Source organism: Podarcis liolepis (assembly GCF_965112155.1).
Source record: "Podarcis liolepis genome assembly, chromosome: 2".
NCBI classification, from domain to species: Eukaryota; Metazoa; Chordata; class Lepidosauria; order Squamata; family Lacertidae; genus Podarcis; species Podarcis liolepis.
Genome location: NC_139555.1, coordinates 123,096,263 through 123,163,592, shown reverse-complemented (window position 1 = coordinate 123,163,592; position 67,330 = coordinate 123,096,263). Strand labels below are relative to the sequence as shown.

Below are 67,330 nucleotides of genomic sequence, written 5' to 3'. Positions count from 1 at the left end.
GATAAAGTGACTAATAAATTTAATAAATCATAAAAATCGCAACACTGGCTGTGGTTGATGATGGTTGCAATCCAAATCTACCATCAGCATCATAGCCCCTCCTGGTCTTCTCTTCCTAATGGTTCAGCTTGCTCAGAGCCAACCACCAATTCTGGTTACAGATAAGTCCACCAATTCTGGTACACTATGAACCACTGATGCAGTTGCTGTGGATACTGGCATATCTTGTATCAAATCCTGGCCGCACTCTGAACACAAGCCTTTCATAACAACAGGATGGCTGCATCCTCCTAGCCACACCAGAACACTTCTGATTCTCCCCTTTCCTGAATTCAGTGCCAGATCCATTGGATTTCCTAATGTGCTTCAGTGGAGACCCAAGGAGGGCAGGTGGGCTGAAGGGCCGGTGGAGACCATATTGCATTGGGGCCTTTTTAAAAATGGGCCTGCAATTGGGGTAGAGGAGGGATCTGGGCTGTCACAGGAACCACAGTGGAAGAGAGTGAGGAAGGGACCGACTCCTCTTCATATCATTTCCTGCCTCTCTTCATCTTGTCCTGCAATCCAGACCTTTGGAGGACAAGGGCAGGGTGGGCGCTGGTGCGCTTCAAGCTGTCATCCCAGATACAGGAGGCACCTCCCAAGTCCAGGTGGAGAAGTTAGAGGCAGAGGTCATCATCACTTTGAGGAACCAAAGGTGGAGCTTTCCCCTGCCCAACCCAAGAGCCAGCTGTCCCCTCTGCCACCACCGCCTTCTCACTTTGTAATCCAAATGTTATATGTAGGGTCACCACTAAAGATGAGGTGGAAACTGGGAGATTTTTCAGTCAGACCTAACAGTGCATGTCTATGCTAGTTAGTACATGAAAGGGTTAAGGACCACAGAGCTGTAAATTTATAGAGGAGGCATGGCCTGGACACCCCCACCTCCTTTGGGGAGGGAGGGAGGCATTACAGTGGTACCTTGGTTCCTGAACAGCTTTGATCCTGAATAAATCGGCCCCCAAACACCGCAAACCTGGAAGTAAGTGTTCCGGTTTGCGAACGATTTCTGGAAGTTGAATGTCTGTTTCGGCTGTTGGCATTGTTTCCCGGGCCAATTAGCCAATCAGAAGCTGCACCTTGGTTTGCGAACAGATTGAGTTTGAGAACCAAGGTACCACTGGTATTTGTTTCCTGTTCCTCTCTTTTTCTTCTTTTTGACCCATGTAAGCTGAGCAGGCATCTGAGGCAGGGGCTCCAGACTCTAGACTCAGGCTGAGACTAACTTCTGTATTTTGCAGCAAAATTATCTTCTTGTTTCTGCTGTAGCATTGAACAGTGTGTGAGTGAGACTTCTGATTACTGTAAGTAAAGCATTTAAATTTACTTAGGTTTGCAGGAATTACCAACGTCTGAGGAGTGGCAGATGAAGATGATGGACTATGCGGAACTGGCCAAACTGACAGGCAGGATCCAGAACCAAGACAAGCAAAAGTTTCAAAGAGATTGGAGTAAATTTATTTGGTATATTGAATAACTATTGTAAAAATGTGAAGACACAAGTGGGATTGATATAAATTCTGCAACGAAAAAACTGAAATCTCAAAACTTTATAGACCATTGAGACAGAGTTGATCATAAGGATATAAAGATCTGAAACAGAGGATATAAAGTGTGACACAAAGATTCGAAAATTAAAAACTGGTTGAAGGGATGGAGGGAAGTGACGAGCTCAGGGGAGCAAAGAATTTATTTGTTTTGTTATTGGTATGCTGAAATATTGTGTTAAAAAAGAAATTAATAAAAATCATATTAAAAGAAAGAAAGAAAAGAAATGTCAAGTGAAGGGTTGTTGGGGTGACACGGATTGACCATAACAGCCATACAGGTCAAAAGGGGAGGGGGATATGATGGGCCTAATCAGACCTATAGAGCAGAGTTTCCTCCCCACTGTCTGAAAACCAAATGTTCACCCTGACTCTTGTGAATGTGCTTTTCCACAAAGTTTAGATATGTTCAGCTGCCCCTTCCCTTCGCCATCTCAGAGTCTAGAGTGACATCTGAGGGCTGTTGCAAAACATGTTTTTCTCCAGCCCTGCACCTGAGCATGGAGCCATGTAAAGATTGCAGGATGTTGCAGAGCCAATGCTTATCTGGCTTATGATTATCAAAATCGTAGTGACCCTCATTTCTACACACCAAAACTCCTGGGATTTGTCCAAAGATCATATCTGATGCCATTAAAATAAAAACCAAAAACAAGAGCTACGTGAGGTGACATTGTGCATTCAAGGTGGAAAGGACAGGGACATAAATGTCATCAACAGCTTGGACAGAGGTTTAGGGCAGGTGAGTCAGAATATATAGTCATGAGCTTGTCTTCTATACCTTCAGATGTGAAGTCTTGTTTGGACTCCATCAGCTTTACAAGAAGGGTTTGGCTTCATTTAATGAACTGAGGGGAGAATACACAACAGAGAGGGCTGTTCCAGGCAGTCCCAGAATGACAGTGATTCTTCTTCTTGTTCTTCTTCTTCTGCTGCTGCTACTGCCTTATGCAGACTGTGAAATGCAGAAAGAAAAATGCTCATTAACTTTGGAGAGGAGTCAGATAGACCCATTCAACTATTACCGGCCAGGAGACCACCTCATTAGTGGGATCATCTCTCCCACAAAAGCCGTATTTCATGAACAAACCTTCAACAGGACTCCCTCTACCAGCTTTAAACAGTAAGATATTTTATGGGGAAGGAGTTATTTTCCCCACAATCATACATTCGAGATACATTTGATTTTAGACTGTAGGTCCATAAACATACTAAAAATCAAAGAAGAGTCAGATGACTGCCAACCAAGATTTGTCCTAGAAAACAAATCAACCCCAAATGTCCCCCCCCAAAATAAATACAATACGTTTATTCCTTTGTAGCAGTGCAGTTCCTTCACAAAGGCTATCCTCTCTCCCTCTTCCAATGAGATATAATTAGGTGAGCTTTTGAGCTGCTGGCTTTGTTTCTGAATCAGTGTAAGCACAAGTAAAGTTCTGGAAATAAAATCCAGGTTTTTATATCACCGGTTAAAGCTTGCCTTAGAAATCCCTCAGATAAATCTGCTACTTCACTAACTGCAGGATGACGACACAATCTGTATATTTTTGCAGGAAAGGAAACACAAAGTACTGGGAGGTGCTCTCCTTCTTGCTTGCCATTCAAGAGTTCAACCAGAATGCCAGGCTCTCCTTCAACATCACCCTGGGCTACAGCATCCATGAGAACTTTTTTGATGGAAGGGTGACCTATGACGCTTTGCTAGACCTGCTGTCTACCGGGAAGGCAAATATTCCAAACTACAAATGTGGAAGACAGAATGATTTACTGACTGTCCTGGAAATGGCTGACTCTCAAAACTCCATCTTGCTTTCAGGCACATTGGGCATCTATAAAATCCCACAGGTAGGAATGGGGTGGGATATGGCATTTTCTGTCTGAGCCTCATTGTAGCGAACTAAAAGAGGGGGTAAAAGAGATGCGCAAAGTGAGACAGAAGAGTGATTTGGGAGGGATTTCTCTTGGTGGACAGACACATATCTAGATTCTCTTGGATGATCACCTCTTCTCAAAGGAGTTCTTTCAGAATTTGTAGCAGAACCACAATGCTGACTTTATTAAAATAAACAAGATGATATCCCATTGGTGATAGTTGTGCTGCAGACTCCTTTGGAGACAATCCTCTTCAGTGGCTTTGAGCTTCCTGCTACATTCATTTCCTCTCGCCTATTTTCCCTATGTTTTTAGCTGTTTGTATCCATTAAAAATGAAGCTACAAGACAATCAATCTCATTAGTTTGAATTATTATGGGTTCCTTGGGCCCCATTAAAGGCTTAGTTATATTCTTTAAAAATTCTATTAAATCCAACTTCTACTTCAAATCAAAATCATAGGTACAGTGGTACCTCTGGTTAAATACTTAATTCATTCTGGAGGTCCATTCTTAATCTGAAACTGTTCTTAACCTGAAGCACCACTTTAGCTAATGGGGCCTCCTGCTGCCGCTGCATGACTGGAGCACAATTTCTGTTCTCACCCTGAAGCAAAGTTCTTAACCCGAGGTACTATTTCTGGGTTAGCGGAGTCTGTAACCTAAAGCATATGCAACCTGAAGCATATGTAACCTGAGGTACCACTGTATGGTTTTAATGATTTTTTCCTACGTTTTTAGCTGTTCTTATTTTATCTGGAAACCACCTTAAGTTCTCATCAGTGAAAAAGATGGATAATTAAAATAGTAGTAGTCATACTGAGAACACAACTGAGGAGTTCATGTAGAAGAAGCAATTTAGAGTAAGCTCTGCTTCAAGGCATTCTTTGGTTCAAACTAGGGAACACTCCATGAAAAGAATACATGGCTGGTACAGTGGTGCCTCGCAAGACGAAAATAATCCGTTCCGCGAGTCTCTTCGTCTAGTGGTTTTTTTGTCTTGCGAAGCAACCCTATTAGCGGCTTAGCGGCTTAGCGCTATTAGTGGTTTAGCGGATTAGTGGCTATTAAAGGCTTAGCGGCTTAGCGGCTAAAAGGCTATTAGCGGCTTAGCGGCTTAGAAAAAGGGGGGGGAGCGAAAAAAAATCGGAACACTCGCAAGACGTTTTCATCTTGTGAAGCAAGCCCATAGGGAAATTCGTCTGGCGAAGCAGCTTAAAAACGGAAAACCCTTTCGTCTAGCGGGTTTTCCGTTTTGCGAGGCATTCGTCTTGTGGGGCACCACTGTACTTCACACCACAATTGATACCTTTTGCATAAAGGAGTGCTTCCCCCTCATGCTGGAGGGGCTGTCAAAACATTATAACCTAGTGGCATGTGTGGCAGGACTGCTCCAAAGTAAAAGAATTCTGGACAAAAGTATTTTCTGTGATCTCCTTCATAACTAGACACCCCACCGCTTCTCTGGGTCTTCTGAACTTGTTTGCAGATTTAGATGGATACCTAGAAACATTGTGGTACAGGTGTCTGTGTTTCTAAATACTAAGGAAAGTAGACTGGTTTCCTCTGAGTGAAACACTGAATTTTTATTCATTTAAAACTTTTATAACCCACTTCATTTTTTAAAAAAACCATTCACTTCATATTTGAAAAATATCTATGTGTTGCCCAACATCAAAACGGTAACAATGTCATTAAATTAGAAATGCAAGATGAAAGTAGTATAAAAAGCATATAAAAACAGAAATTCAAGAAATCCATACAGATAAAAGCGGGCTTCTATTTTCTGGGTCTGGGAAGATTTATCTCTACATGGGAAATGTTTGTTATCTGGGGTAAGAAATATGTGGGCTTTGAGCCAAAACAAGGCAACCATCTTCCTTTTCTTGCCAGGTCAGCTATGCTTTTGTCTCTCATGGTGTGAATGATAAGAGGCAGTTTCCTTTTTTCTACCGGATGGTCCCCAAAGAAGAAGCTCTGTACCCAGGGATTGTCAAGCTGCTCCAGCACTTCAGATGGACGTTCATTGGTCTCCTTGTGCCAGAAACTGACAATGGAGAGAGGTTCAAGAAGACCTTGATGCCTGTTCTCATTGAGAGGGGGATTTGTGTCGGCATCTTACAAAATATCCCACTGGAGAATAAGAATGGTGCTGTGATCAGTTTTCATTCCTTCTTCAAGTGGAGTCAAGTCCATGTATTTGTTTACTACGTGGACACGAATTATATCTTAATTGGAATACAAATGATACAATTTGTATTTGGCATGTTAATAAAACCTCTTGCAGGGAAAGTCTTGATCACAACAGCTATGGGGGAACTCACTTTGGACTTAATGCACAGTAGCATATCTTTCCAACATATCCATGGTTTTCTTTCCTTCCCTATTATGAGAAAAGAATGGAGAAACTACAATATTTTCCCTCACCTTTTCCCTGTAATTAAAAAGATTGTGGAGACAGATTATAATTGTTTCTATTTAAGGCATGCACCATCAGTGAAAGGCTGGACCAGATGCAGAGAGAGAGAGAAACTGGAGATGCTGACGCAAGATGTTCTGCAAAGAATCCTCTCTCTAGACAGCGGCAAGATTTACAGTACTGTCCAAACTGTGGCACATGCCATAAATGCTGCGTATTCTCAGCAGAGGGCGATGAAGCTGGAAGCTCAAAGGCTACAGCCATGGCAGGTATTCCCTTTTCCAATATAGACACTTGTCACTTTTTTTCAAGATGACAAGGAGCCATTAGTGAGCTCTCTTTTGGTACAGTTACAGATAGGTAGCCGTGTTGGTCTGCCATAGTCAAAATAAAAAAATTTCTTCCAGTAGCACCTTAAAGACCAACTAAGTTAGTTCTTGGTATGAGCTTTCGTGTGCATGCACACTTCTTCAGATACACTGAAACAGAAGTTGCCAGATCCTTCTATATAGTGAGAAGGTGGGGAGGGGTATTACTCAGAAGGGTGGTGGGAATGAGAGATTGGCAGATAGCTGAGATGAGCCTGTTGACAACTCTTAACGACTGTAATAGGTCTTACAGGAAAAGGCAAGGGGTGAGAAGGTGAGAAATGGCGTAGTCATGTATAATGAGATAAGAATCCAATGTCTTTGTTCAGACCAGGTCTCTCCCTTAGTTCCTATAGCGACAGTTCAAATCATGCACAGAGTTAAAAATTTTAGCTCCTCTCAAAGGCTTCAGATCAAAGTCGTTGCTTTAGAATTTTAGCAGAATAGGGAGACGGACTTCCTGGTTGCATCTCCCGCTTTGTCCAAATTTTTTAAGATTAGTTTAGGTTATTTTAGTCCCTTTTACTCACGGGTTGCTGTTTCCGAATCCAATAATCCAGGAAAAAAGGTCAGCGCTCATCGACAGCAGCTATGCGGCTTCGCTCGCACGGAAAGAGCGATCGACTCACAGCACCGCGCTCCCGTCCACGTTCCGAGACCCCTTACGGGGTCCCTTCTTCGTTTCGGGGGGCGCTTCTGGTGCCCGCTGAGTCCCACGGCCACAGGCTCACTCTGCCTGTGGTTTCCCGACGTGGGTCTCTGCTTCGCCGTAGCGGACGACCCGTTTCCGCGGAGCTTCCCCTTCAGCAAGTGAAGGAGACCGCCATTGCCGTTCGCGCCGCCTCCGGAAGTCCTACTGGTGTTGGTTTAAAGCAGAGTCTCGTGCCCAGCGGAAGGATGAGGAGTACGTGCTGCATACTCTATATTGCTTTATTTACAGTTCAAAGCTGGTATATTACAGAAAGACATCTTGCCTCTGCCGGAGCAGAAAATGCATCCTCTCTCCTCGACAGCTCGGAGAGAATCACACAGTGAAAAACAGGAAACCAGTGTACGTCACATCCAGCCTCCCTTTCCCGTGAGAAACTCCAACAGTACAGACTGTGGAATGTAAACACCTGTCTCGTGACAAGCCCTTTCGCTGCACAGTGAAGGAAAGCAGAAACCAACATCCTCCCCCTTTCTGTGAACATCACTGGGCAGCGTGTTCGTACAATATCAGTACAAACCCAACTTCTGCACATAGGTACAGTGTTGATCCCTTGATACAATCTTGGACAATACATCAGCAGGAATTTCATTACCTGGCATATAGGACACCGTTACGAGTCCCTTCTGAATACATTCCCTAGCATGCTGCAACTTTAATTGCAAGTGCTTCGTGCTTTGCTTACAACCTTCAGACTTCAGCAAAGCTAAACATGCTTTGTTGTCCTGGTAAACCTGGATTGGACATTTGACAGGAATTTTCATATCTTTGCACAATTGTACTAACCATTCACAATCCTTAAGTGAATAAGACAGTGCATTCAGTTCAGCTTCACAAGTACTTAAGCTAACTGTTGTTTGCTTCTTGCATGACCAATCAAACAGACCCTGATTGTACATGTAGCAAACTCCAGACGTACTTTTCCTGTCTGTAGTGTCACTTCCAAAACTTGCATCTGCAAATATCTCAAGACCACCAGACTTCTGATTGTTAAGTCTCAGTCTGTAATGCACAGTGCCTTTCAAATACCGCGCTATGCGTTTCAGAGCTTTCCAATCCTTGACACTAGGATTGTTGACTTGTCTGCTTAGCAAATTACAGCTAACAGCAATGTCTGGTCTTGAACATCTGGCAATGAAGTTTAGCTTGCCTAGCACACATCTGTACAGTGTAGTGTCAGAAAATGCTTCTTCAGTGTCATCTACCTGATAACCTGTTGTCATCGGTGTGTCTACAGGGTTAGCATCCATCAGGTTTAGTTTGCTTAACACATCAGCAATTTTCCGTGACTGGTGAATTAGAATGTTACCATCTTGATCTCTCTCTATTTCCAGAGATAGGTAGTTGTTTACCTCACCAAGATCTTTCATGTCAAAGTGCTATTTCAGTTGAGCTAGGGCGTTATTGTACATTGCGACATCTTTCCAAAAGAATAATATATCATCAACATAAAACAAACAGTACAGTTTCTTTTGCCCCTCCTCTTTGACAAATACACATGGATCAGCTTTCCCTTGCTGAAAACCTAGAGAAAACAATACTTCAGTGAGTTTTGTGTGCCAACACCGTGCACTTTGTTTGAGACCATAAAGGGATTTCTTCAGAGCACAAACAAATCCCTGTTTTACCTGTACGCCATCAGGTGGAAGCATATAAAGTGATTCATCCAGAGATCCGTACAGAAAAGCTGTATTAATATCATGGTGACTAATGTGTAGATTTTCCTCTGCAGCTAGCTTGAGCATAAGCCTAATGCTCTCATATCTCACTGTGGGTGAGTAGGTCTCGTGATAGTCTTCACCTGGTACCTGTGCAAAACCTCTGGCTACCAATCTGGCTTTGTGTCTGACTATCTTGCCATTTTGATCTGTCTTCGCTTTGAAGACCCATTTGCTTCCAAGCAGTTTCATTCCTGGAACTACTGGAACTAGTTCCCATGTTTTGTTCCTTTCTAAGGAATCAAGCTCAGCCTTCATGGCATTTAACCATGGCTCAGCTTCCTTTGAATCCAAACCCTGGATTTCTTGGAAACTTGAAGGTTCAAATACCTTCTTGGAGCTTTTAACAGCTGTTACTGCTATCGTAGCAAATTCATCAGCAAATCTCTTTGGAGGTTTGCCTTTTGTGGCTCTCTGTGACCTACGAATTAGCCTTAAGTCTTCAACACTCTCCTCTTCCTTCTTAGTAGAAAAACGACCTATTGTGAACAATGGTTCCTCCAATTCTTGATCAGAGCTTTCAGAGGGTCTCATAGAGGCTTTCGCACTCTTGAAATCCTCTGAATCACCCGATTCAGTTTCAGATTCAGACTCAGAACCTTCATCAGTGGGTTGTTGTGGTTGCTTTTGACTATCCTCAGTCTCATCACCGTCATCAGGATAACATTGGAAAATTCCCACATTCTCCCCCCACTTTGCATTGTACTCAACACTTCTCGTGAGCTTTATTGTCTTAGAGTCAGTCATCATTATTCTGTAAGACCCTTTCTGATAACCTAGAAAGATACCATGCAATCCACGCTTGTCTAACTTGGAGTTTTGTGGTGAGTGAACCCACATGTCAGAACCAAAAATCTTCATGTGTTTGATGTATGGCTTCTTGCCAAACATCTTCTCATAGGGGGTACAACCAATCGCTGAAGATAACCTGCGATTGTAACTGTAAACAAAACACGAGAGAGCTTCGGCCCAATAACTCTCTGGAAGATTGGCATCATGCAGCAAGGTTTTTAACCCTTGAAGCAATGTCTGATTTGCCCGTTCCGCAAGTCCATTCTGCCATGGCGAGCGAGGACTAGACAAATCGTGTTGAATTCCTTTCTCAGTCAGAAAAGCTTCAAACTGCTGAGAAGTGAATTCTCCCCCGCGATCACTGAAAAGAGTCTTTATCTTCTTGCCATGCACATTTTCCAACCAAGCACAGAATTCCTTGAACCTAGGAAAAGCCTCTGATTTCTGCTTGAGATTGTACACAAAAATATATCTAGAAAATGCATCAATGAGAACCATGAAGTACCTATTTCCACCCAAAGAGGGCGCTAGTGGTCCAACCAAATCAGCATGAACAACCTGGTATGGTTCTGTAGCTTGCCTACTAGACACCTTACCTTTCGCAGCCATTTTCACCTTGTTTGCTGCGCATGCCTTGCACTTCATGTGGTACCTGCAGGGTTTAATAGTCATACCTTCAACCAAGGCAGGCATTTTAGATACTGCCTCAAAATGCAAATGACCAAATTTTCGGTGAAAATCATGAATACATTCTGCATGCAAACTTTTGTTAGAACCTGCAATGCAACAAGTGTCATCCTTTTCAACATCATCATAATACAAAACAAACAAACGATCAACATATTCAGCATGCAATACACAATCATTTTTCTTTGTGATGATGCACTTCTTGTTCTTGAAGGACACGTCAATGTTCCGCTCATTCAGCTGTCCAACGCTGAGCAGATTATGTTTGGCGTCTGGCACGTAAAGCACATTCTGTATCGATGTCCAAACTGTGAAGAACAACAGTTCCGTAGCCTTTACTCGGAATAGTGTGGTCATCCGCCTGGTGAATCGCACCTTCCTGCGGTGTAAAAGACACAAACAGTCTTTTATCGTTGCACATGTGGTGAGTTGCCGCTGAATCAACAACGAAGAAAGATCTAGACGTCTTCTGGACCTCTGCAACCTTTGGAGTGAAACGTGAAACCATAGCCTTGTGCTGCGTTGTCCTAGACACCGGACCTTTGCCTTTGCCTCGGCCTTTTCCACGCGACGAGCTTTCACTGCGCTGCTCTGTCTTGGCCCTGGGATATCTGCATTCCCTCTTCATATGGCCTAGACGTCCACACGAGTAGCATTTCACTGCCTTCAAAGCTTTGGCGCCATCTGGTGGTTCCACTGCACTATGGGATGACGTCTGTGAAGACTCCCCCTTGCCCATGCAGCTAGCACCCCGGCGATCTGCTTCATTTAATATCATGGCAGTTACATAGTCCACTGTTAGCTGAGCAGTTGGCTGCACAGCAATCTGGGTTGCAACAGACTCCCAACCTGAACCCAAAGATTGTAGTATCATGAAAGAATACACAGCCTCTGGAAAGTTGAGTCCTCTCTGTTGCAGCTCATGTCTCAGATTTTGCATCTCCATCAGATGTAAACGCACATCTCCACCTTCAGCAAGAGCCATATTATGCAGCTTGTTAAAGTAAAACATAGTGGATCCAGCTTCTGTCCTTAAGTGAGCCTCTCTCAAAGCGTCCCAAAATTCTCTGGCTGAGGTCTTATCACGCAATAGACAGAGCTCTTCTGGGGATACTATCAATGTAAGAGTTCCCCTTGCTTTGGAATCTTTAGCTTCCCATGCATCTGTAACTGGAACTGGGGGGGGTGTCTGTAATCACCTCAAACAAACCCTCTTTCCGCAGAATTGCCTCTGCATACAGAACCCAGTCGGCATAGTTTTTCTTGTTGAGCTTAGGAATCCCACAAGCATCCTGAAGGGCCATCATGACTCTGGCATTAGCCTTCAGCGTCATATATGCTGCTTTAAATCTTGCTGCGTCACTGCTGCAGCTGCTTCATTCCAAAAGCGCACTTAAAAGTTACTTTCGATTTCCCCAGCATAGTGACTTGTGCCTGGGAGCCTTTTGCCTGTTCCCGGCAAAACGGCTTTAAAGGTTCAAAGTCCAGCCATAAAGCCATAAAGCCATTAACTAGAAGCTGGCAGGCTGCCCGGAGCAGTAGCACATACCTCATCAATCACTTTTACGCGCAGAGCAGATTCTGATCTGATCTGTCCCTCTGCATTCCGATCCTTTGCCGGCACTCCGATTTGACTTCTGGAGCCCATAACCACGTGTTGGTTTAAAGCAGAGTCTCGTGCCCAGCGGAAGGATGAGGAGTACGTGCTGCATACTCTATATTGCTTTATTTACAGTTCAAAGCTGGTATATTACAGAAAGACATCTTGCCTCTGCCGGAGCAGAAAATGCATCCTCTCTCCTCGACAGCTCGGAGAGAATCACACAGTGAAAAACAGGAAACCAGTGTACGTCACATCCAGCCTCCCTTTCCCGTGAAAAACTCCAACAGTACAGACTGTGGAATGTAAACACCTGTCTCGTGACAAGCCCTTTCGCTGCACAGTGAAGGAAAGCAGAAACCAACAACTGGAAGGAATTTTTTCCTCTTTTGGTACAGTCAGTGAACCAGCTCCAATCACACCTAACAGTTAGCTCAGCCAGCCCACATTTAATGCTGAAGGAAGGAAGAGAGTTGTGTCTTGCTGTGTAATAAAATTACAGGTTTTCCTTCATATACAGGATGGCAGCCTTAGTCTTTCTTACCTGTATGTTCCCTTGAATTAATGTAGCCAACTTTTTAAGGACACACAACTCTCAGCCACTGTTCAAAGGAGAGCCAAGCAAGAAATGGGCGAAATGGAGAAGCCAAGGTGGGTTCCTGTCTTCCAAATGCTGCTGTTCTCTTTGCCATTGTAGCTCCACCCTTTCATGGGAAACTCCCAGTTCTACAATTCTTCCATGGACAGAGTGTACTTGGATGAGAATGGAGAGTTGGCAGATGACCTGGACATTGTGAACTGGATGAAGTCTACCAATAAGTCCATTTCTAAATTGAAGCTTGGGAGTATCAGCAGACAGGGATCCTCAGATGTACAGTTCACCATTGACCAGAATGCCATTGCATGGCTCAATTGGAACAATAAGGTGGGACAAATTATCTCTTTCATTTCACAGTTTTTCCAGTTCTTCAAGGTCTAATAAGTGTACCAGGTTGTGTGTGTGTGTGTGTGTGTGTGTGTGTGTGTGTGTTCCTTCAAATGCTTTCCAATGCCAACATTCAAGATCTAACAGTGAGGCTTGGGGCGGGGTATGTGTTTATTTAGGATTCGTGTAAAATAGGTAATGAAATATTCTATTGAATGCAAACTTGAAAATAGCAGTTTCCACTGTGTTCACCCTGACCACATCTATTTTGACCTTAGAGGACAGGTATGCACTATAAAATTGGACCCAGGAGAATCAAGAGAAGTAGGGAAGTGGACACAGGAATGAACAGGGAAGCAGTATAATTATTTATTATACTTTTAGCTTGCCCTTCCTTAGAATTCCCACATCCAAGATGCCACAGCAGACAAGGCCCTGTTGTGTGTTAGCATGCAGATTGTTCTGCTAGTCTGTTGGACTGCAAGCAAGGCTTCTCTTATACATCTCATTTAAGTCCTTGGGTCCTGAACATTTAAGGACCTTTCATACAAGTTCCAGCAACATGGATTGGGTTCCATACCAAACAGGCAGCCAATACAGCTCTTGGAGCATTGGGGCCCTGTGACCCCATTTGGCTGCCCTGCACTGAACAGACCTCAAGTGGCAATGGAGTTGTTATACTTTTGCACACTTACCAGCTTATAGGTAAACCATGGTTGTGGAGTCCACATTGAATCCCTCCCAACCCTGTGCCTTATTTCAATGGATAAATTAGCTCTAACACATTTCCCTTGGCACTCCTTGTTTTTACGTCTAGCCTCTGCCACCTTCCAGGTGTGTGGAAAGATGTCACCCTGGGTTCCTCAGGATGGTTCAGGAAGGAAAGCCACTTTGCTGCTATGATTGCATTCCCTGCCCAGAAGGGACCATCTCCACTCAGGAAGGTGGGTGGCTTCAGTGTAAAGGACCACCCTTCAGGAAGAGGGCATAGGTCTGAGGTTACTTATGTCTATTTTCACAATCTCTTCTGAGTTGGATTAACGCTGGATAGCCACCATCTATAGGAAGAGTTTTCTGATGGACTTGGGTTGCAGTCCACTTCTTTACAGATTAGTATTTTATTTGTTTGCTAATATTGCAATCTGCTTGAAAAGCAGGATAGAAACACATAAATCAATAAATGCCTGTCCATCAAGAAGCAGGAATGAATGCCTAAATTCACAAAAGCCTATGTTTCTCGCTGTAAATCACTGATGGAGTTATTGTGAGGTGTGCAGGAAAAAACCTCTCGATTGTGATACCATTATGTATGCCCCGCTCCAAGATTTCCTTCTTTAAAGCAAAAAAGGTCCCGTTAGATATAAGGCTGTTATTAGTCTTGTTTTTTGCAGATGCAGAGCGTTGTGTCAAATGTCCAAACAATCAACATCCAAACAAGGCCCGAGATCAATGTGTCCACAAGATCATCACCTTCTTGACTTATGAAGAAAACGTGGGGATTGTCCTATCTTCCTTTGCCCTCTTCTTGTCCTTAACCATAGGCTTTGTGTTAGGGATCTTCATAAAATACCAGGAAACTCCCATAGTCAAAGCCAACAACCGGGACCTCTCCTACATCCTCCTTCTCTCACTCCTGCTTTCTTTTTTGTCCTCCTTTCTCTTCATTGGCCGGCCAAAGAAAGCCACCTGCCTTCTCCAGCAATCTGCCTTCAGCATCATCTTCTCAGTTGCCGTCTCTTCTGTGTTGGCCAAAACCATCACTGTGGTGCTGGCCTTTCTGGCCACAAAGCCAGGGAACAAGGTGAGGAGATGGCTGGGGAAGAGTCTGGCCAACTCCATTGTCCTTTCCTGTTCCAGTGTCCAAGTGATCATCTGTGCTATCTGGTTGGGAACCTCTCCCCCATTCCCAGACTCTGACATGAGCTCCCAACCTGGGCAGATCATCCTACAATGTAATGAAGGGTCTGCTGCCATGTTTTATGGTTCCCTTGGCTACATGGGCTTCCTTTCTGCCATCTGCTTCACGGTGGCTTTCCTAGCCAGGAAGCTTCCTGGAGCCTTCAATGAAGCTAAGCTGATCACCTTCAGCATGCTGGTCTTCTGCAGTGTTTGGGTGTCCTTTGTTCCCACCTACCTGAGCACCAAGGGGAAGTACATGGTAGCTGTGCAGGTCTTCTCTATCTTAGCCTCCAGTGCTGGGCTTCTGGGCTGCATCTTCATGCCAAAATGTTATATTATTGTATTGAGGCCTGATCTGAATACAAAAGATTACCTGACAAGAACATCTAAAGATGGTACCTGAGTCTTAAAGTATTCAGTTTTAACCCTTTATGTTCAGCATAGTAGTAATAAAGCTCACATACTTGTCCAGAGTCAGACAAAAATAAAATAAATTGGAAATATTCATTTAGATGAAAGCACAGAAATAATGACACCAGAAATCTTCCTGCTGGGATGTATGGATATATAATTATGAAAAGACTATGCAACCTTGTTGTAATATATGCGTCTGTGAGAATTTTATATGCACACAGATAGAAGGACACGTCATTACCAACAATGGAAGAATGACTATTAAAACTAACAGACTTATCTGAGATGGTAAACTGACATGTTTAATCAAAGGAAAATTAACGTTAACAGTGGTTAAAGATTGGTAACTTCTCATAGACATTTTACGAGAAAAAAAGACATCTGGATTTGAGGATTGGACATAATGTTTGTTTATAAAAATGGCTTTGTGGGGTTTATAGTCAATTGGATGAAGTAAATATTGTTTTGTATGACAAAGCGATGAAGAATCAGAAGTTTTCTTTCTGAATCTTATTCATCGATCTTTCTTTTAAAACTTATTTTCTATTCTTTAAAACATTTCTTTCTTTTTCCTTCTTTATTCCTCCTCCCTTTCTGTATCTTTATTGTATCTATATAAAAGTCTTGGCTTGGTAAAGAAATGTGAATATATATCAGGTTTTGTATTTTCTTCTATAAACCTTAATAAAACTTACAGAAAATGAAAAAAAGCACAGAAATAATGTAACCATATGGACTTGGCAATCACTGAAATGTCAGAAAGTGTTCATGAATATAAAGGAGTGATTTATAAATGGAAAACTGTATTTGATTGGCATATAAAAACAATTAACCAACGGTACTGAATGAAACATGATCATTCCTAAGCTCAGATTGCATCTTGCTGAAATTTCCACAAGCTCTAAGTATTTAAAAGCTTAATAAATGCCCTCCATTTTCACAATTTAACCAAAATATTAAGTGGGGTGTCAGGAGGATGAGTCAAGGAAATGGCTTCTGGGGATTAAGGTGGGAAGTTTTGGAAGATGAATGCAGGATCCAGAGTGATCCAAATGAGAAGGAAGTTCAAATAAGAATAACAGGTAATGTGAAAAATTAGAATAGGAAGTCTGAACCTCACAAGGGAATAAACAGCAAGCAAAACATCAGGTAGATGCCTTCACTGCACTCTTTTTGGTGCCTTATGAAAACATTGATCCCAGTGAAGAGACAATTCAGATGGTTCTCTAATGCAATTGCCCACCCAGACATGCAGAATGTTGACATGTTGTTTTTCAGTGTTGTTTTCATCTGCCCTTGAACTTAATTAATTTCACCATTTTATTCTTTTGAAACCTACTTTAATTTTATTACAATCAAGTGGTATATGAATCCAGTGAAATAAATAAATAAATAAATAAATAATATCCCAGAATAAAACATATTTGGTAGATATGTATATATATATTCTGGAGTGTGGGATACTTCAATTATTCTTTCACACCGATTCTTTCACACCTTCCCTGTACCTTCCAAAGTTGATGAACCGCATCTGCCCTGTTTCCCTCTATAGCAATTGCAGTAAACACCTTTTTGACGGTCTTGTCAGCTCAATGCACCAGAGTCCCTAACTCAGAGTGGCTCATATAATATGTCAAATTTGTGCACCCCAGTGCCCAGCATCTTAGTCAACCAAATCATATCTCTTCTTGAGAAAGATCTGTGTCTTTCAGAGAAATATGTAATTCCCTTTACAACCTCATTTTTATATTTCCAGATGCCAACAAGTTCCAAATTGTCCATCATTTAAAGAAAAAACTTTCTTAGTTTATCCTGGGATGTTTTAATATTTTTATGTGAAGTTCTGTCCTGCACTGAAGAGTCCACTCCATTTCTGTCTTCCATGAGGCACCAATTTTCAGATGCAAAATCCGCCAACCTATCCATAAGTCCCTTATACTGATTTGTCTTCATTGGCAGCATATATACCTACAACCAAAATTTAATTTCCTTGGATATTAACTTCCATCTCAACATATCTACTTTGTTCATCAGAGAATATCCATTTGGGGCAGAATTGGGAATGTGTATATAAAGAACAACTCCATTTACCCCCTTCAGTCCTGCAAAGATAAATTCCTCACCTAATCTATTTTAATCAAATATCTGATTCCCTTTTTCCTAATGTGTGTTTCTTATAAACAAATTTGATCCAAATTCAGTGTTTCCCCCCCAATAACAAAATATCTCTTTTCTCTTTTGAGGAGCATTTGCATCATTTATATTCTATGTTAAGTATTGGTAATCCATAGCTGAGCAGATTTCTTTGTCACACCTGTACCTGCATCCCCCATTTGTTATTTGCTAGTGAAATCTGTTCATCCAGAAATGGAGGTGTAATTGGGGTGGTCAGGTATGGGAGAGAAGTTGGGGGAGATCCTTCTCAGCTTGAGATCTCAATTACCTCCTGTTGGTCAGAGCAGACAATATTGATTCTTGATGGTTCCATGTTCTGACTCGAGAAAGCAGGGCTGTGGAACCACTGGCCAAAGGTGGTCCTGCAAGCCTCTCTATCTGGTCCTCTGTAGGCCACATACCCCTCCCTAGCCATGCCCCTTACTGGTCCTGCTTTGTGACATTCTTGTGTGTTTTTGCATGACTGAAGTAGTGCCTTGAACGCCTATATTGCTCCTTGCTTGTCTGGATAGAGGACAGAGTGCATATGTATGCAGGAACTAGGCTGCAGCAAAAAAAGGTCAAAGGGGGGGGTTCATTGTGCTTTCCACTTTTGCCTCTAGCAATACCCGCCATTGGCATATGCCCCCCCCCATAAGGTTGCCCAGAAGGGACTGTGGCCTGGTTTCATGAGCTCAAAGTAGCTACTCCATGTTGTGTGTTTCTGTGTGTTCACTTACATCCTAAAGGAATATCTTGGTCCTGGCGCTTATGAAGGTACATGGTTAGTTCAAGGCCAAGCTGACTTTTTCCCACACTGACCCATGTCAAAACCAGGGAGCTACTTCTGTGAATTCTCATAAACATGTTTTCCTTCACCTCTGAACCTGCGCCTCAAGCCACATAGAATATCTATGGTGTTGCCAAGGTGACGTTTCCTCTCGTATAATTATCCTTACTCTAACCAAAGCTCTAGGGATTGAGCCAAAGACTGCCTGTGAGAAAAACCAGCCCAATATCAGAATCAAAGGCAAGGTCAGATAATTCATGGTGTGTTAAATAGCCCCTATGCTGCTGAGAGTCTGTCTTGTCCATTCCCCAGTGCCATGAATGATCATGTTTGAGCATCTGAGGTCTAGACTTTGAGTTTTGATATTTCTTTTCAGATACATTGGGATGAGAAGTTTTCTTTGTTTCTGAATTTTGTCCCATCATATCCTAAGTAGTTTTGCTAGTAAGAAAAATAAAGTACATGCTCTGTATCACAAACAAAAAGCAAGCAGTGCTCCTCACTGCAAGTCTCACCCCTTGTTAGGATTGTGCTTGTCTTTAGGAATCCTCAAATGGGCTATTTTAGGGTGTCAACACAAACATTTTGGGGGGATCCATGAAGAAGGGGAGCTGGGGCATTCGAATTGTCAGATCACCCACATCCATAGAGGGAAGCAGCACATCTAAGCAATGTCCACAGCGATGACACAGGCCAGATTTATTCAGGGACAGCCCCATGGAGGCCATGCTTTCCACGAAGTCTGAGCAGTCCCTTGTAAGATCGTGTCGGCATGCATGTTAAAATTCCCTTGGACCTCCAGATGAGGTGTTTCCAGGAGAACATCTGGCACAACCTGAAGCATCTCAAGCAGGGAATCCTTGGTGCAGCAGGGAGGCTGGTACACCAACAGGAATCCTGCACTGCCCCTATTGCCAGAGTTTCAGAACATGCACTCAGAAAACTGTGTCCTCCTAATAGGTCGCTTGGTGAAAACTAAAGTCTTCCTAAAAAAATCTCTGCAACCCCACATGACCTGAGTTGCTGTGCGTAAGAGAAACCTGCCGGACAAGCAGTGGCAAGAACAGGGCAAGCTGCTGTGTCCAACCAAACCTGGGTTACTCATGCCAGGTCAATTCCCCCATCCATGATCAAGTCATAGGTGGCACTGCTTTTATTGGTCATTGACATAATAATAATAATAATAATAATAATAATAATAATAATAATAATAATTTATTATTTATACCCCGCCCATCTGGCTGGGTTTCCCCAGCCACTCTGGGCGGCTTCCAAAAGAATATTAAAATACTATGATACATCAAACATTAAAAGCTTCCCTAAACAGGGCTGCCTTCAGATGTCTTCTAAAAGTCTGGTAGTTGTTGTTCTCTTTGACATCTGGTGGGAGGGCGTTCCACAGGGGGGGCGCCACTACCGAGAAGGCCCTCTGCCTGGTTCCCTGTAACTTGGCTTTTTGCAGTGAGGGAACCGCCAGAAGGCCCTTGGTGCTGGACCTCAGTGTCCGGGTAGAACGATGGAGGTGGAGACGCTCCTTCAGGTATACAGGACCGAGGCCGTTTAGGGCTTTAAAGGTCAGCACCAACACTTTGAATTCTGCTTGGAAACGTACTGGGAGCCAATGTAGGTCTTTCAAGACCGGTGTTATATGGTCTCGGCGGCCGTTCCCAGTCACCAGTCTGGCTGCTGCATTCTGGATTAGTTGTAGTTTCCGGGTCACCTTCAAAGGTAGCCCCACGTAGTCCATGGGACTCTCAAGAGTCTCCTCCAGCACCAGAATTCAAAAGCATCCATTCTTTGGCGATCAGCCTTCTTTATGGTCCAGCTCTCACTTCCATACATCACTACTGGGAAAACCATAGCTTTTACTATACGGACCTTTGCTGGCAAGGTGATGTCTCTACTTTACTTTGCTGCAAACCTTAGGAGCGGAGAATTCTGTTCTGCTCAGGGGCTGGTAGTGAGATTTCAAATGAAGCACTGGGTTGGCTGCTGTGAGAGCAGACTGTGGGATGATGATGATGATGGACCATTGACCTGATTTAGCAGGCAGGATCTTATTATATTTGAGCAGACCATGCCTTACATCAATCCATGAGTTCAGTCCATAAGGTTAGAAAGGGAACGAGGAGCAACTAGAAGTTGATTTTATTAATGTCTCTGAAGTTTTTGTCCTGGAATGTAAATGGTTTAAATGAAAAATCCAAAAGGAATAAAATAACGAAAGTCTTGAGGAATAAAAATTACGACGTGATATGCTGCCAAGAGACTCATATAGCTAAAAAACATAAACATGTACTGATTAACAAAAAGTTGGGAGTGGAATTTATCAATTCAGATGTCAGCAAAAAAAGAGGGCTGGTGATGTATGTTAGAGAGAAATGGGAACCGTCGTTAATATGTAAGGATGAGGAGGGAAGAATTCTGGGAGTTCAAATCAACCATCAAGGAGAAAAATTTAATGTAATAACAGTTTATGCCCCCAACATAAAAAAATCAGAATTCTACAAAAAAATTGGAAAAAATGCTGCTAGAATTAGAGAATCATAAATTAATTTTATTAGGGGACTTAAATGGAGTCCCTGACCCAGGAATGGATAGGAGTGAAAAAAGAAGAAAAATGAACCAAGGGAATCTTCCAAAATCTTTTAAGGACTTACAGGAAAACCTAGATTTGATTGACATCTGGAGGTTTAAAAACCCAATAATAAAACAATTTACCTACTTTTCAGAACCACATCAAAGTTGGGGAAGAAACGATCAGATCCGGACCTCAAGAGAGCTTACATTAAGAACAAGGAAGTGCGAGATAGAACCTAGAACACTTTCTGACCATAATCCAATCAGTTTGGAAATAAAATGTAAATCATTGGGACAGTATAGGTGGAGAATGAACGAATACCTATTAGAAATCGAAGAGATCATTGAGAAAGCCAAAAATACCCTGAAAGAGTATTTTGAGTGGAATTTAAACAAAGAAACTAAAATTGATGTAGTCTGGGAAGCAAGTAAGGCAGTTCTTAGGGGATTTTTGATCCAACAGAATAGTTATAGAAGGAAGTTAAGAGAATCAAAAAAGGAAGAAATAGTGAAACAATTGAAAGAGTGTGAGGAAAAACTAATAATAAATCCCGAGGATGAAAAGATGAAACAAATATCTAAAGTGCTGCAAATTCAATACTCAACATTATTAGGGCAAGAGGTAGAATGGAGGATAAAATCAATGAAACAAAAATACTTTGAATCTGCAAATAAGACGGGGAGATTGCTGGCATGGCAGCTAAGGAAAATGAAAAAACAAATGGTGATTAATAAGATCAAAATAGAGGAACATATAATAGAAGATCCAAATGAAATAAAGGGAATGTTTCTTCAGTTTTATGAAACCTTGTACAAAAGAAAGGAGGATGAAGATATAGCAGAAATAGGAAGATACCTGGAGAAAAATGGGGGTGAGCGGCTGACAGAAGACGAAATATTCCATCTAAACAAACCAATAACGACGGATGAGGTTAAGGAGGCTATCAAAAAATGAAACCAGGGAAAGCCCCAGGACCAGACGGTCTGTCGCAAAAATATTATAAAGTCTTGGAGGAATACGTAACACCTGTCTTATGTGAGGTATTTAACAACATTTTGCAGGGAGGGAGGATACCGGACTCGTGGAGAGAGGCCCATATTACTTTAATACCAAAACCAGATGCGGACAAACTTGACATAAAAAACTACAGGCCGATATCACTACTTAATAATGATTATAAAATTTTTGCTGAGATAATGGCAAAAAGATTGAAAAAATATCTGATGAAATCAATCCATAAAGATCAAGCCGGATTTTTGCCAGGCAGACAGTTGAAGGATAATATAAGACATATAATTAACATCATTGAATATCTAGAGTTTAAAAATGAAATTCCTGCGGCTCTGGTATTTGTCGATGCCGAGAAGGCTTTCGACAATGTATCTTGGTGTTTTCTTTTAAAGTGTATGGAAAGGGTAGGGATAAAGGGGCCCTTCTTGGAGGGTATCAAAGCAATTTATTCGAGCCAAAGAGCTAAATTAATCATTAATAATAACTTAACAGATTCTTTTATGATTTCAAAAGGCACAAGACAGGGGTGCCCTCTGTCCCCCCTTCTGTTTATTATGGTATTGGAGATAATCACAAATAAAATAAGGGAAACACTGGAAATAAGAGGAATTAAACTTGGAGTGAAAGAATATAAATTGAAGGCATATGCTGACGATTTAGTAATATCATTAGAAGAACCATTAAAAGGTGTGGGAAAAGTTCTAGAGCTGCTTGAGGAGTTTGGAAAGCTATGTGGGTTTAAGTTAAATAAAAATAAGCCAAAAATACTGACAAAAAATTTGGCTGACGATTTAAGAACTCAATTAGAACAACCAACAGGGATCAAAGTAGTGAAAAAGGTGAAGTACTTGGGCATTTGGATGACGACAAAAAATATAAATTTAGTGGAAAATAACTATAATAGAACCTGGAGTGAGATTAAAAAAGATTTAGACAGTTGGAGTAGATTAACACTCTCCTGGGAGGGACGAATGGCTGCCATAAAAATGAACATCCTTCCAAAAATACTATTCTTATTTCAGAATATTCCAGTAATCAGAGGCACGACAATGTTTAAGAACTGGCAGAGGACCTTGTCCAGGTTTATTTGGTAGGGGAAGAGAGCAGGAATCAAGTTTAAACTGCTTACAGATAGGAGAGAAAGAGGGGGGGTTTGCCGTCCCGAATCTGCAATTATATTATGAGGCTGCATGTTTGTGCTGGATTAAGGATTGGATAGTTCTGGAAAATCTGGATGTGTTAGACCTGGAAGGATTTGATGCTAGATTTGGCTGGCATGCTTATTTATGGCAGGAAAAAGTAAGGGTGCATAAGGGATTCTCCCATCATATTGTGAGGGGAGCATTGTTAGAGGTTTGGAATAGAACTAAAAGACTGTTGGAAAAGGGCATACCTTGGTGGTTATCACCAGTTAATATCTCATCAATCAAAAACTTAAACATGGGAAACCAAAGATGGACCTACGAAGACCTCTTGATTAAATCGGATAAAGGGTGGAGAATTAAATCATATGAAGAATTAAAGGATAAGTCAATAGGGTGGCTACAGGTACACCAAATTAATGCCCTATGGAATGAACATAAAAAAATAGGGATGAGTGAGAAAAAATCAAAATTCCAGGTGGAAATACTAGGAGGAAAGAGTAAACTTTTATCTAAAATGTATAATCAATTACTGGAATGGGATACCAAAGATGAGGAGGTGAAGGAGGTCATGATAAAGTGGGCCATAGATTTGGGATACAATTTAGAATATGAGAGATAGGTGAAACTGTGGACTAAGGATATGAAATTTACAGCATGTGTTAGCCTCCGAGAAAATATGGAAAAAATGATGTATCGCTGGCATATTACACCTGTCAAACTGGGGAAAATGTACAAAACTGGAGACAAAAGATGTTGGAAGTGTAAAAAAAAAGAGGGCGATTTCCATCATATGTGGTGGTCATGTGCAGAAGTGAAGAAGTTTTGGGGTTCTATCTATGACGAACTGAAAAAGATACTGAAATATACATTTCCTAAAAAACCAGAGGCATTCCTTCTAGGAATGGTCGGTGAGGAGATTAGGAAAGAAGATCAAATTATGTTCCAGTACGCAATGGCAGCAGCCAGGATACTGCTGGCACAAAATTGGAAAACATCTAATATCCCAACTATTAGTGAATGGCAAAACAAGCTATTTGAGTACTCTGAGTTAGCAAAGATGACACAGAAGATCAGGCACCAGAGTAACAAAATCTTTATTAACGATTGGAATAAATTTATATTATATATGGAAAAAAACTTAGACAATATTAAAATAACAGTAGGCGAATTATAGAATCTGCGAAGTAAAGATAAAGGATGAAATAAGGATCTGCAAGAAGGTTATAAAGGTGATATAGCTCAAATCGTGGTGGAGGGAAGTTAAAATGACTTTTGGAGAAATATACTTACGTCTTGATGTTTTATTGTTTAGATTTGTTTATTTTTCCTTTTTGGTATGTTTGTGATTTTAAAACTGTGTATATTGGAAATAAAATTTATTAAAATTTTTTAAAAAAAGAGTTATGAGCTGGTAGCCCCTAGTTCAAACTGCATGGCTTACACAACTTACCCTTGTGTTTCTACACAAATAATTTAGAAACCTTTCACCACTTTGGAACCTATGTTTTACTGTCTGGGTTTTCTGACTGCTGAATGGAAAAACATATTCACAGGACCTTAAAGAGTTTGTAAGTAAACCATTTTTTAACTTAGCAAATATGTGGAAAGAGGGGTACTTTGGAAGGAATTTAGAAAGGCATATTTTAAAAGTCTAACAACCTATGTTTCCACACTTTACTTTGCTGCCTTTTTTGTTATTTTAAATCTCAGCTGGGGATTGGGAACTGCCAGAAAGTAGTTGGCCCAAACAAGGATCTTGGCATCCAGGAATTCTTCTATACAATGGTACCTCGGGTTACATACGCTTCAGGTTACACACTCTGCTAACCCAAAATAGTGCTTCAGGTTAAGAACTTTGCTTCAGGATGAGAACAGAAATCAGGCTCTGGCGGTGCAGCGGCAGCAGGAGGCCCGATTAACTAAAGTGGTGCTTCAGGTTAAGAACAGTTTCAGGTTAAGAACGGACCTCCAGAACGAATTAAGTACTTAACCCGAGGTACCACTGTATACCTATTTTTCCTTACTAACCACCAGACAGGAGAAGACAGGGGAGCCAGCTACATTAAAAACTGTGACACCTGATGGCCCTTCCCAATATGAGGTTTACAACGTGTTTTCTTGAAATGTTTTTTTATGTGTCTAGATCCAGCCAGGGACTACTGATCATGCAAGGAGCATGAAGGAGTTATCAGTAGAAGGTTCCCCAGCTATGTAGGTTAGATGGTCAGAGTTTGGGGGCTTGGGGCATTCCAGGTGGTTTTCCCTCCACCCTTAAGAATTCAGTAGGGGATGCTGAGTGCGGTTTTAGCTGTCATTAGAGCAAAAGACTCACCTCCCATGGAAGTACAGGGGGATATTATATAGGAGAATTCATAGGCTAGTTTTGACCCCTTAGCCTTCCCCTCCTTTTTTCCTTTCCAGGTTCCTCCTCTCACTCCACGCATGGTTTGTACAGTGCAGTATGCGAGCCCAGCCAACAACTGCTCCAGTTCACTGCCGTAGTACATGTGGATGCCCAGCTCGTGGTTTATCACCACAGCCAGAAGAGGCCATCTTGGTCTTGTGATTCATGGCTGAAGAATGCTGAGAAAAACCATCCTTGCAACTGGGAATGGAAGATGGAGAGAGGGCTGAGGTTCAGAGGGAACCTGGTGAATTTGCAGAAATTCTACTGCTGGACCAGAGCTGAATTGTGTGCAGGAGGGACCCGGATTCTACTCCCCACATCCTCCATCCTAGGGGTTCACAACATTCCATGGAATGAAAGAAATCAGAATATTTGGAAGGGCAGTGGGACAAAAAAGGGCACCTCCAGGGGTGAAGTCAAACGACTGTGATAGCAGCACCCAAGTGACCTCCCTGGGTCACAGTCTTGAGAAATGGGTATGGAGGTCCTAGGCTGTCCAGATAATAATAATAATAATAATAATAATAATAATAATAATAATAATAATAATAATAATAAAATTATTTATATCCCGCCCTCCCCAGCTGAGCCGGGCTCAGGGCGGCTAACAACAATCAAATAAACAATCAAATAATAACACATTCTAAAAATATTTCATTATAAAAATTAGTTAAAATCAAATTGATGGCAACCGATTAAACAAAATTCTGTGCAGGTTGCCAGAGGAGGGAGTCAGGCTGCGCCCTGACCAAAGGCCTGGCGGAACAACTCTGTCTTGCAGGCCCTGCGGAAAGATGTCAGGTCCCGCAGGGCCCTAGTCTCTTGTGACAGAGCATTCCACCAGGTTGGAGCCGCAGCCGAGAAGGCCCTGGCTCTAGTTGAGGCCAGCCTAACCTCTCTGAGGCCTGGGACCTTGAGGATGTTATTATTTGCAGACCGTAGGTTTCTCTGTGGGGCATACCAGGAGAGGCTGTCCCGTAGGTACGAGGGTCCTAGGCCGTATAGGGCTTTAAAGGTTAAAACCAGCACCTTAAACCTGATCCTGTACTCCACCGGGAGCCAGTGCAGCTGGTATAGTACCGGATGAATGTGATCTCGCAGCGAAGACCCCATAAGGAGTCTCGCCGCGGCATTCTGCACCCGCTGGAGTTTCTGGGTCAGTCTCAAGGGCAGCCCCACATAGAGCAAGTTACAATAATCCAGTCTGGAGGTGACCGTTGCATGGATCACAGTGGCTAGGTCAGGGCGAGAGAGATAAGGGGCCAACTGCTTAGCTTGGCGGAGATGGAAAAATGCCGCCTTTGTTATAGCTGTAATCTGCGCCTCCATAGAGAGGGAGGTATCGAAGATTACACCCAAACTCTTAACGGACGGTGCTGGCACTAATTGCACTCCCGCAAGAGATGGGAGTTGCCCCCTCAATCCCATATCGTCCCGCCCCAACCAGAGGACCTCTGTCTTCGAAGGATTTAACTTCAACCGGCTCCCACGTAACCATCCAGCCACAGCTTCCAGACATCTAGTCAGTGTGTCTGGGGCCGAGTTAGGATGGCCATCCATCAACAGATAGAGTTGGGTGTCATCAGCATACTGATGGCAACCCAGCCCAAAACTCCGGACAAGCTGGGCGAGGGGGCGCATAAAGATGTTAAAAAGCATCGGGGAGAGAATTGCACCCTGAGGCACTCCACACACCAAGGAGTGGCGCGATGACAATTCCCCCACAAGCGCCGCCCTCTGTCCCCGATCAGAGAGAAACGAGCGCAGCCATTGAAGGACTGTGCCCTGGATCCCCACGTCGGCAAGGCGGTGGTCCAGGAGTTCATGATCGACCATGTCAAAGGCTGCTGACAGATCTAGAAGAATCAGCAGCCCCGACCCGCCTCGATCCAGCTGCCTGCGGAGATCATCTGTTAGGGCGACCAGAGCCGTCTCGGTCCCATGACCAGCACGGAAGCCAGACTGGAATGGATCCAAAGAAGATGACAAGACCTCCCTCTTGGCTTCACTTATGTGGTCCAAAGGAAAGCAGAGCAATGTCTTTGGTTCCAGCTTGGCTGCAGGAGTTTCCGGAAGGAGGCATACAAGACACCATCCACCCGTCTTAGGGACTCCGGATTTGTGTAGGGTTTACTCCTGAGCCGTTTCCTAACCTGAAGATGTCCCCACAAGTCAGGACACACAAAGCTATTTATGAGGCCCATGGAGCCCAGCTGGACTTTTACCTTCTCTTTGAAAGAGGAGAACACATATTCCTTTGAAAATGTCCCCCCTTCAGCTGCTTTGAAGCTGCTGTTGCCCATATGTATACCTGAAGGAGCGTCTCCACCCCCATTGTCCAACCCAGACACTGAGCTCCAGCTTCGAGGGCCTTCTAGTGGTTCCCTCACCGCAAGAAGTGAGGTTACAGGGAACCAGGCAGAGGGCGTTCTTGGTAGTGGCGCCCTCCCTGTGGAACGCCCTCCCATCAGATGTCAAGGAAATAAACAACTATCTGACTTTTAGAAGACTACTGAAGGCAGCCCTGTTTAGGGAAGTTTTCCATTGTATAGGTAAAGGTAAAGGGATCCCTGAATGTTAGGTCCAGTTGCAGATGACTCTGGGGTTGCGGTGCTCATCTCATTTTACTGGCTGAGGGAGCCGGCGTACGGCTTCCGGGTCATGTGGCCAGCATGACTAAGCCGCTTCTGGCAAAACCAGAGCAGGGCACAGAAACGCTGCTTACCTTCCTACTGGAGCGCTACCTATTTATCTACTTGCACTTTGACGTGCTTTTGAACTGATAGGCTTGCAGGAGCAGGGACCGAGCAACGGGAGCTCACTCCGTTGTGGGGATTCGAACCGCTGACCTTCTGATTGGCAAGCCCAAGGCTCAGTGGTTTAGACCACAGCACCACCCGCGTCCCATTGTATAGGAACATACAAATAGAAAAAAAGCAATGTACCATGAATGTATTTGTCACAGTGTACCCACTATTACAAGGCTTGCAGTACATGCAAGTGATACTCCAGAATAATCAAAATAAGTACAACATTACAATAAATGATATGTTTTCATTATCTCTGATGCAAGGAATTATTGGAAGTGGCAGAGCAGCTGTAGCAAATATGACTGGAGCCCGGTGATCCAAGTTTCGAAGAGAAACTCCTTCTTCAGCTGATGATGTAAAAGAAAATGGTAGCAACCCAAGCCAAGCAATATATTGTAAACTTTTCCAGACCATAAACAGGCTGACTCACCCTGTGAAGTTAACAAGGTTAACTAGCAGAACACAGAGGAAGCCCATTAGTGGACATTTGTGAGTAGAGCAGTGGTTCCCAACCTTTTTTTTTGGCCATGCCCCACCTAAGCCTCTCTGAAATTCTGGTGCCTCACCCTGTCACATATAATTTTTATTATTCAAAAAGTGAACTATTCATGTGGAGGAAGCCTAAAAGGCCATTAACTTGGTCTAACTCATTCTCGAATTGCCTCCCATATAATTCAAATTGCCCCCCTTTGGTGTAGAGACTGTAAAGGTTCCTTCATTAGTTCTACTTGCTGAAAGTTTTTTTTAAAAAAAATAAATAAATGATGTTTTGCTATGTTTCTAAATGCCACCCAGAGTGGCTTGGGAAACCCATCCCGATGGGTGGGGTATAAATAATAAAATTATTATTATTATTATTATTATTATTATTATTATTATTATTACACCGAGTGTTTCTTAAAGAGGTACTACAATAAACATCCCGTCAAAAGATGTGTTCAGCCCATGTGGTGTGAGTGTGTTGAGAAGATGAATCACTTTTATGGTGATGGCTACCAATTTAGATGGGACGCGGGTGGCGTTGTGGGTTAAACCACAGAGCCTAGGACTTGTCGATCAGAAGGTCGGCGGTTCGAATCCCCACGACGGGGTGAGCTCCCGTTACATTTATTGTAATGTTGCATTTATTTTGATTATTCTAGAGTACCACTTGCATGTACTGCATGCCTTGTAATAGTGGGTACACTGTGACAAATACATTCATGGTACTTTGCTTGCCATATATTGTGTCTGAATCCCTGCTTTCCCCCCCTGATTGTATGTTCCTATACAATGGGACGCTAGTGGCGCTGTGGTCTACACCACTGAGCCTTGGGCTAGCCAATCAGAAGGTCAGCGGTTCGAATCCCCACAACGGGGTGAGCTCCCGTTGCTTGGTCCCTGCTCCTGCCAGCCTAGCAGTTCAAAAGCGCGTCAAAGTGCAAGTAGATAAATAGGTAGCACTCTGGCGGGAAGGTAAATGGCATTTCAGTGCGCTGCTCTGGTTCGCCAGAAACGGCTTAGCTGTATGCCGGAAGTTGTATTCCGGTTCCCTCGGCCAATAAAGCGAGATGAGCGCCGCAACCCCAGAGTCGGTCATGACTGGACCTAATGGTCAGGGGTCCTTTTACCTTTTACCAACCTAGATGGTTTTGAAAAAGAATCCTAGGATCAGAGGCTCCTGAACTCTCAATTGCTGTGGAATAACACTAGAAGGGGGCTGTTGCTCTTTTGCAACCAGGGCTGTCAGTTTTCTCTCAGCAAAGTTCAGGCCAAACTCCCCCCTCACTCCGACTCACATCGTACTTTGACGCCACATCTGCAATTTCTCACAAATACATTTTTTTCTCCAGCTCTACACCTGCCTCCAGGATATTGAAGGGACGAGTTGCCTTGCCTTTATAATTATTACAATTAATAATAATTATAATTATTGCCTTTATAATTACTATTTCTGAAGCTTGGGAGACATTGCTGGAGGTCTCCTACACATTAGGATCTGAGGCAGCCTGAGGTTAATTTTTGCACTGCGCCTTGGGAGGGAAAAAGTTGAAACCCGGAATATCTCTTGCATCAGACTGAGTCAAGATTTAGAGCAGGGAAAAGGGTGAGTGGGTGGGGAAGGCTTGCATAAATTTATTGCCACTGCAGCTTTGGTCTTCCAATAGCTTTTGGCTTCTAATCAGTTAGCTGAGGAGGAGAGAGGAGCACTCACAAGAAAGGTGCAGAAGGCAGAATGATCTCTCTGGGGGTTCTGCTTCTACTTTTGCTGCTAATGCCTCGTGGAATCTGTGGGCACCTGAAGACAAAATGCCCCTTGAATCTGATCAGGGATCAAACTGATGTAAACTTTTACTACCGCCCTGGAGACTTCCTCATCAGTGGAAACACACCTCCAAATAAAATTATTCTATACCTACACAACTTTTCCCAACCCCCATTAATGAAGGTTAGGAGGTAAGTTAGTAGGTGCAGGTGGGTGTCTTTGTTTCTGCACGCTCTGCTCCAGGTGTTCCTATTTACAAGGGAAACAGTCCCTATTTCAGCTTTCTCCATGATCACCAGCATTACTACCTAATACAAAGGTTGCAAATGTGGTTGAATGTGTGCAGACCATCCGAGTGTCTCTGTTTTCCAGGGAAAGTCCTGGATTTACACAAGACGTCTCAGTTTCTGTTTTGACCCAGGAGTGTCCCACTTTTCCTTAGGATGTCCCAATTTTCATCAGAGAAATGCTAGAGAGTATGGAATTATCCGACCCCGAGCCAAGGAGATAAGTAACTATAGAACCTTTAGAAGACATCTGAAGGCAGCCCTGTATAGGGAAGTTTAAAAACTTTTGCCGTGTTTTTATATAGGTTGAAAGCTGCCCGGAGTAGCTGGGGCAACCCAGTCATTTTATAAATATAATGATACTAAAACTAATACTAATAATACTAATAATACTACTAATAATGGTCGTCCCTATTTTCATTGGAGAAATGTTGGAAGGTATGTGTGTGTGGATTATATGTATTCTATAGCAAGAAGATCTGCATGCATTGTACAACTGAACATTTGGAGAGAGGGGAAGGGAGTGTGAGAGTTCAGCCAGTGCTCATTGATGTGTTAGTTACAAAGTATTTTGTGCTGATAATGTGGGAGGGGATGTGATTTTTTATTTTTTTTAAAAAAATGTTCCTCAGTCTGAAATAGTCCTGGATCAGCCAACGGGAGCCCATATATTCAATATATTCCAGTATCCTGCTCTCACCAGTGTGGTGTAGTGGTTAAGAGTGGTGGACTCGTAATCTGGTGAACCGGGTTCGCTTCCCCGCTCCTCCACATGCAGCTGCTGGGTGACCTTGGGCTAGTCACGCTTCTCTGATGTCTCTCAGCCCCACTCACCTCACAGAGTGTTTGTTGTGGGGGAGGAAGGGAAAGGAGACTGTTAGCCGCTTTGAGACTCCTTAGGGTAGTGATAAAGCGAGATATCAAATCCAAACTCTTCACAATGGCCAACCAGATGGGAGCAACCAGAAAGCAGGATTTGAGCAGAAGAGCTCCGTGAATTTGTCTAATTCTCTTTTAAGGCCATCCAGGTTGGTGTGAGTTCCATAGCTTATCTATGTGTGTTGCACAAAGTTTTCTCCTTCTACCGATCTCTCCATTATAGCTGGGTGCAATGTCAGTTTGAGAGAACATCCCCCCCCCCCCATTGCATGCTTAGGCAAGTGCAATGCATCTGGTGAATATATTTGGGTCTGAGTATCAGCCCACTTTCTGCTGACTGTTGACTTCACTTGCACAAAGGAGACTCAAAGTGAGAGCAAATGTAGTCCTTCTGGCCTCGTGATATCTTTTTATTTTTAAACCAAAGGACTCAACCGCTCACAATTTGCTGGGCTGAAAGTGATATTTACTGACTTACAGTGCAATCAATCCATGAGAAATAAGTCTGAATGATTGAACAGGGTTTCCTGCCAGGCAAGTGGGTTTGGGATTGCATCCTTATTCCCTTTCTAGAACACAAACTGAGCACTCAAAGGCGCATTTTTGTGCCCACATTGTTCAGAGTTATATATTGCCCAGAAAAGCCCTTAGATTGATAAAACAAAAGATGTGACATTTTGTTTTCATGTACTGGCGAATAGCAGCTTTACACTTTTTAACGTATCTTTTTATTACAGAGCAACGCCAAAGTTCTACTGGCACATCTTGTCCTTCCTGTTCACCATTCAGGAGATCAACAGTGATCCCAGGCTCTTACCCAACATCACCCTGGGCTACAACCTCTATGATAACTATTTTGATGCCAGGATCACTTCTGATGCCTTGCTAGACCTGGTCTCAGGCGGGGAAAGCAATATTCCCAACTACCACTGTGGAAGACAGAATAACCTTTTGGCTGTTCTTGAAGGGGGCAATTCTGTAAACTCAAAACAGATTTCAGCCTTGTCAGGCGTCTACAAAATCCCACAGGTATGAAGGGTGGGGCCTGGAGGGGCAGAGAAGTTCAACTGCAGAAAATTCCACTTTCTTTCCAGTGAAGTCGAGACAGAACCCCCCCAATTAGATAATGCTTAGCTATAGCCAGTGCTATTTTTCTAGAAAAGAGGTGTTGGAGCTCACCATTAACTTCTCCCTTGTTTTCTTAGAATGGCAATGGCACCCACCTGAGAGGTGCTGGAGCTGAGCTCTGATGAGTTCTGGCGGGGGGGGGGGGGAGAGCCTTGGCTATATAGCATAGGACGACTGCAAGAAGATCAAACCTATCCATTCTTAAGGAAATCAGCCCTGAGTGCTCACTGGAAGGACAGATCCTGAAGCTGAGGCTCCAATACTTTGGCCACTTCATGAGAAGAGAAGACTCCCTGGAAAAGACCCTGATGTTGGGAAAGATGGAGGGCAGAAGGAGAAGGGGACGACAGAGGACAAGATGGTTGGACAGTGTTCTCGAAGCTACCAGCATGAGTTTGACCAAACTGCGGGAAGCAGTGGAAGACAGGAGGGCCTGGCGTGCTCTGGTCCATGGGGTCATGAAGAGTCGGACATGACTAAACAACTAAACAATAGCATGACTGGATCCAGGGATCTTACTTTCAACCTTCACCCACCTGGTGAGAGCCAGTGTGGTGTAGTGGTTAAGAGCAGTAGTCTTGTAATCTGGTGAACAGGGTTCAAGTCTCTGCTCTTCCACATGCAGCTGCTGGGTGACCTTGGGCCAGTCACACTTCTTTGAAGTCTCTCAGCCCCACTCACCTCACAGAGTGTTTGTTGTGGGGGAGAAAGGGAAAGGAGAATGTTAGCTGCTTTGAGACTCCTTAAAGGGAGTGAAAGGCAGGTGCCCTCCAGATCTTTCTTTTTTTTAATATAATTTCATAGAATCATAGAATCATAGAGTTGGAAGAGACCACAAGGGCCATCGAGTCCAACCCCCTGCCAAGCAGGAAAAACCATCAGAGCACTCCTGACATATGGTTGTCAAGCCTCTGCTTAAAGACCTCCAAAGTAGGAGACTCCACCACACTCCTTGGCAGCAAATTCCACTGTCGAACAGCTCTTACTGTCAGGAAGTTCTTCCTAATGTTTAGGTGGAATCTTCTTTCTTGTAGTTTGGATCCATTGCTCCATGTCCGCTTCTCTGGAGCAGCAGAAAACAACCTTTCTCCCTCCTCTATGTGACATCCTTTTATATATTTGAACATGGCTATCATATCACCCCTTAACCTCCTCTTCTCCAGGCTAAACATGCCCAGCTCCCTTTTTAAATTCAGTTTTACACTAGGCATTTGAATTCAAACATTAATCATAATCATCAACATTTAGGATTCCCTGAATCCTTAGACTTTCCTCTACCTCTCCATGGTTTTCATGGAGGTACCACTGTGCACTACAATCCTGTCAAAGTTTTTAGTTGTTTACAGTATTCTCTTAAGTAACTTCTATCCCCCCATTCCTTATTAAAGTTTCTATCTTCCTGGTTTCTGATTTTCCTGTCATTTTCACCATTTCGGCATAGTCCATCATCTTCACCAACCATTCGTCTCTGGTCGGGTCAGGTGTCATTTCCCAGAATGCTTTTGTTATTTTGCACGTCCAAATCTTTCAGCCTACAACTCCAGCCAGACCAACCAGGACAAATTGTGTATTACAATGATAATAATAATGTCAGGTTACTAAATATCTGTTCATTATCCTGGAAGCAATATAAAACACCAATCTCTTCCTTTCCTCACTAGATCAGTTTTGGCTTGGTTACTCAACTTCTTGACGATAAAAGAGAGTTCCCGTTTCTCTACCAGATACTCCCCAGAGAAGAAACTCAGTGCTGGGGGATTGTCAAGTTCCTCCTCTATTTCGGATGGACGTGGATTGGCCTCTTTGTTTCAGACAATGACAACGGTGAAAGGTTCTTGAGTGCCTTGACTCCTCTGCTGATCAGCCATGAAATTTGCATTGCCTTGTTAAAAAGACTACCAGAAAAGTATGCAGGAGAAAAGCTCATCCAGAGTGAACCCTTTGCCAAATGGAGACAAGTCAATGTATTTGTTTATTATGAAAACACTCACTTGGCATGGGTAACCATCATGATACTACAAAGAAAAATGGAGGAACAAATTGGGGCAAAAGTCTGGATCTCAACAAATTTTCAGGACATTAATTTGAATTTTGCTTTTCCCCCTGATTACTTGCAGTACATCCATGGCTCTTTTGCCTTTGTCATGAAGCCCCCAATAAAGAAAGAATATCAATTCTATAACCCAGGTTCTGTCCTTCTTAAAAAGTTTATGAGTGAAGCATTTCATTGTTTCTATTCAAAGCATTTGTTGGCTGTAAAAGGTCGGACAAGATGCACAGAGAATGAGAAACTGGAGATGGTGCCTGAAGAGGAGCTGCAGAGAGTCCTGTCTCAAGACAGCTACATCACTTACTTCAGTGTCGAAGCTGTGGCTCATGCTTTGAATGCTGCATATTCATCCAGATCTAAGGTCATGCTGATGGCAAGTGGAGGAGACAGGCTGGAACGTCAAAGGCTACAGCCATGGCAGGTATTTCCTCCCCCACTTAATTTATTTATTATTAATGTTGCAATACATATATGAAACCTTTACATATTGATACATATACATTATATTCGTAAATTCACATTTTCACATTTCATTATGTACCAACATTTATCCATTTCTTATTTCTTGCCCTATGTCTTCCCTCCACCCGTGCGTGACTTCCTTGTTATTATTTTGTAACTTTATTATTGAGATTGTAATTCTGTATCTTAATAATTAAGCATTCAATCTTATGTATCTGCTTAGCTTAACTTGACTTTGTGAAATCAGTCTATACATATCAATAAGTTCTTGTTGGAGCATCTTTCGGTCATGTATTCTTCTAGACATTTCCATTCTGGTTTGAGATTTTGATTAGATTGCATTCTAATTGTTGCCATCATTTCAAAAAAATTATATTGCCAATCTTTCAATGTTGGTACTTCTTCTGATTTCCAATTTTTTGCAACCCATAACCTTGCGGCAGCTGTTGCATATAAAAAGGATTCACTTCATGTCTTTTGGGATGTCATTTGTTATAATTCCTAAAAGGAATGTTTCCGGCTTCTTACCAAGTGTTGTTTTAAACATTTTTTTTCCAGTTCCTCGTGTATATTTCCCCATTTTTTTTATCACATCCTCACCATACATGATACAAGGATCCCTCTGATACCTTACATCTCCAACACAGATTCGATTTTAGTTTATAAATTTTAGCCAGTTTTACAGGGCAGGTATTTCCTTTCCTTTGCTGTTTCCTTTCTTTCCCACTGCAATCCATTTTCCCATCTCTGGAATCAAATTTGGTAGTCAGATATTCTTTTTTTGTTTTGCCCATTTTGGACGAAAATCTAAATAGTGACACTTGTGGTGGAGGTAAACCTTTCTGCCTATTCTGGTTATGACAGAACACTCCCCTACCATCTAGTTCTTGCGCTCTGGTGCCCTGAGAGAGATGCAAGTTGTGAATGGCCTCAGCCTAGTATACCTGAAGGAGCATCTCCACTCCCATTGTGAGATGCAGCACCAAGGGCCTTCTCACTGTGAGAAGTGAAGCTGCAGGGAACCAGGCAGAGGGCCTTCTTGGTAGTGGCACCCACCCTGTGGAATGCCCTCCTGTCAGATGCCAAGGAAATGAGTAACCATATAACCTTTAGAAGACATCTGAAGGCAGTTCTGTATAGCGAAATTTAACATGTAATTTTTATTATGTTTTTATATATGTTGGAAGCTCCCCATAGTGGCTAGGGCATCCCAGTCAGGTGGGATAAATAATAAGATTTTTATTATTATGATGCAGCCTTCGTGTATGACAGTCTACAGGGCTGAGATATTCAACACGGTTTTCTATTTCCTTAATGCTGGTGTTTTTCCTGCCATTTCAGCTTCATCCTTCCTTAAGAGAAATGCAGTTTTTGAACACTTGCATGGGCAGCCTCAGACTGGACGAGAATGGGGAGCTGCCAGGCAACTATGATATTGAGAACTGGGTCATGCTTCCCAATAAGTCTTCTTTTAGAGTGAAAGTTGGGAATATAGAGAAAGAGACACCTACTTATTTCAAGTTCACCATTAATTCAGAAGCCATTGTGTGGCCCAAAGGTAGTAACAAGGTAGGAGACAACTTAAGCCACATGGTAAGTGTTGAGCTCAAATAACCTGTCGAGTAGTTCCAAGGGAAGTTCAACCGTAACCCGGGGCACACTTACCCGGGCGTAAGTCCTTTTGAATAGGTAGAGCAGTGGTTGGAACCTGCAGGTCCCCTCATATAGCAAATCAGAACTCTTTTGTATAATGATGATGATAATAATAATAATAATAATAATAATAATAATAATAATAATAATAATTCAGAAGGCAACTTCTTCAGGTGATGGCTTATTTAGCTGCTGCTCTTCGTAAGTGTGTTTGGTTATTGCAGTCTTGGATTGCTATATTGTTTTTGTATCTTTTGTTCTCTACTTTGATGCAAATAGGGACATGTCTCACTCCCCTCCAACAGGCCCTTCTCAACCGCCCTATCTTTGTCTCCACCCAACAGGACACAGCACACACCCTCCACCGTCATGAGAAAACCCCTTAATCCATGTTTTAGTTTATTTTACTCTTTGGTAGATTTACAAAAAGAAACACACACACACACCAATAAATACATTTTAGAAAGGGGCAAGATTAGACATGGATGCACAAGGCATTTCTTTTTGACTACTGCAATGCGCTCTTTGTGGGGCTTTGAAGGTGACCCAGAAATTACAACTAATCCAGGATGCGGCAGCTAGACTGGTGACTGGGAGTGGCCGCCGAGACCATATAACACTGGTCTTGAAAGACCTACATTGGTTCCCAGTACGTTACCAAGCACAATTAAAAGTGTTGGTGCTGACCTTTAAAGCCCTAAATGGCCTCAGCACAGTATACCTGAAGGAGCATCTCCACCCCCATCGTTCAGCCCGGACACTAAGGTCCAGCTCTGAGGGCCTTCTGGCGGTTTCCTCCCTGTGAGAAGTGAGGTTACAGGGAATGTTCTCGGTAGTGGCGCCTGCCCTGTGGAATGCCCCCCATCAGATGTCAAGGAAATAAACAACTATCTAACTGTTAGAAGACATCTGACGATAGCCCTGTTTAGGAAAGTTTTTAATGTTTGATGTTTTATTGTGTTTTTAATATTCTGTTGGGAGCTGCCCACAGATGGGTGGGGTACAAATATATTATTATTATTATTATTATTATTATTATTATTATTATTATTATTATTATTATTATTATTATCAAGAGTATTTGTGCTCCTCTCCACTTCCACTTCCTTCCTTCCCAGGGCACCTCCGCCCTCTACCTGCAGCAAGAGCCAGTGCATCACACAGGGCTGGGCCTCAGTGGTGGCAGCCTTTCTTCCTCGCCTGCTCTTCAGAAGCCACTATGAGCTGCCAAAGGGAGGATGCTGGCAGAGGCAGCCATGGAAAAGCCACAGAGAGGCAGCAGGATGCTCCCTCACTGCCACCGCCACTCAGAATAAGCACCGACTCATCCTCTTCCCTGAGATCAGGAGCGGTGGCACTGGCAGGGGAAATTAGGACATTCCAGGATAAATCAGACTTTCGTAATTTTGGCACTGTCCTTGGAAAATCGGGACACTTGGCGGTTGTGATAGGAAGGTCAGATACAGTGGTACCTCGGGTTAAGTACTTAATTCGTTCCGGAGGTCCGTTCTTAACCTGCAACTGTTCTTTTTTTATAATTTTCTTTTATTAATTTTACAACAAAACAAAACGTACATACTAATTTCACATCCAATTTTTCACAAAATGTTTCTTTTCTGGACTTCCTTCAGCTTTTCCGTAAATCATCCATAGTCATTATTTTAATTGCACATTCCCTAGTTTGTATTGTCATTGTTTATACCCTTCATTTTCTTTCCCTTTAGACAATACTTCTCAGTTTTTCACAGTGCTTTTTAAAACCCCTCTAGCGTTATCTGTCCCTCACTTATGCTTTCCAGATATTCCTCAAATTTCCCCCAGTCCTTGATGAACTTTTGGTCTCTTAAGTATCTAATCTTCCCAGTCAATTTGTCCAACTCAGCATAGTCTAACAACTTCATTCTCCATTCTTCCACTGGCGGTATTTCCTGTTGTTTCCATTTCTGAGCCAGTAGCACCCTTGCTGCTGTCACTGCATACTGGAAAAATTTACAATCCTTTCTCTTTATCTCATTTCCTAGTATTCCTAACAGAAAGGCCTCAGGTTTCTTTGTAAATGTATATTTTAAAATCTTCTTCAACTCATTGTATATCCTTTCCCAGAAGCCTTTCACTTTCTTACATTCCCACCACATATGATAAAAAGAACCTTCTTTATCTTTACATTTCCAACACTTATTACATGTCTTATACATTTTCGCTAATTTCACCGGTGTTATATACCATCTATAAAACATTTTCATAACATTTTCTTTTAACGTCATACATGCTGTAAATTTTAAATTTTCTTTCCATAATTTTTCCCAATCCTCAAATTGTATATTATAGCCGACATCTCTGGCCCAATGTATCATTACCGACTTGACTTCCTCATCTTTCAGATTCCATTCTAACAACAACTTGTACATTTTGGATAGAATTTTGGGGTCATTATTTATTATTTCAACCTGAAATTTTGAATCTTTGTCGGCATAACCGCCATCTTTGATATCTTTCCTAAACATTTCATTTATTTGAAAATAATGCAACCAATCATATACATATTCTTTAACCTGTTCATATGGTTTCATTTTCCATTTCCCCCTTCTTTAAATAACAATTGTCCATATGTGATCCAATTGCCTCTCATATTAATTTTCTTTATGCTCATAACTTCTAACGGAGATAACCAGTGTGGTACTTTAGGTTCTAATAGGTTTTTATACCTATCCCATACTGCAATTAAAGGACCTAACCTGAAAATGTTCTTAACCTGAAACTGTTCTTAACCTGAAGCACCACTTTAGCTAATGGGGCCTCCTGCTGCTGCCGCCACGTGATTTCTGTTCTCATCCTGAAGCAAAGTTCTTAACCCGAGGTACTATGTCTGGGTTAGCGGAGTCTGTAACCTGAAGCATATGTAACCTGAAGCGTCTGTAACCCAAGGTACCACTGTATATAATTTTGGAACAAGCAAGCAAACACAGCCAGGAGGTTTCCCTACCATGTCATTCTGCATCAAAAGTGGTTCCCTGAAAAAAGTCATAGATAAGAAGGACAAGAGATCCTGTAGGGTCATTTCCAAACTCTGTAAGTGAACTCTGTAGACACAAATACTCCCTTTATTGTCCCTTTAACGCAGCATCTTCTCTTTATGATTAGACCAGGCCTCGCTCCAGGTGCACTGAAAGCTGTCGCCCGGGATACGCCAAGGTAGTTCAAGAAGGAGAGGCAGTTTGCTGCTATGGCTGTGCTCCATGTATGGAAGGGACCATCTCCACTTGGGAAGGTGGGTGACTCCAAGGGAGAACTAGAAAGAGGTCAGCGATTAATTCAGAGGCATTTTCTGATAGAGATATTTTTAAATGTGGATCATTTCTTGACATCTCTATTTTTAATCACCTTCTTAAATTACAGGAAGTAGGTTGAAACAAATGGCCTCAAGGAAGCGAACTGTGGGCTATTCCCCTGTTTTAAAATTCAGTGGCCAGATATATAATTTATATTAAATGAATCCGTTTCAGGTGGAACAGGGCAGTATAATAATAATACTAACAACAACAACAACAACAACAACAACAACTACAATAATTTATTATTTGTACCCCGCCCATCTGGCTGGGTTTCCTCAGCCGCTCTGGGCAGCTTCCAACAAAACACTAAAATACAATAACCTATTAAACATTAAAAGCCTCCCTAAACAGGGCTGCCTTCAGATGTCTTCTAAAAGTTTGTTAGTTATTTTTCTCTTTGACATCTGGTGGGAGGGCGTTCCACAGGGCGGGTGCCATTACCGAGAAGGCCCTCTGCCCGGTTCCCTGTAACTTGGCTTCTCGCAGCGAGGGAACCACCAGAAGGCCCTCAGCGCTGGACCTCAGTGTCTGGGCAGAACGATGGAGGTGGAGACGCTCCTTCAGGTATACTGGACCGAGGCCATTTAGGGCTTTAAAGGTCAGCACCAACACTTTGAATTGTTTAGTAGAACAGTTACGCTCCACAAAATAAAACACCATAAATGTCAAGGGTCAAGGTAAAGAGGTGTGTATTCAGCATTTGCAAAAGCTGTACAATCAAGACACCAGAAGCATCTCTGGCGGACAGTCACTGCCTTTCATCTTTATCTACGTCACAAGAAATTTCTGACAATAAATTTTGAGGAAAAAATTATGTGCCACCCCTGTCACCTGAGGGGAAAGGAATGGTACAATACGCCAATTAAGAAACCAATGTTGTTCATTCCTTATTGCACATTCTTGCCTCCTGACTTCAGCATATTTTTTCAAAATGCAATAGAACAAAGATAGTAATGGATGTAAATGATGCTAAGGCACCCATTTTCTCCCCCTCAGATGCAAAACACTGCACCAAATGTCCAGAAGATCAGTATCCAAACAAGGGTCAAGTTCAATGTGTTCCCAAAGTTATCACTTTCCTGGCCTATGAAGAATCTTTGGGGATCCTCCTGGCTTCTTTTGCCTTCTTCTTTTCCATCACCACAGGCTGTGTGCTAGGAATCTTCCTTAAATTCCTAGAAACTCCAATAGTCAAAGCCAACAACCGGGACCTCTCTTTCATCCTCCTCATCTCCCTCCTGCTTTCCTTTTTGTCCTCCTTCCTGTTCATTGGCCGGCCAAGGAAAGTGACCTGCCTTCTCCAACAAACAGCCTTCAGCATCATCTTCTCAGTTGCCGTCTCTTCTTTGTTGGCTAAAGCAATCACTGTGGTCCTGGCCTTCCTGGCCACCAAGCCAGGGAACAAGGTGAGGAGATGGCTGGGGAAGAGTCTGGCCAACTCCATTGTCCTTTCCTGTTCCAGTGTCCAAGTGATCATTTGCACCATCTGGTTGGGAACCTCTCCCCCATTCCCAGACTCTGACATGAGCTCCCAAGCTGGGCAGATCATCCTGCAATGTAATGAAGGGTCTGCTGCCATGTTTTATGGTTCCCTTGGCTACATGGGTTTCCTGTCTGCCATCTGCTTCACGGTGGCTTTCCTAGCCAGGAAGCTTCCTGGAGCCTTCAATGAAGCTAAGCTGATCACCTTCAGCATGCTGGTCTTCTGCAGTGTTTGGGTGTCCTTTGTTCCCACCTACCTGAGCACCAAGGGGAAGTACATGGTAGCTGTGCAGGTTTTCTCTATCTTAGCCTCCAGTGCTGGGCTTCTGGGCTGCATCTTCATTCCCAAGTGCTACATTATTGTACTCAGGCCTGATCTGAATACAAAGGAGCACCTGATAACAAAAACCAAACAGTGAAACAAAACACCAGGAGGTTTTATTTCATTCAGCTACTCTTTTGCAAGTGACACCTGTTGAGGGGCACAACAGTGCAGGAGGAAATCTTAGGAAACTGGGTTGATGCTGCAGGTGAGAGATCTCCCCAGAACCTAATTGATCACCCAGATACATTATACCTGCCTACCCATGCAATTGCCAATACCAACTGGGTATCTGGGATCTGGGGGGTAGGTGGGGATTTTTTTCTGTATTTCTAGTTGGGAATGTTCTCTCAAACTAACATTGCATCCACTTATAAAGCAGAGAAAATGAGTTCCTGTCATTATCTCACCTGTGTGATCTGTTGTCTCCTCAATTTCATTGCAATGACAGTTGCAGTTTGTGGAATAACTAGTCACATATAACTGACCCAAACACTTTGCTCATCATCTGAGGCCATTCTTTGTTTTCCCACTCCATGAGAGATCTGGTAGTTGGCAGCAGGAGAACAGGTATTTTCTGCAGTGACTCCCCATTTGTGGAATGCTGTCCCCAGGGAGACTTGCCTGGTGCCATCACTATATATCTTTATGTTCCAGGCAAAAACATTCTTCTATAACCTGGCCTCATTTCTTTAACTATCTGCGGTCTTTTAAATGTCGGTGGGATGTTTTAATGTATTTCTTTTTCCTCTTGGTTTTAATGTATTTATGCGGGATTTCTTCACTTGTTTGTTTGGTTGTAAGTTGTTTTGGGTTGTCCTGAGCAAGATAAAGTGACTAATAAATTTAATAAATCATAAAAATCGCAACACTGGCTGTGGTTGATGATGGTTGCAATCCAAATCTACCATCAGCATCATAGCCCCTCCTGGTCTTCTCTTCCTAATGGTTCAGCTTGCTCAGAGCTAACCACCAATTCTGGTTACAGATAAGTCCACCAATTCTGGTACACTATGAACCACTGATGCAGTTGCTGTGGATACTGGCATATCTTGTATCAAATCCTGGCCGCACTCTGAACACAAGCCTTTCATAACAACAGGATGGCTGCATCCTCCTAGCCACACCAGAACACTTCTGATTCTCCCCTTTCCTGAATTCAGTGCCAGATCCATTGGATTTCCTAATGTGCTTCAGTGGAGACCCAAGGAGGGCAGGTGGGCTGAAGGGCCGGTGGAGACCATATTGCATTGGGGCCTTTTTAAAACTGGGCCTGCAATTGGGGTAGAGGAGGGATCTGGGCTGTCACAGGAACCACAGTGGAAGAGAGTGAGGAAGGGACCGACTCCTCTTCATATCATTTCCTGCCTCTCTTCATCTTGTCCTGCAATCCAGACCTTTGGAGGACAAGGGCAGGGTGGGCGCTGGTGCGCTTCAAGCTGTCATCCCAGATACAGGAGGCACCTCCCAAGTCCAGGTGGAGAAGTTAGAGGCAGAGGTCATCATCACTTTGAGGAACCAAAGGTGGAGCTTTCCCCTGCCCAACCCAAGAGCCAGCTGTCCCCTCTGCCACCACCGCCTTCTCACTTTGTAATCCAAATGTTATATGTAGGGTCACCACTAAAGATGAGGTGGAAACTGGGAGATTTTTCAGTCAGACCTAACAGTGCATGTCTATGCTAGTTAGTACATGAAAGGGTTAAGGACCACAGAGCTGTAAATTTATAGAGGAGGCATGGCCTGGACACCCCCACCTCCTTTGGGGAGGGAGGGAGGCATTACAGTGGTACCTTGGTTCCTGAACAGCTTTGATCCTGAATAAATCGGCCCCCAAACACCGCAAACCTGGAAGTAAGTGTTCCGGTTTGCGAACGATTTCTGGAAGTTGAATGTCTGTTTCGGCTGTTGGCATTGTTTCCCGGGCCAATTAGCCAATCAGAAGCTGCACCTTGGTTTGCGAACAGATTGAGTTTGAGAACCAAGGTACCACTGGTATTTGTTTCCTGTTCCTCTCTTTTTCTTCTTTTTGACCCATGTAAGCTGAGCAGGCATCTGAGGCAGGGGCTCCAGACTCTAGACTCAGGCTGAGATTAACTTCTGTATTTTGCAGCAAAATTATCTTCTTGTTTCTGCTGTAGCACTGAACAATGTGTGAGTGAGACTTCCGATTACTGTAAGTAAAGCATTTAAATTTACTTAGGTTTGCAGGAATTACCAACGTCTGAGGAGTGGCAGACAAAGATGATGGACTATGCGGAATTGGCCAAACTGACAGGCAGGATCCAGAACCAAGACAAGCAAAAGTTTCAAAGAGATTGGAGTAAATTTATTTGGTATATTGAATAACTATTGTAAAAATGGGAAGACACAAGTGGGATTGATATAAATTCTGCAACGAAAAAACTGCAATCTCAAAACGTTATAGACCATTGAGACAGAGTTGATCATAAGGATATAAAGATCTGAAGCAGAGGATATAAAGTGCGACACAAAGATTCGAAAATTAAAAACCGGTTGAAGGGATGGAGGGAAGTGACGAGCTCAGTGGAGCAAAGAATTTATTTGTTTTGTTATTGGTATGCTGAAATATTGTGTTAAAAAAGAAATTAATAAAAATCATATTAAAAGAAAGAAAGAAAAGAAATGTCAAGTGAAGGGTTGTTGGGGTGACACGGATTGACCATAACAGCCATACAGGTCAAAATATGGGATATGATGGGCCTAATCAGACCTATAGAGCAGAGTTTCCTCCCCACTGTCTGAAAACCAAATGTTGACCCTGACTCTTGTGAATGTGCTTTTCCACAAAGTTTAGATATGTTCAGCTGCCCCTTCCCTTCGCCATCTCAGAGTCTAGAGTGACATCTGAGGGCTGTTGCAAAACATGTTTTTCTCCAGCCCTGCACCTGAGCATGGAGCCATGTAAAGATTGCAGGATGTTGCAGAGCCAATGCTTATCTGCCTTATGATTATCAAAATCGTAGTGACCCTCATTTCTACACACCAAAACTCCTGGGATTTGTCCAAAGATCATATCTGATGCCATTAAAATAAAAACCAAAAACAAGAGCTACGTGAGGTGACATTGTGCATTCAAGGTGGAAAGGACAGGGACATAAATGTCATCAACAGCTTGGACAGAGGTTTAGGGCAGGTGAGTCAGAATATATAGTCATGAGCTTGTCTTCTATCCCTTCAGGTGTGAAGTCTTGCTTGGACTCCATCAGCTTTACAAGAAGGGTTTGGCTTCATTTAATGAACTGAGGGGAGAATACACAACAGAGAGGGCTGTTCCAGGCAGTCCCAGAATGACAGTGATTCTTCTCCTTGTTGTTCTTCTTCTGCTGCTGCTACTGCCTTATGCAGACTGTGAGATGCAGAAGGCAAAATGCTCATTAACTTTGGAGAGGAGTCAGATAGACCCATTCAACTATTACAGGCCAGGAGACCACCTCATTAGTGGGATCATCTCTCCCACAAAAGCCGTATTTCATGAACAAACCTTCAACAGGACTCCCTCTACCAGCTTTAAACAGTAAGATATTTTATGGGGAAGGAGTTATTTTCCCCACAATCATACATTCGAGATACATTTGATTTTAGACTGTAGATCCATAAACATACTAAAAATCAAAGAAGAGTCAGATGACTGAAAACCAAGATTTGTTCTAGAAAACAAATCAACCCCAAATGTCCCAAAATAAAATAAATATAATATGTTTATTCCTTTTTAGCAGTGCAGTTCCTTCACAAAGGCTATCCTCTCTCTCTCATCCAATGAGATATAATTAGGCGAGCTTTTGAGCTGCTGGCTTTGGTTCTGAATCAGTGTAAGCACAAGTAAAGTTCTGGAAATAAAATCCAGGTTTTTATATCACCAGTTAAAGCTTGTCTTAAAAATCCCTCAGATAAATCTTCTACTTCACTAACTGCAGGATGGATGACGACACAATCTGTATATTTTTGCAGGAAAGGAAAAACAAAGTACTGGGAGGTGCTCTCCTTCTTGCTTGCCATTCAAGAGTTCAACCAGAATGCCAGGCTCTCCTTCAACATCACCCTGGGCTACAGCATCCATGAGAACTTTTTTGATGGAAGGGTGACCTATGATGCTTTGCTAGACCTGCTGTCTACCGGGAAGGCAAATATTCCAAACTACAAATGTGGAAGACGGAATGATTTACTGACTGTTCTGGAAATGGCTGACTCTCAAAACTCCATCTTGCTTTCAGGCACATTGGGCATCTATAAAATCCCACAGGTAGGAATGGGGTGGGATATGGCATTTTCTGTCTGAGCCTCATTGCAGCGAACTAAAAGAGGGGGTAAAAGAGATGCGCAAAGTGAGACAGAAGAGTGATTTGGGAGGGATTTCCCTTGGTGGACAGACACATATCTAGATTCTCTTGGATGATCACCTCTTCTCAAAGGAGTTCTTTCAGAATTTGTAGCAGAACCACAATGCTGACTTTATTAAAATAAACAAGATGATATCCCATTGGTGATAGTTGTGCTGCAGACTCCTTTGGAGACAATCCTCTTCAGTGGCTTTGAGCTTCCTGCTACATTCATTTCCTCTCGCCTATTTTCCCTATGTTTTTAGCTGTTTGTATCCATTAAAAATGAAGCTACAAGACAATCAATCTCATTAGTTTGAATTATTATGGGTTCCTTGGGCCCCATTAAAGGCTTAGTTATATTCTTTAAAAATTCTATTAAATCCAACTTCTACTTCAAATCAAAATCATAGGTACAGTGGTACCTCTGGTTAAATACTTAATTCATTCTGGAGGTCCATTCTTAATCTGAAACTGTTCTTAACCTGAAGCACCACTTTAGCTAATGGGGCCTCCTGCTGCCGCTGCACGACTGGAGCACAATTTCTGTTCTCACCCTGAAGCAAAGTTCTTAACCCGAGGTACTATTTCTGGGTTAGCGGAGTCTGTAACCTAAAGCATATGCAACCTGAAGCATATGTAACCTGAGGTACCACTGTATGGTTTTAATGATTTTTTCCTACGTTTTTAGCTGTTCTTATTTTATCTGGAAACCACCTTAAGTTCTCATCAGTGAAAAAGATGGATAATTAAAATAGTAGTAGTCATACTGAGAACACAACTGAGGAGTTCATGTAGAAGAAGCAATTTAGAGTAAGCTCTGCTTCAAGGCATTCTTTGGTTCAAACTAGGGAACACTCCATGAAAAGAATACATGGCTGGTACAGTGGTGCCTCGCAAGACGAAAATAATCCGTTCCGCGAGTCTCTTCGTCTAGTGGTTTTTTTGTCTTGCGAAGCAACCCTATTAGCGGCTTAGCGCTATTAGTGGTTTAGCGGATTAGTGGCTATTAAAGGCTTAGCGGCTTAGCGGCTAAAAGGCTATTAGCGGCTTAGCGGCTTAGAAAAAGGGGGGGGGGAAGCGGAAAAAAATCGGAACACTCGCAAGACGTTTTCATCTTGTGAAGCAAGCCCATAGGGAAATTCGTCTGGCGAAGCAGCTTAAAAACGGAAAACCCTTTCGTCTAGCGGGTTTTCCGTTTTGCGAGGCATTCGTCTTGTGGGGCACCACTGTACTTCACACCACAATTGATACCTTTTGCATAAAGGAGTGCTTCCCCCTCATGCTGGAGGGGCTGTCAAAACATTATAACCTAGTGGCATGTGTGGCAGGACTGCTCCAAAGTAAAAGAATTCTGGACAAAAGTATTTTCTGTGATCTCCTTCATAACTAGACACCCCACCGCTTCTCTGGGTCTTCTGAACTTGTTTGCAGATTTAGATGGATACCTAGAAACATTGTGGTACAGGTGTCTGTGTTTCTAAATACTAAGGAAAGTAGACTGGTTTCCTCTGAGTGAAACACTGAATTTTTATTCATTTAAAACTTTTATAACCCACTTCATTTTTTAAAAAAACCATTCACTTCATATTTGAAAAATATCTATGTGTTGCCCAACATCAAAACGGTAACAATGTCATTAAATTAGAAATGCAAGATGAAAGTAGTATAAAAAGCATATAAAAACAGAAATTCAAGAAATCCATACAGATAAAAGCGGGCTTCTATTTTCTGGGTCTGGGAAGATTTATCTCTACATGGGAAATGTTTGTTATCTGGGGTAAGAAATATGTGGGCTTTGAGCCAAAACAAGCCAACAATCTTCCTTTTCTTGCCAGGTCAGCTATGCTTTTGTCTCTCATGGTGTGAATGATAAGAGGCAGTTTCCTTTTTTCTACCGGATGGTCCCCAAAGAAGAAGCTCTGTACCCAGGGATTGTCAAGCTGCTCCAGCACTTCAGATGGACGTTCATTGGTCTCCTTGTGCCAGAAACTGACAATGGAGAGAGGTTCAAGAAGACCTTGATGCCTGTTCTCATTGAGAGGGGGATTTGTGTCGGCATCTTACAAAATATCCCACTGGAGAATAAGAATGGTGCTGTGATCAGTTTTCATTCCTTCTTCAAGTGGAGTCAAGTCCATGTATTTGTTTACTACGTGGACACGAATTATATCTTAATTGGAATACAAATGATACAATTCGTATTTGGCATGTTAATAAAACCTCTTGCAGGGAAAGTCTTGATCACAACAGCTATGGGGGAACTCCCTTTGACTTAATGCACAGTAGCATATCTTTCCAACATATCCATGGTTTTCTTTCCTTCCCTATTATGAGAAAAGAATGGAGAAACTACAATATTTTCCCTCACCTTTTCCCTGTAATTAAAAAGATTGTGGAGACAGATTATAATTGTTTCTATTTAAGGCATGCACCATCAGTGAAAGGCTGGACCAGATGCAGAGAGAGAGAGAAACTGGAGATGCTGACGCAAGATGTTCTGCAAAGAATCCTCTCTCTAGACAGCGGCAAGATTTACAGTACTGTCCAAACTGTGGCACATGCCATAAATGCTGCGTATTCTCAGCAGAGGGCGATGAAGCTGGAAGCTCAAAGGCTACAGCCATGGCAGGTATTCCCTTTTCCAATATAGACACTTGTCACTTTTTTTCAAGATGACAAGGAGCCATTAGTGAGCTCTCTTTTGGTACAGTTACAGATAGGTAGCCGTGTTGGTCTGCCATAGTCAAAATAAAAAAATTCCTTCCAGTAGCACCTTAAAGACCAACTAAGTTAGTTCTTGGTATGAGCTTTCGTGTGCATGCACACTTCTTCAGATACACTGAAACAGAAGTTGCCAGATCCTTCTATATAGTGAGAAGGTGGGGAGGGGTATTACTCAGAAGGGTGGTGGGAATGAGAGATTGGCAGATAGCTGAGATGAGCCTGTTGACGACTCTTAACGACTGTAATAGGTCTTACAGGAAAAGGCAAGGGGTGAGAAGGTGAGAAATGGCGTAGTCATGTATAATGAGATAAGAATCCAATGTCTTTGTTCAGACCAGGTCTCTCCCTTAGTTCCTATAGCGACAGTTCAAATCATGCACAGAGTTAAAAATTTTAGCTCCTCTCAAAGGCTTCAGATCAAAGTCGTTGCTTTAGAATTTTAGCAGAATAGGGAGACGGACTTCCTGGTTGCATCTCCCGCTTTGTCCAAATTTTTTAAGATTAGTTTAGGTTATTTTAGTCCCTTTTACTCACGGGTTGCTGTTTCCGAATCCAATAATCCAGGAAAAAAGGTCAGCGCTCATCGACAGCAGCTATGCGGCTTCGCTCGCACGGAAAGAGCGATCGACTCACAGCACCGCGCTCCCGTCCACGTTCCGAGACCCCTTACGGGGTCCCTTCTTCGTTTCGGGGGGGCGCTTCTGGTGCCCGCTGAGTCCCACGGCCACAGGCTCACTCTGCCTGTGGTTTCCCGACGTGGGTCTCTGCTTCGCCGTAGCGGACGACCCGTTTCCGCGGAGCTTCCCCTTCAGCAAGTGAAGGAGACCGCCATTGCCGTTCGCGCCGCCTCCGGAAGTCCTACTGGTGTTGGTTTAAAGCAGAGTCTCGTGCCCAGCGGAAGGATGAGGAGTACGTGCTGCATACTCTATATTGCTTTATTTACAGTTCAAAGCTGGTATATTACAGAAAGACATCTTGCCTCTGCCGGAGCAGAAAATGCATCCTCTCTCCTCGACAGCTCGGAGAGAATCACACAGTGAAAAACAGGAAACCAGTGTACGTCACATCCAGCCTCCCTTTCCCGTGAGAAACTCCAACAGTACAGACTGTGGAATGTAAACACCTGTCTCGTGACAAGCCCTTTCGCTGCACAGTGAAGGAAAGCAGAAACCAACATCCTCCCCCTTTCTGTGAACATCACTGGGCAGCGTGTTCGTACAATATCAGTACAAACCCAACTTCTGCACATAGGTACAGTGTTGATCCCTTGATACAATCTTGGACAATACATCAGCAGGAATTTCATTACCTGGCATATAGGACACCGTTACGAGTCCCTTCTGAATACATTCCCTAGCATGCTGCAACTTTAATTGCAAGTGCTTCGTGCTTTGCTTACAACCTTCAGACTTCAGCAAAGCTAAACATGCTTTGTTGTCCTGGTAAACCTGGATTGGACATTTGACAGGAATTTTCATATCTTTGCACAATTGTACTAACCATTCACAATCCTTAAGTGAATAAGACAGTGCATTCAGTTCAGCTTCACAAGTACTTAAGCTAACTGTTGTTTGCTTCTTGCATGACCAATCAAACAGACCCTGATTGTACATGTAGCAAACTCCAGACGTACTTTTCCTGTCTGTAGTGTCACTTCCAAAACTTGCATCTGCAAATATCTCAAGACCACCAGACTTCTGATTGTTAAGTCTCAGTCTGTAATGCACAGTGCCTTTCAAATACCGCGCTATGCGTTTCAGAGCTTTCCAATCCTTGACACTAGGATTGTTGACTTGTCTGCTTAGCAAATTACAGCTAACAGCAATGTCTGGTCTTGAACATCTGGCAATGAAGTTTAGCTTGCCTAGCACACATCTGTACAGTGTAGTGTCAGAAAATGCTTCTTCAGTGTCATCTACCTGATAACCTGTTGTCATCGGTGTGTCTACAGGGTTAGCATCCATCAGGTTTAGTTTGCTTAACACATCAGCAATTTTCCGTGACTGGTGAATTAGAATGTTACCATCTTGATCTCTCTCTATTTCCAGAGATAGGTAGTTGTTTACCTCACCAAGATCTTTCATGTCAAAGTGCTATTTCAGTTGAGCTAGGGCGTTATTGTACATTGCGACATCTTTCCAAAAGAATAATATATCATCAACATAAAACAAACAGTACAGTTTCTTTTGCCCCTCCTCTTTGACAAATACACATGGATCAGCTTTCCCTTGCTGAAAACCTAGAGAAAACAATACTTCAGTGAGTTTTGTGTGCCAACACCATGCACTTTGTTTGAGACCATAAAGGGATTTCTTCAGAGCACAAACAAATCTCTGTTTTACCTGTACGCCATCAGGTGGAAGCATATAAAGTGATTCATCCAGAGATCCGTACAGAAAAGCTGTATTAATATCATGGTGACTAATGTGTAGATTTTCCTCTGCAGCTAGCTTGAGCATAAGCCTAATGCTCTCATATCTCACTGTGGGTGAGTAGGTCTCGTGATAGTCTTCACCTGGTACCTGTGCAAAACCTCTGGCTACCAATCTGGCTTTGTGTCTGACTATCTTGCCATTTTGATCTGTCTTCGCTTTGAAGACCCATTTGCTTCCAAGCAGTTTCATTCCTGGAACTACTGGAACTAGTTCCCATGTTTTGTTCCTTTCTAAGGAATCAAGCTCAGCCTTCATGGCATTTAACCATGGCTCAGCTTCCTTTGAATCCAAACCCTGGATTTCTTGGAAACTTGAAGGTTCAAATACCTTCTTGGAGCTTTTAACAGCTGTTACTGCTATCGTAGCAAATTCATCAGCAAATCTCTTTGGAGGTTTGCCTTTTGTGGCTCTCTGTGACCTACGAATTAGCCTTAAGTCTTCAACACTCTCCTCTTCCTTCTTAGTAGAAAAACGACCTATTGTGAACAATGGTTCCTCCAATTCTTGATCAGAGCTTTCAGAGGGTCTCATAGAGGCTTTCGCACTCTTGAAATCCTCTGAATCACCCGATTCAGTTTCAGATTCAGACTCAGAACCTTCATCAGTGGGTTGTTGTGGTTGCTTTTGACTATCCTCAGTCTCATCACCGTCATCAGGATAACATTGGAAAATTCCCACATTCTCCCCCCACTTTGCATTGTACTCAACACTTCTCGTGAGCTTTATTGTCTTAGAGTCAGTCATCATTATTCTGTAAGACCCTTTCTGATAACCTAGAAAGATACCATGCAATCCACGCTTGTCTAACTTGGAGTTTTGTGGTGAGTGAACCCACATGTCAGAACCAAAAATCTTCATGTGTTTGATGTATGGCTTCTTGCCAAACATCTTCTCATAGGGGGTACAACCAATCGCTGAAGATAACCTGCGATTGTAACTGTAAACAAAACACGAGAGAGATTCGGCCCAATAACTCTCTGGAAGATTGGCATCATGCAGCAAGGTTTTTAACCCTTGAAGCAATGTCTGATTTGCCCGTTCCGCAAGTCCATTCTGCCATGGCGAGCGAGGACTAGACAAATCGTGTTGAATTCCTTTCTCAGTCAGAAAAGCTTCAAACTGCTGAGAAGTGAATTCTCCCCCGCGATCACTGAAAAGAGTCTTTATCTTCTTGCCATGCACATTTTCCAACCAAGCACAGAATTCCTTGAACCTAGGAAAAGCCTCTGATTTCTGCTTGAGATTGTACACAAAAATATATCTAGAAAATGCATCAATGAGAACCATGAAGTACCTATTTCCACCCAAAGAGGGCGCTAGTGGTCCAACCAAATCAGCATGAACAACCTGGTATGGTTCTGTAGCTTGCCTACTAGACACCTTACCTTTCGCAGCCATTTTCACCTTGTTTGCTGCGCATGCCTTGCACTTCATGTGGTACCTGCAGGGTTTAATAGTCATACCTTCAACCAAGGCAGGCATTTTAGATACTGCCTCAAAATGCAAATGACCAAATTTTCGGTGAAAATCATGAATACATTCTGCATGCAAACTTTTGTTAGAACCCGCAATGCAACAAGTGTCATCCTTTTCAACATCATCATAATACAAAACAAACAAACGATCAACATATTCAGCATGCAATACACAATCATTTTTCTTTGTGATGATGCACTTCTTGTTCTTGAAGGACACGTCAATGTTCCGCTCATTCAGCTGTCCAACGCTGAGCAGATTATGTTTGGCGTCTGGCACGTAAAGCACATTCTGTATCGATGTCCAAACTGTGAAGAACAACAGTTCCGTAGCCTTTACTCGGAATAGTGTGGTCATCCGCCTGGTGAATCGCACCTTCCTGCGGTGTAAAAGACACAAACAGTCTTTTATCGTTGCACATGTGGTGAGTTGCCGCTGAATCAACAACGAAGAAAGATCTAGACGTCTTCTGGACCTCTGCAACCTTTGGAGTGAAACGTGAAACCATAGCCTTGTGCTGCGTTGTCCTAGACACCGGACCTTTGCCTTTGCCTCGGCCTTTTCCACGCGATGAGCTTTCGCTGCGCTGCTCTGTCTTGGCCCTGGGATATCTGCATTCCCTCTTCATATGGCCTAGACGTCCACACGAGTAGCATTTCACTGCCTTCAAAGCTTTGGCGCCATCTGGTGGTTCCACTGCACTATGGGATGACGTCTGTGAAGACTCCCCCTTGCCCATGCAGCTAGCACCCCGGCGATCTGCTTCATTTAATATCATGGCAGTTACATAGTCCACTGTTAGCTGAGCGGTTGGCTGCACAGCAATCTGGGTTGCAACAGACTCCCAACCTGAACCCAAAGATTGTAGTATCATGAAAGAATACACAGCCTCTGGAAAGTTGAGTCCTCTCTGTTGCAGCTCATGTCTCAGATTTTGCATCTCCATCAGATGTAAACGCACATCTCCACCTTCAGCAAGAGCCATATTATGCAGCTTGTTAAAGTAAAACATAGTGGATCCAGCTTCTGTCCTTAAGTGAGCCTCTCTCAAAGCGTCCCAAAATTCTCTGGCTGAGGTCTTATCACGCAATAGACAGAGCTCTTCTGGGGATACTATCAATGTAAGAGTTCCCCTTGCTTTGGAATCTTTAGCTTCCCATGCATCTGTAACTGGAACTGGGGGGGGGGTGTCTGTAATCACCTCAAACAAACCCTCTTTCCGCAGAATTGCCTCTGCATACAGAACCCAGTCGGCATAGTTTTTCTTGTTGAGCTTAGGAATCCCACAAGCATCCTGAAGGGCCATCATGACTCTGGCATTAGCCTTCAGCGTCATATATGCTGCTTTAAATCTTGCTGCGTCACTGCTGCAGCTGCTTCATTCCAAAAGCGCACTTAAAAGTTACTTTCGATTTCCCCAGCATAGTGACTTGTGCCTGGGAGCCTTTTGCCTGTTCCCGGCAAAACGGCTTTAAAGGTTCAAAGTCCAGCCATAAAGCCATAAAGCCATTAACTAGAAGCTGGCAGGCTGCCCGGAGCAGTAGCACATACCTCATCAATCACTTTTACGCGCAGAGCAGATTCTGATCTGATCTGTCCCTCTGCATTCCGATCCTTTGCCGGCACTCCGATTTGACTTCTGGAGCCCATAACCACGTGTTGGTTTAAAGCAGAGTCTCGTGCCCAGCGGAAGGATGAGGAGTACGTGCTGCATACTCTATATTGCTTTATTTACAGTTCAAAGCTGGTATATTACAGAAAGACATCTTGCCTCTGCCGGAGCAGAAAATGCATCCTCTCTCCTCGACAGCTCGGAGAGAATCACACAGTGAAAAACAGGAAACCAGTGTACGTCACATCCAGCCTCCCTTTCCCGTGAGAAACTCCAACAGTACAGACTGTGGAATGTAAACACCTGTCTCGTGACAAGCCCTTTCGCTGCACAGTGAAGGAAAGCAGAAACCAACAACTGGAAGGAATTTTTTCCTCTTTTGGTACAGTCAGTGAACCAGCTCCAATCACACCTAACAGTTAGCTCAGCCAGCCCACATTTAATGCTGAAGGAAGGAAGAGAGTTGTGTCTTGCTGTGTAATAAAATTACAGGTTTTCCTTCATATACAGGATGGCAGCCTTAGTCTTTCTTACCTGTATGTTCCCTTGAATTAATGTAGCCAACTTTTTAAGGACACACAACTCTCAGCCACTGTTCAAAGGAGAGCCAAGCAAGAAATGGGCGAAATGGAGAAGCCAAGGTGGGTTCCTGTCTTCCAAATGCTGCTGTTCTCTTTGCCATTGTAGCTCCACCCTTTCATGGGAAACTCCCAGTTCTACAATTCTTCCATGGACAGAGTGTACTTGGATGAGAATGGAGAGTTGGCAGCTGACCTGGACATTGTGAACTGGATGAAGTCTACCAATAAGTCCATTTCTAAATTGAAGCTTGGGAGTATCAGCAGACAGGGATCCTCAGATGTACAGTTCACCATTGACCAGAATGCCATTGCATGGCTCAATTGGAACAATAAGGTGGGACAAATTATCTCTTTCATTTCACAGTTTTTCCAGTTCTTCAAGGTCTAATAAGTGTACCAGGTTGTGTGTGTGTGTGTGTGTGTGTGTGTGTTCCTTCAAATGCTTTCCAATGCCAACATTCAAGATCTAACAGTGAGGCTTGGGGCGGGGTATGTGTTTATTTAGGATTCGTGTAAAATAGGTAATGAAATATTCTATTGAATGCAAACTTGAAAATAGCAGTTTCCACTGTGTTCACCCTGACCACATCTATTTTGACCTTAGAGGACAGGTATGCACTATAAAATTGGACCCAGGAGAATCAAGAGAAGTAGGGAAGTGGACACAGGAATGAACAGGGAAGCAGTATAATTATTTATTATACTTTTAGCTTGCCCTTCCTTAGAATTCCCACATCCAAGATGCCACAGCAGACAAGGCCCTGTTGTGTGTTAGCATGCAGATTGTTCTGCTAGTCTGTTGGACTGCAAGCAAGGCTTCTCTTATACATCTCATTTAAGTCCTTGGGTCCTGAACATTTAAGGACCTTTCATTCAAGTTCCAGCAACATGGATTGGGTTCCATACCAAACAGGCAGCCAATACAGCTCTTGGAGCATTGGGGCCCTGTGACCCCATTTGGCTGCCCTGCACTGAACAGACCTCAAGTGGCAATGGAGTTGTTATACTTTTGCACACTTACCAGCTTATAGGTAAACCATGGTTGTGGAGTCCACATTGAATCCCTCCCAACCCTGTGCCTTATTTCAATGGATAAATTAGCTCTAACACATTTCCCTTGGCACTCCTTGTTTTTACGTCTAGCCTCTGCCACCTTCCAGGTGTGTGGAAAGATGTCACCCTGGGTTCCTCAGGATGGTTCAGGAAGGAAAGCCACTTTGCTGCTATGACTGCATTCCCTGCCCAGAAGGGACCATCTCCACTCAGGAAGGTGGGTGGCTTCAGTGTAAAGGACCACCCTTCAGGAAGAGGGCATAGGTCTGAGGTTACTTATGTCTATTTTCACAATCTCTTCTGAGTTGGATTAACGCTGGATAGCCACCATCTATAGGAAGAGTTTTCTGATGGACTTGGGTTGCAGTCCACTTCTTTACAGATTAGTATTTTATTTGTTTGCTAATATTGCAATCTGCTTGAAAAGCAGGATAGAAACACATAAATCAATAAATGCCTGTCCATCAAGAAGCAGGAATGAATGCCTAAATTCACAAAAGCCTATGTTTCTCGCTGTAAATCACTGATGGAGTTATTGTGAGGTGTGCAGGAAAAAACCTCTCGATTGTGATACCATTATGTATGCCCCGCTCCAAGATTTCCTTCTTTAAAGCAAAAAAGGTCCCGTTAGATATAAGGCTGTTATTAGTCTTGTTTTTTGCAGATGCAGAGCGTTGTGTCAAATGTCCAAACAATCAACATCCAAACAAGGCCCGAGATCAATGTGTCCACAAGATCATCACCTTCTTGACTTATGAAGAAAACGTGGGGATTGTCCTATCTTCCTTTGCCCTCTTCTTGTCCTTAACCATAGGCTTTGTGTTAGGGATCTTCATAAAATACCAGGAAACTCCCATAGTCAAAGCCAACAACCGGGACCTCTCCTACATCCTCCTTCTCTAACTCCTGCTTTCTTTTTTGTCCTCCTTTCTCTTCATTGGCCGGCCAAAGAAAGCCACCTGCCTTCTCCAGCAATCTGCCTTCAGCATCATCTTCTCAGTTGCCGTCTCTTCTGTGTTGGCCAAAACCATCACTGTGGTGCTGGCCTTTCTGGCCACAAAGCCAGGGAACAAGGTGAGGAGATGGCTGGGGAAGAGTCTGGCCAACTCCATTGTCCTTTCCTGTTCCAGTGTCCAAGTGATCATCTGTGCTATCTGGTTGGGAACCTCTCCCCCATTCCCAGACTCTGACATGAGCTCCCAACCTGGGCAGATCATCCTGCAATGTAATGAAGGGTCTGCTGCCATGTTTTATGGTTCCCTTGGCTACATGGGCTTCCTGTCTGCCATCTGCTTCACGGTGGCTTTCCTAGCCAGGAAGCTTCCTGGAGCCTTCAATGAAGCTAAGCTGATCACCTTCAGCATGCTGGTCTTCTGCAGTGTTTGGGTGTCCTTTGTTCCCACCTACCTGAGCACCAAGGGGAAGTACATGGTAGCTGTGCAGGTCTTCTCTATCTTAGCCTCCAGTGCTGGGCTTCTGGGCTGCATCTTCATGCCAAAATGTTATATTATTGTATTGAGGCCTGATCTGAATACAAAAGATTACCTGACAAGAACATCTAAAGATGGTACCTGAGTCTTAAAGTATTCAGTTTTAACCCTTTATGTTCAGCATAGTAGTAATAAAGCTCACATACTTGTCCAGAGTCAGACAAAAATAAAATAAATTGGAAATATTCATTTAGATGAAAGCACAGAAATAATGACACCAGAAATCTTCCTGCTGGGATGTATGGATATATAATTATGAAAAGACTATGCAACCTTGTTGTAATATATGCGTCTGTGAGAATTTTATATGCACACAGATAGAAGGACACGTCATTACCAACAATGGAAGAATGACTATTAAAACTAACAGACTTATCTGAGATGGTAAACTGACATGTTTAATCAAAGGAAAATTAACGTTAACAGTGGTTAAAGATTGGTAACTTCTCATAGACATTTTACGAGAAAAAAAGACATCTGGATTTGAGGATTGGACATAATGTTTGTTTATAAAAATGGCTTTGTGGGGTTTATAGTCAATTGGATGAAGTAAATATTGTTTTGTATGACAAAGCGATGAAGAATCAGAAGTTTTCTTTCTGAATCTTATTCATCGATCTTTCTTTTAAAACTTATTTTCTATTCTTTAAAACATTTCTTTCTTTTTCCTTCTTTATTCCTCCTCCCTTTCTGTATCTTTATTGTATCTATATAAAAGTCTTGGCTTGGTAAAGAAATGTGAATATATATCAGGTTTTGTATTTTCTTCTATAAACCTTAATAAAACTTACAGAAAATGAAAAAAAGCACAGAAATAATGTAACCATATGGACTTGGCAATCACTGAAATGTCAGAAAGTGTTCATGAATATAAAGGAGTGATTTATAAATGGAAAACTGTATTTGATTGGCATATAAAAACAATTAACCAACGGTACTGAATGAAACATGATCATTCCTAAGCTCAGATTGCATCTTGCTGAAATTTCCACAAGCTCTAAGTATTTAAAAGCTTAATAAATGCCCTCCATTTTCACAATTTAACCAAAATATTAAGTGGGGTGTCAGGAGGATGAGTCAAGGAAATGGCTTCTGGGGATTAAGGTGGGAAGTTTTGGAAGATGAATGCAGGATCCAGAGTGATCCAAATGAGAAGGAAGTTCAAATAAGAATAACAGGTAATGTGAAAAATTAGAATAGGAAGTCTGAACCTCACAAGGGAATAAACAGCAAGCAAAACATCAGGTAGATGCCTTCACTGCACTCTTTTTGGTGCCTTATGAAAACATTGATCCCAGTGAAGAGACAATTCAGATGGTTCTCTAATGCAATTGCCCACCCAGACATGCAGAATGTTGACATGTTGTTTTTCAGTGTTGTTTTCATCTGCCCTTGAACTTAATTAATTTCACCATTTTATTCTTTTGAAACCTACTTTAATTTTATTACAATCAAGTGGTATATGAATCCAGTGAAATAAATAAATAAATAATATCCCAGAATAAAACATATTTGGTAGATATGTATATATATATTCTGGAGTGTGGGATACTTCAATTATTCTTTCACACCAATTCTTTCACACCTTCCCTGTACCTTCCAAAGTTGATGAACCGCATCTGCCCTGTTTCCCTCTATAGCAATTGCAGTAAACACCTTTTTGACGGTCTTGTCAGCTCAATGCACCAGAGTCCCTAACTCAGAGTGGCTCATAGAATATGTCAAATTTGTGCACCCCAGTGCCCAGCATCTTAGTCAACCAAATCATATCTCTTCTTGAGAAAGATCTGTGTCTTTCAGAGAAATATGTAATTCCCTTTACAACCTCATTTTTATATTTCCAGATGCCAACAAGTTCCAAATTGTCCATCATTTAAAGAAAAAACTTTCTTAGTTTATCCTGGGATGTTTTAATATTTTTATGTGAAGTTCTGTCCTGCACTGAAGAGTCCACTCCATTTCTGTCTTCCATGAGGCACCAATTTTCAGATGCAAAATCCGCCAACCTATCCATAAGTCCCTTATACTGATTTGTCTTCATTGGCAGCATATATACCTACAACCAAAATTTAATTTCCTTGGATATTAACTTCCATCTCAACATATCTACTTTGTTCATCAGAGAATATCCATTTGGGGCAGAATTGGGAATGTGTATATAAAGAACAACTCCATTTACCCCCTTCAGTCCTGCAAAGATAAATTCCTCACCTAATCTATTTTAATCAAATATCTGATTCCCTTTTTCCTAATGTGTGTTTCTTATAAACAAATTTGATCCAAATTCAGTGTTCCCCCCCAATAACAAAATATCTCTTTTCTCTTTTGAGGAGCATTTGCATCATTTATATTCTATGTTAAGTATTGGTAATCCATAGCTGAGCAGATTTCTTTGTCACACCTGTACCTGCATCCCCCATTTGTTATTTGCTAGTGAAATCTGTTCATCCAGAAATGGAAGTGTAATTGGGGTGGTCAGGTATGGGAGAGAAGTTGGGGGAGATCCTTCTCAGCTTGAGATCTCAATTACCTCCTGTTGGTCAGAGCAGACAATATTGATTCTTGATGGTTCCATGTTCTGACTCGAGAAAGCAGGGCTGTGGAACCACTGGCCAAAGGTGGTCCTGCAAGCCTCTCTATCTGGTCCTCTGTAGGCCACATACCCCTCCCTAGCCATGCCCCTTACTGGTCCTGCTTTGTGACATTCTTGTGTGTTTTTGCATGACTGAAGTAGTGCCTTGAACGCCTATATTGCTCCTTGCTTGTCTGGATAGAGGACAGAGTGCATATGTATGCAGGAACTAGGCTGCAGCAAAAAAAGGTCAAAGGGGGGGGTCATTGTGCTTTCCACTTTTGCCTCTAGCAATACCCGCCATTGGCATATGCCCCCCCCATAAGGTTGCCCAGAAGGGACTGTGGCCTGGTTTCATGAGCTCAAAGTAGCTACTCCATGTTGTGTGTTTCTGTGTGTTCACTTACATCCTAAAGGAATATCTTGGTCCTGGCGCTTATGAAGGTACATGGTTAGTTCAAGGCCAAGCTGACTTTTTCCCACAATGACCCATGTCAAAACCAGGGAGCTACTTCTGTGAATTCTCATAAACATGTTTTCCTTCACCTCTGAACCTGCGCCTCAAGCCACATAGAAAATCTATGGTGTTGCCAAGGTGACGTTTCCTCTCGTATAATTATCCTTACTCTAACCAAAGCTCTAGGGATTGAGCCAAAGACTGCCTGTGAGAAAAACCAGCCCAATATCAGAATCAAAGGCAAGGTCAGATAATTCATGGTGTGTTAAATAGCCCCTATGCTGCTGAGAGTCTGTCTTGTCCATTCCCCAGTGCCATGAATGATCATGTTTGAGCATCTGAGGTCTAGACTTTGAGTTTTGATATTTCTTTTCAGATACATTGGGATGAGAAGTTTTCTTTGTTTCTGAATTTTGTCCCATCATATCCTAAGTAGTTTTGCTAGTAAGAAAAATAAAGTACATGCTCTGTATCACAAACAAAAAGCAAGCAGTGCTCCTCACTGCAAGTCTCACCCCTTGTTAGGATTGTGCTTGTCTTTAGGAATCCTCAAATGGGCTATTTTAGGGTGTCAACACAAACATTTTGGGGGGATCCATGAAGAAGGGGAGCTGGGGCATTCGAATTGTCAGATCACCCACATCCATAGAGGGAAGCAGCACATCTAAGCAATGTCCACAGCGATGACACAGGCCAGATTTATTCAGGGACAGCCCCATGGAGGCCATGCTTTCCACGAAGTCTGAGCAGTCCCTTGTAAGATCGTGTCGGCATGCATGTTAAAATTCCCTTGGACCTCCAGATGAGGTGTTTCCAGGAGAACATCTGGCACAACCTGAAGCATCTCAAGCAGGGAGTCCTTGGTGCAGCAGGGAGGCTGGTACACCAACAGGAATCCTGCACTGCCCCTATTGCCAGAGTTTCAGAACATGCACTCAGAAAACTGTGTCCTCCTAATAGGTCGCTTGGTGAAAACTAAAGTCTTCCTAAAAAAATCACTGCAACCCCACATGACCTGAGTTGCTGTGCGTAAGAGAAACCTGCCGGACAAGCAGTGGCAAGAACAGGGCAAGCTGCTGTGTCCAACCAAACCTGGGTTACTCATGCCAGGTCAATTCCCCCATCCATGATCAAGTCATAGGTGGCACTGCTTTTATTGGTCATTGACATAATAATAATAATAATAATAATAATAATAATAATAATAATAATTTATTATTTATACCCCGCCCATCTGGCTGGGTTTCCCCAGCCACTCTGGGCGGCTTCCAAAAGAATATTAAAATACTATGATACATCAAACATTAAAAGCTTCCCTAAACAGGGCTGCCTTCAGATGTCTTCTAAAAGTCTGGTAGTTGTTGTTCTCTTTGACATCTGGTGGGAGGGCGTTCCACAGGGGGGGCGCCACTACCGAGAAGGCCCTCTGCCTGGTTCCCTGTAACTTGGCTTTTTGCAGTGAGGGAACCGCCAGAAGGCCCTTGGTGCTGGACCTCAGTGTCCGGGTAGAACGATGGAGGTGGAGACGCTCCTTCAGGTATACAGGACCGAGGCCATTTAGGGCTTTAAAGGTCAGCACCAACACTTTGAATTCTGCTTGGAAACGTACTGGGAGCCAATGTAGGTCTTTCAAGACCGGTGTTATATGGTCTCGGCGGCCGTTCCCACTCACCAGTCTGGCTGCTGCATTCTGGATTAGTTGTAGTTTCCGGGTCACCTTCAAAGGTAGCCCCACGTAGTCCATGGGACTCTCAAGAGTCTCCTCCAGCACCAGAATTCAAAAGCATCCATTCTTTGGCGATCAGCCTTCTTTATGGTCCAGCTCTCACTTCCATACATCACTACTGGGAAAACCATAGCTTTTACTATACGGACCTTTGCTGGCAAGGTGATGTCTCTACTTTACTTTGCTGCAAACCTTAGGAGCGGAGAATTCTGTTCTGCTCAGGGGCTGGTAGTGAGATTTCAAATGAAGCACTGGGTTGGCTGCTGTGAGAGCAGACTGTGGGATGATGATGATGATGGACCATTGACCTGATTTAGCAGGCAGGATCTTATTATATTTGAGCAGACCATGCCTTACATCAATCCATGAGTTCAGTCCATAAGGTTAGAAAGGGAACGAGGAGCAACTAGAAGTTGATTTTATTAATGTCTCTGAAGTTTTTGTCCTGGAATGTAAATGGTTTAAATGAAAAATCCAAAAGGAATAAAATAACAAAAGTCTTGAGGAATAAAAATTACGACGTGATATGCTGCCAAGAGACTCATATAGCTAAAAAACATAAACATGTACTGATTAACAAAAAGTTGGGAGTGGAATTTATCAATTCAGATGTCAGCAAAAAAAGAGGGCTGGTGATGTATGTTAGAGAGAAATGGGAACCGTCGTTAATATGTAAGGATGAGGAGGGAAGAATTCTGGGAGTTCAAATCAACCATCAAGGAGAAAAATTTAATGTAATAACAGTTTATGCCCCCAACATAAAAAAATCAGAATTCTATAAAAAATTGGAAAAAATGCTGCTAGAATTAGAGAATCATAAATTAATTTTATTAGGGGACTTAAATGGAGTCCCTGACCCAGGAATGGATAGGAGTGAAAAAAGAAGAAAAATGAACCAAGGGAATCTTCCAAAATCTTTTAAGGACTTACAGGAAAACCTAGATTTGATTGACATCTGGAGGTTTAAAAACCCAATAATAAAACAATTTACCTACTTTTCAGAACCACATCAAAGTTGGGGAAGAAACGATCAGATCCGGACCTCAAGAGAGCTTACATTAAGAACAAGGAAGTGCGAGATAGAACCTAGAACACTTTCTGACCATAATCCAATCAGTTTGGAAATAAAATGTAAATCATTGGGACAGTATAGGTGGAGAATGAACGAATACCTATTAGAAATCGAAGAGATCATTGAGAAAGCCAAAAATACCCTGAAAGAGTATTTTGAGTGGAATTTAAACAAAGAAACTAAAATTGATGTAGTCTGGGAAGCAAGTAAGGCAGTTCTTAGGGGATTTTTGATCCAACAGAATAGTTATAGAAGGAAGTTAAGAGAATCAAAAAAGGAAAAAATAGTGAAACAATTGAAAGAGTGTGAGGAAAAACTAATAATAAATCCCGAGGATGAAAAGATGAAACAAATATCTAAAGTGCTGCAAATTCAATACTCAACATTATTAGGGCAAGAGGTAGAATGGAGGATAAAATCAATGAAACAAAAATACTTTGAATCTGCAAATAAGACGGGGAGATTGCTGGCATGGCAGCTAAGGAAAATGAAAAAACAAATGGTGATTAATAAGATCAAAATAGAGGAACATATAATAGAAGATCCAAATGAAATAAAGGGAATGTTTCTTCAGTTTTATGAAACCTTGTACAAAAGAAAGGAGGATGAAGATATAGCAGAAATAGGAAGATACCTGGAGAAAAATGGGGGTGAGCGGCTGACAGAAGACGAAATATTCCATCTAAACAAACCAATAACGACGGATGAGGTTAAGGAGGCTATCAAAAAATGAAACCAGGGAAAGCCCCAGGACCAGACGGTCTGTCGCAAAAATATTATAAAGTCTTGGAGGAATACGTAACACCTGTCTTATGTGAGGTATTTAAAAACATTTTGCAGGGAGGGAGGATACCGGACTCGTGGAGAGAGGCCCATATTACTTTAATACCAAAACCAGATGCGGACAAACTTGACATAAAAAACTACAGGCCGATATCACTACTTAATAATGATTATAAAATTTTTGCTGAGATAATGGCAAAAAGATTGAAAAAATATCTGATGAAATCAATCCATAAAGATCAAGCCGGATTTTTGCCAGGCAGACAGTTGAAGGATAATATAAGACATATAATTAACATCATTGAATATCTAGAGTTTAAAAATGAAATTCCTGCGGCTCTGGTATTTGTCGATGCCGAGAAGGCTTTCGACAATGTATCTTGGTGTTTTCTTTTAAAGTGTATGGAAAGGGTAGGGATAAAGGGGCCCTTCTTGGAGGGTATCAAAGCAATTTATTCGAGCCAAAGAGCTAAATTAATCATTAATAATAACTTAACAGATTCTTTTATGATTTCAAAAGGCACAAGACAGGGGTGCCCTCTGTCCCCCCTTCTGTTTATTATGGTATTGGAGATAATCACAAATAAAATAAGGGAAACACTGGAAATAAGAGGAATTAAACTTGGAGTGAAAGAATATAAATTGAAGGCATATGCTGACGATTTAGTAATATCATTAGAAGAACCATTAAAAGGTGTGGGAAAAGTTCTAGAGCTGCTTGAGGAGTTTGGAAAGCTATGTGGGTTTAAGTTAAATAAAAATAAGCCAAAAATACTGACAAAAAATTTGGCTGACGATTTAAGAACTCAATTAGAACAACCAACAGGGATCAAAGTAGTGAAAAAGGTGAAGTACTTGGGCATTTGGATGACGACAAAAAATATAAATTTAGTGGAAAATAACTATAATAGAACCTGGAGTGAGATTAAAAAAGATTTAGACAGTTGGAGTAGATTAACACTCTCCTGGGAGGGACGAATGGCTGCCATAAAAATGAACATCCTTCCAAAAATACTATTCTTATTTCAGAATATTCCAGTAATCAGAGGCACGACAATGTTTAAGAACTGGCAGAGGACCTTGTCCAGGTTTATTTGGTAGGGGAAGAGAGCAGGAATCAAGTTTAAACTGCTTACAGATAGGAGAGAAAGAGGGGGGGTTTGCCGTCCCGAATCTGCAATTATATTATGAGGCTGCATGTTTGTGCTGGATTAAGGATTGGATAGTTCTGGAAAATCTGGATGTGTTAGACCTGGAAGGATTTGATGCTAGATTTGGCTGGCATGCTTATTTATGGCAGGAAAAAGAAAGGGTGCATAAGGGATTCTCCCATCATATTGTGAGGGGAGCATTGTTAGAGGTTTGGAATAGAACTAAAAGACTGTTGGAAAAGGGCATACCTTGGTGGTTATCACCAGTTAATATCTCATCAATCAAAAACTTAAACATGGGAAACCAAAGATGGACCTACGAAGACCTCTTGATTAAATCGGATAAAGGGTGGAGAATTAAATCATATGAAGAATTAAAGGATAAGTCAATAGGGTGGCTACAGGTACACCAAATTAATGCCCTATGGAATGAACATAAAAAAATAGGGATGAGTGAGAAAAAATCAAAATTCCAGGTGGAAATACTAGAAGGAAAGAGTAAACTTTTATCTAAAATGTATAATCAATTACTGGAATGGGATACCAAAGACGAGGAGGTGAAGGAGGTCATGATAAAGTGGGCCATAGATTTGGGATACAATTTAGAATATGAGAGATGGGTGAAACTGTGGACTAAGGATATGAAATTTACAGCATGTGTTAGCCTCCGAGAAAATATGGAAAAAATGATGTATCGCTGGCATATTACACCTGTCAAACTGGGAAAAATGTACAAAACTGGAGACAAAAGATGTTGGAAGTGTAAAAAAAAAGAGGGCGATTTCCATCATATGTGGTGGTCATGTGAAGAAGTGAAGAAGTTTTGGGGTTCTATCTATGACGAACTGAAAAAGATACTGAAATATACATTTCCTAAAAAACCAGAGGCATTCCTTCTAGGAATGGTCGGTGAGGAGATTAGGAAAGAAGATCAAATTATGTTCCAGTACGCAATGGCAGCAGCCAGGATACTGCTGGCACAAAATTGGAAAACATCTAATATCCCAACTATTAGTGAATGGCAAAACAAGCTATTTGAGTACTCTGAGTTAGCAAAGATGACACAGAAGATCAGGCACCAGAGTAACAAAATCTTTATTAACGATTGGAATAAATTTATATTATATATGGAAAAAAACTTAGACAGTATTAAAATAACAGTAGGCGAATTATAGAATCTGCGAAGTAAAGATAAAGGATGAAATAAGGATCTGCAAGAAGGTTATAAAGGTGATATAGCTCAAATCGTGGTGGAGGGAAGTTAAAATGACTTTTGGAGAAATATACTTACGTCTTGATGTTTTATTGTTTAGATTTGTTTATTTTTCTTTTTTGGTATGTTTGTGATTTTAAAACTGTGTATATTGGAAATAAAATTTATTAAAAATTTAAAAAAAAAGAGTTATGAGCTGGTAGCCCCTAGTTCAAACTGCATGGCTTACACAACTTACCCTTGTGTTTCTACACAAATAATTTAGAAACCTTTCACCACTTTGGAACCTATGTTTTACTGTCTGGGTTTTCTGACTGCTGAATGGAAAAACATATTCACAGGACCTTAAAGAGTTTGTAAGTAAACCATTTTTTAACTTAGCAAATATGTGGAAAGAGGGGTACTTTGGAAGGAATTTAGAAAGGCATATTTTAAAAGTCTAACAACCTATGTTTCCACACTTTACTTTGCTGCCTTTTTTGTTATTTTAAATCTCAGCTGGGGATTGGGAACTGCCAGAAAGTAGTTGGCCCAAACAAGGATCTTGGCATCCAGGAATTCTTCTATACAGTGGTACCTCGGGTTACATACGCTTCAGGTTACACACTCTGCTAACCCAAAATAGTGCTTCAGGTTAAGAACTTTGCTTCAGGATGAGAGCAGAAATCAGGCTCTGGCGGTGCAGCGGCAGCAGGAGGCCCGATTAACTAAAGTGGTGCTTCAGGTTAAGAACAGTTTCAGGTTAAGAACGGACCTCCAGAACGAATTAAGTACTTAACCCGAGGTACCACTGTATACCTATTTTTCCTTACTAACCACCAGACAGGAGAAGACAGGGGAGTCAGCTACATTAAAAACTGTGACACCTGATGGCCCTTCCCAATATGAGGTTTACAACGTGTTTTCTGGAAATGTT

At 42.3% G+C, this 67,330-nt stretch overlaps 2 protein-coding genes and 1 pseudogene across 3 annotated transcripts; all 3 read left to right on the top strand.

Moving 5' to 3' along the window:
- Positions 1–1,414: 1,414 nt before the first annotated feature.
- On the top strand, positions 1,415–14,980 carry LOC310700979 (vomeronasal type-2 receptor 26-like; the record flags this gene model as incomplete). The annotated part of the gene is made up of 7 exons (XM_083490935.1): positions 1,415–1,493; positions 2,544–2,712; positions 3,143–3,434; positions 5,354–5,656; positions 12,451–12,678; positions 13,496–13,622; positions 14,070–14,980. 7 exons carry the CDS (start codon positions 1,415–1,417, stop codon positions 14,978–14,980), a joined length of 2,109 nt encoding a protein of 702 aa, XP_083347061.1.
- A 5,845-nt stretch (positions 14,981–20,825) lies between these two features.
- On the top strand, positions 20,826–41,826 carry LOC310700978 (vomeronasal type-2 receptor 26-like; the record flags this gene model as incomplete). The annotated part of the gene is made up of 7 exons (XM_083490934.1): positions 20,826–20,943; positions 25,094–25,307; positions 32,038–32,329; positions 34,090–34,899; positions 36,282–36,509; positions 39,735–39,861; positions 40,922–41,826. 7 exons carry the CDS (start codon positions 20,826–20,828, stop codon positions 41,824–41,826), a joined length of 2,694 nt encoding a protein of 897 aa, XP_083347060.1.
- A 3,211-nt stretch (positions 41,827–45,037) lies between these two features.
- Positions 45,038–57,525, top strand: LOC310700977 (vomeronasal type-2 receptor 26-like; annotated as a pseudogene). The gene is made up of 6 exons: positions 45,038–45,264; positions 45,699–45,990; positions 47,905–48,207; positions 55,004–55,231; positions 56,041–56,167; positions 56,615–57,525. The product of its transcript is annotated as a vomeronasal type-2 receptor 26-like (transcript).
- The last annotated feature ends 9,805 nt before the right edge of the window (positions 57,526–67,330 follow it).